Consider the following 68,340-nt stretch of genomic DNA (forward strand, 5'->3'; position numbering starts at 1 on the left):
TATAAACACGTCCCTAATAGTACTGCAATTGTAATAATAAATGCATAGTACTAATTTTCTAAACTAATTTACTACTACGTAACTACAAACTAAAGTATCATTAAACTCCTACTTAAATGGTTCTACTATAGCACTAATTAAATTAAATTACTCACCCCTACTTAAATTACTCCTACTTAAATGCGTAGTACTTAAATAAAAAAAATTATATAAACTAAATGTACTAACCTGCAGATCACAAGTGCTGAATCCGGCAGGGCTTCGCCGCTTCCCTTCTCCTCACCTCTCTCTTTTTTTCTATATTTTTGGTGGAATTTTCGGGCTCAAATGAGGAGAGAAGGGGGGTTGGAGCTTATATAGGGGGGTTGCCCCGGTCGCCCGTGGGGGGCGACAGGCCCCCCCTGTCGCCTGCAGAGGGGCGACAGGCCCCCCTGCCGCGCCCGTGGGCCGGGCCCAGCGGTCGCCCGAGGGGGGGGCGACAGGCCCCCTATCGCCCGTGGGGGGCGACAGACCCTTTTTTTCAGGGACATCGTTGCAAATTTGAAGAAAAAAATTACACTTAGGGCCTGTCGCCCTATGGGGGTGACCGGGAGATATTTTTGAAATATTTCAAAACGGACATATATTTTTGAAATTTTTATTTTTAAAAAATATAAAAAAGAAAAAAGCGCAATTTCGGGTCGGGCACCGGCTGTAATTTTAACCTGCGGGCCGACCCGACGGCCTGAAAACCCCTACCATCCATTAAATTCCTACAAGCCCAGAGAAAATCTAGTGGCCCAGCCCAACATAGATTGATGTCCCCACATCCCATGAGGCCACGATGGCCACCGAATCCTCTCGACCTCCCCCGTCTTCTTGCTAATCGCACAAGGTGCTCCGCCTCCGCGCGCTCAATTCCGGCGTTTGCGCGTGGAGCCGTGGATCACTGGACTCCCCCAATCGCCGTCTTCTCCAACAGCACCCAGGCCACCCCCGTCTTGCATATGCTCCAGCAGCCAAGCCACCGGCGACAAGAACAGCAACGAGCTAATTTCGCTGGCGACGTTGAGCGGGGGCGGATGAGGTGTCGGGTCATCGGGTCGACCCGTGGGCCGTCGGGCCGTGCAACGGGCGGGCACGGGCCACGATTTCCAACCCGATGCTTGGGTTCGGGTAGGCACGGGCCCAAAAAAAGTGTCAGATTTTTTCAGATCCGATCTGACTCGGACTTTTTTTTATTCCTCAGATCTGGAGTACAAATTGTAGTATTTGAACACACGCTCAACACACACAACACACAACCCACACACCTCACACACATCTCTAAGGCGCACGCTAGACCTAAATTTTTACACAGAGACACGCATACAATATATTCACGAAGACCAGGCTTCGTTTAGCGACGAGAACATCGCCTCCTATTGTGCTGCATACGTGTATGAGGATACAACCGCACAAATCGGGAATAAATCTCCTGGTGGGCACCAGGCGTCTAAGCACGGCTTCGAAAGCGGCGGGCAGGGAGCACACCGGCTTCTCTTGCCAGCTGAGCTACGCCTCAGTCCCAAACCCAACTCGGGCTTTGATCAGGTATAGCAGGAAGAACTGCACTTCAATCGGATTGCCGCCCTGCTATTATTTCCTCCCGAACTCGCCTGCTTCGCGAGTTCGCCGTGGTCGACGCTGCTCTTGCCGCGGCCGGGACCGTGGTCGACGCCAGAGCCCTCCAAATAGGATCCCCACCGGGGGCGCAAGGTCGCCGCCGACAGCCAGGCATGGCCCACCCGCTCGTCTCATCCAAAGATGCCCACAATCCCCGTGAGCGCCTCTCTTTTCCTGAATTACTACTTCCGCATTGTTGTGAATTGAGATTCGCAGTAATGATTTGCCCTCGAGGTTATCTTCGAATTGTTGACTCCATGTTTCTGAACAGCTACTCCGGTACTGAGAGTGGTGGTAGCGAACAAGCATGGCGAGAATCTTGTGGGGATGCTGCACCACGCAGGTTCGAACAAGGTTGTAAAGTTTTAAATAGCCAGCCAGCTATAGCTGCCGCTATCTTCCACTATAGTCTTTTTGGAGAGCTACCGCTAGGAGAAATAGCCCGCTATAGCCGGCTATAGCCCGCTATATCTGGCTATAGCTTCCGCTATCAGCATTTTAGGATCATTGCCGCTAAATGTCATAGCCCGCTATTTAAAACATTGACTTGTAGTCCTGTGCCATGGCTTCGTGGCTTGCAAGGTACATGGACTTGTCATTATCTGACGGAGAAGCTTTACCTCAGTCTCCTCAACACATGGTTGCTTAGCTTAGAATGTTGCATGTTTTAATGCAAATTGTAGAAAACTAAACCTCTTTTTTTAGGAGCTTGCATATATTGTTTCTTGATCTAATAAATGTGATGATTATTTTCAGGATGATAGCATCATGATTGATCTTGCGACTGCATTGACAAAGCAAGGGATTGGGGCCTTTCACTTTGATTTCAGTGGAAATGGGTAAGTTTGCATGTGGAATTTTGGATCTACCTGATGCTTACCGTTACTCACTATGTATATCACCGCAATATCACTTCAATTTCAGATTTTACTTGTATCTTAGACCTGCATTTTTTGAGCATATGGAGACCCTTCTCCAGAGAAATAAACATACAAACATTTGTGCGATCTTCTTTGTCTTTGCATTCAAACTGTTTGAAATGGTATTGCTTGGTACATTGTTTTGTACTGTCTATTTTTTTAAGTTTGATAACAAAACCTGGTCCATAGCTGCATTCAAATGATGCCTTTGATCATGCTTTTTAGAGAAAGTGAAGGTGAATTCCAGTACGGCAACTACAGGAAGGAGGCTGATGACTTGCATTCTGTTGTATCATATCTTCACCAGGAGAAGTATGATGTAACAGCAATTGTTGGTCACAGCAAAGGTGGGTTGTAGTCGTCCTCTACTTTGTGTTTCTATAATTGTGTAATCTTTTGTTTTCGTTTTAAAGTTGTTGCTCCATTAATCCGTTATTGAACATAGGTAGAAAAACAATGTATTAAGTTCAACAAGAACTTGTATAGGAGTCAGACCTTTAAACCTTGCTGCATACCTGTACATAAGCACGTGCAGCATTATGAGTTCAGAAAAAAAAATATGGTGCAGCTTCAGTGACTTGGCATTCAAATAGACTTTTATCAATTTAGTTTTCATATTACTAGATGCTAAGTTTTCATACTTTGTCTAGTCTCATCTCTCCAAAAGCAAGTTGTAGCCACTGCAGCTATCATTCTGTCTAGGCAATTTGGAGAAGTCACTGAACTTATCTCTTTACCTTCAGGTGGAAGTGTGGTGGTTCTATATGCCTCTATCTACGGCGATGTTCCCAATTTCCCATGGTTGTTAACCTTTCTGGTCGATTTTATTTGGAGAAAGGAGTTGAAGAGCGTCTAGGCAAAGAATTTATGGATAGAATAAACAAAGAAGGTTACATTGACGTCGTGAACAAATCAGGTAAGGGAACATTAGAGCCTTTTATATGCATAGCTACTTATTTTCTTAACAACTCTTATATGCCAATATGTAGCTTATTTCTCTTTCATGGATAGCTACTGACCGTTTGTTCATTCCAATGAAGGAATAGTTTTGTACAAAGTAACAAAAGAGAGCCTGATGGAACGATTGAACACTGATATGCATGCAGCATGTCTTTCCATCAGCAAGGAATGCAGGTTAAGAAATTAGTTTAAGCATCATTTCCCTTCATACTAATACATTTTAAGCAACCGGCAACATACAGTATCATGTTAAACTTGTCATCTCCATGCATTTTATAGAACTCAAAGTACTTCATTTCCTGCATGTTTGGCTAAGTGTACGCATGCGCTAGAACAAAATTGTCCTCATGCAATTGTTGATCAACTCTTTTTCCAGGTTCTTCACAATTCATGGTTCAGCTGATAAGATCATACCTGTGGAAGATGCATATGAGTTTGCAAGGCTTATACCGAACCACAAACTGCATGTCATTAAGAGAGCAAATCATGGCTATACTTCTCATCGTAAACAACTCTGTGATGCTATAATAAACTGCATCACATCCGAGGTACAGAGAAACTGCAATTCGCCTGTAACTCCCTTGGTAATAAGTGCTTCTGCGATCTGTCTCACCACTTGCTATTTCTTTGTGCAGGCAGGGAACGCCCCACCGCAGAGCAGAGCAGAGCAGAGCAACCCCCGCACTACATCCTTCCAGATCTCCCCTTCGTGCCTCAGTTACCTTTAACAGACTGACTCTTAGGTCAATTTTTTAGTCGTACGAGTCCTAGGTACTGTTGAGCTTGAAAGTGACATAGGCCCTGGAGAACATTAGAGGTACCAGAAAGTAGAAAGAAAGCCAAGTTCAGATGTGGAAATCAATGAAGAACTCGAATTCCTACACCCTCTCAAACTGTTCAGTAGGATGATTGTAGACATGACTTTTCATAGATGATTATAGCTCCGTGTGTATCAGAACATCCCATCTCCTCGGGGTTGCCTTTGTGTCCACTCTGGTTCTTTTCGCACTATGGCTCTATGCAAGAATGGGGCAAGATGGAATTGTTTGGCACAATGCCATGTCTATGCTGCTGGGTCTCTAGAGCACATAGATACGTATGATCAAAACCAATGCTCCGAAGAAAAGGGAACAGTAAAATGAAATCCTAACTTTTGTGTCCTGTCTTTGAAGTTTGAAGAGATTTCGGCAACCCTTGTAGCGCCTAGTATCCATGACCTGTAGCAGACCTATCTATATGATTTTTAATTATTGATGATCAAAGTTTAAATAAAAATTTTGATTTGGGAGAAAGCTAAATGCAAGACTTGTCTTTACATCAGGAGTAGTGTCATGGGAGTGTCAGGAGATTTATCTAGTTAAATGGAAAAGCCATATTAAAATTTGACAAGCTGATCAAAGATCACTTACGGCGAGTGTCATGTCAGGGGGCGAGCACAAGCGGCGGCACACACCCACAACCAGGAGGCTGACGGCGCCTGTGAAGGGATGAAGCGTGAATCATAATCTAACACTCATATACATGGATTTAGCTAAGTATTCAGTATTAACACAAGGAGGTCATGTGTTTTCTGCAAGTACAAAGCTAACAATTTTTTTTGTGTGTGTGTGGTTGGGGGGAAAGGCTATATTGTTGTTGTTGTTTGGTTGGGGGGCGGGTGGTGTCCTAGAAGGCAAATTAAATATTAAATAGCAAGAAAATGTCAGCTATTTGGTTTTCAGTTAAGGTGCACAGTTTAATTCTGCAACGAACATGAAATCACTGATACTTTACGCTTTTCAGCAAAGTTCAAGAAAATAAAATAGCATTGAGACACAACTACTTAAAGTACTATCATTTACCTGGCTGCAAGTATTATATTATTGGATGGAAAAAATAAGCCGATTCGTAAGCAGATCACACTGGCTATTTATATTTACAATTCCACATAATTTAGGCCAACGTCAATTTGCTGGTGATAAGCAAGAAGTGGTCACATCCAATGGACCAGTTCTAGTATGCAATGAACTCATTCAGATTTGAATGCTCATTCATGCTATATAAACAAGACATTCATGCACAGTACTTAGAAAGTCACCAATAATGCAAATGATAGATACCTGTAGTTGTGGTTTGCCAATGCAGACTTCACACACACACACACACACACACACACACACACACACACACACACACCACAAATTAATTTCATCAAAATCCAGCTAACCATGGTGAAGAGGTAGGAACGGCGCTCGGTTGGTGCGGCCTCCGGGTGGGGAGCGCACCTGCCCGGGCTCGAACCCGAGGCGCTGCACCGCCGTTTAAGCCTCCGTGAGGCCGGGGGGATCGGCTCCCCTTTCTCCAAAAAAAAAAAGAGGTAGGAACGGAGCAGAGCAGATGAACGGACTAACCTGAAATGCGACTGAATTAAGGAGAGATAAATAATCTCATTAGCTACCTAAATCAAGAAACAATAGCGGCATGGACAGAAATGTACCTGTCAAGTAACGAGCCTTACGAGGTCGCTGCTTCGTTCTGAAGCCTCTCCACATTCCCCTCGGATACAGATGCAGTTCATCAAATCTGAGACAAGATCCTCGCAAGATGGGCAAGGAAGGGGCTGCACGAGCATGGAGCAAGCATACCTCCCGCCGCCCGTAGTGACGAGATGTGCCCGCAGGCGGCTGCCTGCCCTTTCGGCCGCGCCTCACAGACGCGAAGCTGCGTGACGGCGCCAAGCCGTTGCCCGCCACGTAGCCCAGGCACGACGCGGAGGACGCCCACAACCAGGAGGCCGACCGCGGCCGGCGGCGCCCGTGGAAACGCACGAAGCAAGGCCCGCGGTGGCGCAACAAGAATGAGTTGCCGGTGCCGCCTGCAGTCCGGCGGCGACCTGGAAGGGAACAGCCGAGGGGCTCTAGTGGCCTCGACAAGGACGGGCGGCGGCAGGCAGCAGATGCGATCGGCGCCAGATGCACGAGGGGGGAGGGGCTAAAATGCAAAAAAAATCTAAAAATTCTTCTCATTTTTTATTAAGTAACCAATGACAATGTTACCCTTTCTAATAGACGGTTTATTCGTTTGATGAAGGAATAACAATATTGTGCTCCACTCTTGTTTGATGAAGGAATATTCGTTTTAGTTGGAAGCACAGCACATCACATTGCTTTATTCAATCAATCATATCAAGAAAGAAAGAACCAAAAAGTTGACAACGGGCCAACGGTGTTTAAAATTAAAACTGATGAGAGAGTAAAATGTTGTAAAACATCACACGGAAATAAAGCACGCACACCTCCCTCCTGGAATGGGTGATGATGGGTGGACTGGACATAGCACGAACACGTCCCTCACAAGCTATGGGCAGACTCCAAGGGGCCAATATGCCATTGCAACATGCACCTGTACTACCTAAGGGGCAAACAGCATTTGGTGTCAAGCAATCCTGCACCTGCAGAAGCTTTCTTGCTCCGTCAACGCCGGACCAGTGCGCAGCCGAGGCAGTCTCTCTCTCTCTCGCCGCCGCCGCCGCCGAGAACCATTTTAAATGCAATGCCCTTGTTTTTGTTATAAGATGTACATGAATTAATTAAGATGTAAAAATAAAATATAGTCTGATCGGGGCATATGAAATATAGAATCTTGACAACAATGCATTAATTGTTAGCTGGCGCGTCTATTGAAGTCAATGCCTGCTCATACTCAATTGTCCATCCAGCTGTGCTTAAGGTGCAAGGATTAGGCGGTGTTGTACTGTTGTCTACTTCTCCGTTTCAAAATATAGATCGTTTTTGTTCATCGAGGATGTCAAGGGTGTGGTTATTGAGATATATATTTCTATTTACTCCCATGAGTCAAATAATGCTTCCAAAGAAGAGAATTGGTTATGTGATCAAACCATCCTCAGTAGTAGGGATGCAAGTTATATTTATTTTGGGTCATTGGGTCGATCCAAAATTTTGATAAAATGAACTAAGCTAGTATATGCGTAATTAACATAGGAGGAAAAATAAATTAGAATGACATGCTATCGTAATTATTTAGTTGACCCATAAAACACTATTGGGTACCCACTTGTATCCCTACCCAATAGGGAAGGACATGGTCAGCTAATTTGGATTTTTGCGGAGACGGAGGATGGAGAAGTAGTGAGAAAGCCCCCATGCTGGCAAGTAATTAATCGCTAGGCCATAGCTTGTGCCCCCAAGACGAGTCGCACTATCACGAAACAGAGAGAGGAGTGCGGAGTGCCGAGTCTGCTCCTGTACGTTCGTTGCATCAATCAAGCCTGCAAGCTACGGGATCACCGTCAGGCTTTAATTTTTTGCCGTGTGCAGCTTGCATGCAGGAGTGCCGGCCGGGCGCTGCTGCTGGTTGCCGAAGAGAAACGGTCGCTGCTGCTTGTCCCACTCCCTGCCCACTAGCTGCTCGATCGTTGCGCGACGCGTTCAACGGCGGGCAGGCTCCACTTGCTGTTTTTTGTTTGAATTTCATCCTTGTAAAATTGGGCGGCTGATTCTCCTTGGCGGCTGATTCTCCTTGGAGACTGCCCGAGTAGCTGCTAAGATTCTGTTTGGACGAGGGTGACTAAGACCATTCTCAACCCATAGTGTCCACTAGAAATGCCCGCGTTGCCGCGTAGGCCATGTTGCTTACAACCTTGATGTTACATTAAGTAAAATAGTATTGCTCAGCGAAAGCTGGGAACTTAAACTTTGTTCTCCAAAAGGTTGGTATCTTATAACTTGTCATTTCATCACCTAATTATATGGTGGCTACAAATGTTCTGGGTTGTCGAGTTTTTCCAACCAAAGAATGTATCCCAAAAGCAAAAGCATCATCAGTTAGCCAAAGTTGTATCCAAAATTACAAGCAGAAGCATGATCCATATTGGGATGTCGTGTGCAACAAAATATCCTTCTGTTTGGTTTCCTTGCTGCTGGCTATGTAGTCCTAGCACAAATAGGAAAAATATAAGTAGATAGTAGTTAAATCCAAATTAAATGTTTATGGATAAAGGTCAATTATGTTAGACTGGCTTACCTTTGATCAGTCATTAGTTTTTAGCTTTTTCCTCTCCTGTTGCTCAGGGTTGTCCAACTGCAAAAGCTTGAACAGATTACCATGTAAAGAAAAATGAACTGAACGCTTAACTGTGCTTCTGATGCATAGACCGTAGGTTTGTGATCATTACAAGCAGAGAGCGACAAAATATCATCAAACAGATAGAATGACAGCTGATATCAATTGGATGTAAAAGAAATATGCTGCAAGGTTTTTCCACTACATTATGTTGGCCACCTAATCTCATGTGAAGATGAGAAATCAGCAGCTTATGGAACGCAGGAGCATAAGAATGGTAGCAACTGGCAAGCAAAGTTGTAGTTGGGGTCATGATTTAGAACTAAGAGTTTGCCAGGGTCAATGATCCTGTAATATAGTAGGTAGCTCCGTGCAAGGAAGAAATGAGACTGTAACTATTTACCAAGTAGCCAAATAAAGAAAATGGCTCTTCTTTTCAGTTTGGACCTATTAAATTCAACAGCAGAAAACAGAGTAAACATTTTTCTTTGTAGTTGGCAGTTCTTTTCAGTTTTTGGATTTTGAGGAGGTTATACATATATAGATTCATGCCGAAGAAGGTTTACCTGTGATTCAATATGCTTCTCTGTGTTATCCCAAGCACTGTAATTATTTGAGATATTATTAGAGGAGGGGGAAATAGGATATGTGTATGAAAAAGTAGTAGTATACTTACCCAGACTGCTGGTCTACGTCCATATCATGTATATCTATGAACTGAGGAGTGTATGAAAATGATGGCTGTAACAAGTTCATAGTTAGTACAAATATGTGTAATGAAACATGTAGAAAATGAAAAAAAATTTGTTTGGCTGACCTGCTCGATCTTTCTCTTTGATGGTAATGTTACCAGTGGTGGCAGATCATCATTAGACACATTGTGCATGAGGTTTAGTAATGTTGCTTGTTTTCCATGCCTTTATTTGATCATGACGACCTCAAAAGAAGGCTCTATGTTTTTGACACTTTGTTTGAATAGCACTTTGACTATGAAAGTGAATTTATGGTTAATCCACTGTGATATCTCAGGTGGAATGGACCTTGGATCATATTGTTTCCTTAGGGTCTCTGCGCTTTTGCCAATAAGCTCCACCCCTTTTTTCTCAAAAAACATGAACTGAAGGCTATAGGTGTCGTCTGCTCCTATGAAACAAACTTTGTACCTGAATGATGTAGAAATATAGTTAAGGAAAAATTTAGGGATCAATAATTAAATATTTGTTGCAGGTTGGTTGTGTAGGAATTTTCTTACTTCCAATCATATTGTTTGCATGAGCAGCCATCTATCTTTGTGCACTCATATCCATCATCACATGGGACCATTTTGGAGTTGCAAACTCTGCAAGCTCTATAGCACCATTGCTCTTTTTCTGCTGTAGATATCAGTGTGACTGTACACTGGAATCTTTTGTTCTAAACATGTATAGAGACAGGAATATAATGAGCCATGGTTAACGTAAAGAGAGACTTAGTAGCTGTTATTAATATGTAACAAGGATTACCTTGTCAGCCAAAGGATCGATCTGTTTGAGGTCAAAGAGAGTTTTTTCTTCAACACCTTGCTCCATGTAGTCTTCGCTTAGGAGTTCTAGTTTTTTAATTGGTGTCACCTGAGATGGCAGTCTGTTTGCAAGTTATAATAAACGAAAGATGAGTAAATAGTGTTAAGATATGTGTTTCAATTTAAATATAGAATTTAAATAATACCCTCTCTGAAATGTTCTCATTGCTGGAATATCATTTTCATTTATATACCACCGACATGCCGAAGTTCCACTGAGAAATTTATAGTCTTCTCGATATATTTTCATGACTGTACCCACAAATATTGCTATGACGTGATGATTCTGACCAATATCAGCATCAAATTCAAGAGCCCTTTGTCCATAGAGTGATAAATCTACTGTGTTTCCCCTGCAAGTAGTTAAAAAAACAAGCATGGAGATTGTATGTGAAAATATGTATGTGAGATGGAAAATGCATATTTTTTTAAGTCAGAGAAGTACTTTTCATCTTGAAGTGTTATCAGCCTACGCATCATAAGGTCTCCAGATGTGTTACATGCTACAGCTGCATTTAAGATGGCAGTGATTTTTCCAATGACATCTACATTCCAAAAAAACTAATAAGTTATGATAGCCTAGTATATTTAATGAACATGTGCGGATTAAGTGTAAGGCAAGTATAAATATGTGTAAACAATTTTTTTTACCTAGAAAACGGTCTGTCCTCCTTGCATATTGTGGTAGCATTTCGATTGGGGTCAATGAAAATACATACTTTGGGAAAGTTGTATCATTGCTATTTCCTTCGAAGATCTGTGTTCTCATGATCAGTTTTAATATGTAAGGGGTATCCACAACTCTAAATCCAGGTTTAGCCCTTTCAACACATGCATTGCATATATAGAGAATCTTTCTTCTTGTAAATATTGCTTCAACTTGTCCAGCACTTGTGGAGGTACCTCACAGTACACTGCATAACCCTGCAATTTCAATTTCAAAGATTTAAAATTATGTAAACACAGTTTTGTAGGAAAAAAATGCTTTGAAAGAGTATCTCTATAAAAATTGCTGGCAAAGGAGTATGTACTGATACCATTTGATCAATGACCACCATGTCAAAATGGATCAGAGGATTGTTCTCACTTTTACCCCTATATTCCCAAGTCCTTGACACCCTGACATGAACATTGTACAGAGTGTTCACGGGATGCAGCTCTGATAATGGAGTTATTTTGCCCTGCAACTCATTTATTGCACATTGTTATTATTTCTTTAATTTGGACAGTAGCATAAATAGAGATGTAGGTGGATAGATTACCTGCATTGCTAATTATTTGACAATGCAAGGAAACCTGCAGTGAGTAAAAAAAGGAATAAGTTAATTGAAGCGTAATTGTAAATGTAAAGAAATGTAATAGAAAAAAAAGTAAGTGGAAGCAAATATTTTTATGTTTCAGTCCATGTTCAATACTTCTTTATACACTATATTTATAGTTTTGTTTCCACATGTTCCATCTTCATTTTCTATCAATAATTTTAGCCCTTGTCTATCCTTCACTCAAGATACTGCAACATATAGCTGGCCGTGAGTGAATACTGGTTTTCTTAGGTACACTCCTACATTTGATAGTGTTTGTCCTTGGCTTTTATTTATTGTCATAGAGTAGCAAACTTTAATTGGAAATTGTCGACGGCATAGAACAAATGGCCAGCGACAGCCTTGTGTGGTTAGATTTATTCTAGGTATGTAGACTTTTTCTCCAATATGTGTTTCTGTTATAATTATCGCCTCTACAATGTTTTGCCCAAGATTTGTTACTATTAATCTTGTTCCATTGCACAATCCTATGCTTTGGTTTAGATTCCGTAGGAGCATAACTGGGACCCCTACTTTTAATTTTAGCTTATGTGTTGGAAAATTGTTTGCAGTTAGGCTGTTTAAATATTCAATAGGATATAATATATCAGCATCATTACAAGTATCTATGCATTTGGATATTGAGTCTGCACTGTAATATTCAACTTCATTTCCAGGTACTAAATTAAGCATGTACTCATTTACTTCGTCCACTATTTCATTTGTTGTTACTAATATTGCTCTATTTTTGAGGTATTCGGGATCGTTGTAGTTTGATTTGAAATCAGGGAATGTTGAGTTTACAAGAGCCTCTATCTTATTGTCTGCTTGTTTTATCAATAAATCATCCGGGATTTGAACTGTGATGCAATCTGAAAGATCGTCTGTGTCAGATGTGGTGTTGTTTTCGGTGTTTCCATTTCCTATACTTAGTATCCATTGATTGAAATTGTTTAATTCTTTGTAGTCTGTTGTGTTTGCATCAAGTTTTTTAAGTCGCATGTTTTCATGTAAGTAAATCTTTTTTGCATATTTCCATAGATATGATCGAAATATTGAGGCATTGATTATTTGTGCTCTTGTAGCATTCTCGATTACCGGTAATATTTATTTAGGGTCTCCTCCTAGTACTACAACCTTTCCTCCAAATGGTACATTTTGCAATTTTGATTCTTTTTCAGAATTTATATCTCTAAGTGATCTATCAAGAGCCTCAAAGCATTGCTTATGTGTCATTAGTGCTTCATCCCAAATGATGAGATCTGTGTTAAGAATGAGGTATGCTAATTTTGTTCCTCTTTTGATGTCACAGATTGAAAGTTTGTCACATCAATAGGAATCCGAAATCTTCAATGTGCAGTTCGTCCATTTGGAAGTAGCAAAGATGCAACTCCTGATGAAGCAACTGTAAGTACAATCTTTCTTTGCGCTCTTAAATATGCTATTATAGTGTTCCATAGGAATGTTTTCCCTGTGCCACCATGACCAGTCACGAAAAATATATTTGGTTCCTTATTAAGAACATAATTTATTATTGAATGAAATACGTTTCTTTGGTCATTATTTAGCTGATGGTAAAGTTCATTTGATTCTATTTCTAACTTGCTGCAATCATAGCTAAGTTCTTCCTGAATCAACTGGTTGTTTACATCAAGTTCGTACTGTGTTGACTTATGTGGGAGGTTATAATTGTACATGTAAATTCCATTCTTTAAAAATATTTCTTCAAGCTCTTGAAGTAGCATGTCTTGTATTTCCGTATCCGTTGGAGTATATATAATTGGGTGATATTTATTAATGAGGTAACGTTGAATGTCATCAGTCATTATCCTCCAAGTTTCATTATAGAATTTTCGCTCATCTTGTAAGTTGCAGAATAATAGCATGGTGAAAAATAGGTATCTCAGTTGTGCTGCAATTGCCCAATTCGCAGCCTCAGTAAATGTATTATACCATTCTTTGTCATCTGTGAGTAGTCCACGTGCTGCATACGCTTCCTTAAATGTTTGATAGACTCTTCCGTTATATGTTCTGATATCTTTGTAGCTTTGTGCTCCTTTGACTATCATAAGCAGCATCTGTAGATAGAAGCGTTCCCCTTCTATTGGATTTACATAGAATAGTCTATCAATCTTAAAATTTCTTCGTATTTTTATCCATTTTCTATTTTGATCATCCCATTTCCATTCTTGTGGAAATTCGCAATAAGTTAGTTTCCTTGCGTCTTCATATAGCTTATTAGCTTCGAACCACTCTGTTAATTTTGTTTTTTGGAACTTTGGATCTTTAGCAACTGTTTTCAGCTTTGTTCCTTTATGCAATGGCACCATGTTTTGTAATGGTAAATACATAGGTACTCTTTCTACTGGTGGCCAATGGTAATGTATGTCATATTCTAATAATCTCCAAAGGGCATCTTGTTCACATATGTATCGACAATCTAGATATTCTTTAATTTCATCAATATCTTTATCTTGTTCATTTGAAGATTCGTTGTCTCCTGTTCTTATGCGTTGAAACATGACTGATGCTTGGTCAGGTCCTTTGTTAACATATTTGCAAAGATATTTCAACAATTTACTTTTGTTTACATATTCTACATTTATATGTGCTTGGAACTTTTTAAGTACCTGTATATTATATGGAACTACCCATCTATTATATAAGTTATGATTTTCTCTTCGGATATACATATTGTTATTTCGTCTTCGATATAGAGTGAATTCATTATCTGTGAATGTGGTCTCCTCCGTAAATTCCTTTGGATAGAACTTTGAGCATTTCCCTTTTTTCATGCAAGAACATTTCTCATTTTTTGTCACCGCATGGCCCATGCATCATATGTTCAGATACAAGGACATAACCTAAAGGATTGTCTTCTGGATTAGGAATCTCAGCTAATATCCATGAGTCTATCACTTCAGCATTGATGACCATATTTTTTTATCTATCCATAATATGATGTGAACATGTGGCAATCCTCTTTTTTGGAATTCAATCGAATATAAGATAGCTAATGTTGGACCAAATAGTTGGCCAGACCAAACGTCTTGAATTAGTTCTTGTAGTTTCATATGGAATATTCGTACTATAATATCTGGTCTATCACTGGGTTGCTCACCATTTCTCAGGGTATTAACTATTTCTTGCCATTTTGGATTACATGTAAATGTTATGAAAAGATCAGGAGGTCCATATACACGACAGATAGTGATGCCGTCATGGTAATTTTGTATAGCATACTGTTTACAACCTGTATGGCTTGATGGTAGTAATGTCTTTTTACCAACTTGATTACTTTCGGTTAATCCTTTTTCTATGGCATCAAAGACTCCTTGTAAGTATTCAACTCTTAATTTGTCCTGATTTCTAGCAATATATGCCAATCTATCTTCATCCTCCATTGCTCTAGCGTCCACTATGGCTTGTTTGGACAGTCTACCATAGCATAAAAATGGATTTGGTTGATTCGGTCTGTAGTGCATGTGGTACTTATAATATTCATGCATTGTAATAGTATTTATTTTTTTTATTTTTGTTATTTTCATCCTCATGATATGGTATCCCAAGTTGGAATCCTCTTTCACCGTAGGGGAAAAGTAGTGGATATTGTAGAGCCATATATGCTGGATGGAAAATAGTTATATGTTGGAGGCCTTTATTTCTAGTACTAACGATAATATCTCTCTTGTATTTTTCTAAATTTAGCTCACCAACTATTAGCATTGCTAAATCTTTGGTGTGTGGCATCTCATATTGTATTGGATCTCCTTTTTCGGCACCTAATATATGTATGCTTATATCTGTACCATTATGCTCTTCTAGTAAGTCACGAGCATGGCGAAATATTTTAACCAATGGGTTACATTTGTCAAGCATGTTTTTAAGCTCATGTACGATATGTGGATCTATATCTGTTTCCTGAGGGTCTTCTTTGTGCAACGCTTTTATTCTATTTTCAATTTCGTTTTTTGTATCGAAAATATATAGTTCGGCATATTGTGGTGCTTGACCTTGTTTTGGAATTAATGATCCTATACGGTGATGTATTTGGCCATTAATACGGAATATATATGGTCCTTCTCCTTTGTTAATGTCTTTTACTATATTTGCTCCCATTGAGGTGAATGCAAAAAGGCTATTGTATTGCCTTATTCTTTGCAAGAAATGCTTTGATTCTGTGCTATTTCTATCATTAATTAATCGTGACAGAAATTCGGGAGGCTCTTTATATGGTGGCATCTTTATTTTTCCATTTTTACAACAATTTGTGTATGTAACTTGTTTGCGAAGCCGGCTCTCTGTTTGGTTGCGCTCATTGTACCAGAATATAGCTCCACAATATTTACACTGGTAATTCGGTTCGCCTAAATATGATCGTTTATCATATGACTCTTTTAAGTGTTGAATATATTCTGGGGTATATGATACCATACCTTGATTAGTATTAATTTGCGAGCATATTTTCTTGGAATTGCTTTTCTCTTCATTTGGATCATTGTTTTGTTTCCTTTTTTTGTTTGGAGTGCTGATACTTTTTCTATCCTACTCTTTTTACAATGTGGTTGAATGTCTATAGGAATAATTGGTTGGTCCTTCCTCTTTATACGAACCATATACTCTCTGTCTATATGCACAGATATGTATGTATATATATAGTTTGCGTGTATATATGTATAGATATATGTATGCACGGGAAAGATATGTAGTTTTTTAATATCAACTTTTTTACCAAGAAAAAAGTATGATAAGTTAGTAACTCAGGGCAAAACAAGGGAAACTACACACTTTGTATCATGAAAAAAAGATTATATAGCATAAATACTAATGTTAATATCAGTTATGGTAATATGTATGTCTAAAAAATTTTGTGTAGCTGGTATTTCGTACCTTTTTTTTGTCACTTGTGGGCTTTACTTATCTTGGATCAGTTCTTGTTGCTAGTTCCTGAAAATTCATGGTAAGATTTTGTTAGAATAAGTAGTATTCAAATTCAAATAATGGAAATCGACATATTTGTGTGCACATTGTTATGGAATTAAGATATACTAATTATATGTTTGTGCAGACGTTGTTATGTAATTAAGATATATTAATTGTATGTATGTAGGTTCTGTGCATGTAAATCCAAAAAATATCCTAATTACAAATAAATTGAAGAATCAAATTTGATGGGTATAATATAAAATAAAATACTGATGCTAAATTAGCCCCTCAAGTGCTATTAAGTTATAACTCCTGAAGGCATTGTCCAGGCAGCAGCTTTCCTTGGAGGCATTTCCTCGAGCGCTTTGTGGACGGCTGGGTTCCTGGGTGTCATCCATTTAGATAAGGCACGGAAGGGAGCTGTTTAGTGGGCTAGCACGTGGGGAGGAGGATCGTGGGGAGTTGTTTATTGGCCCCCGTGCTGGAGGAAGCGTGGAGCATGCCGGCGTGCAGCATGCGCGCGCTCGACCGTCGAGGATGTTGCGCGCGGCGGCCGGCAGTGGCTTGCGTGCTGCGGAGCTCGCGCCCATGGCGGTGGCCCTCAACGGCGCAGCTCGGACGCGGAGGAGCTCGCGGCCGCCTGTGCCAGTGGCCGTTCGTGACGGAGTGAGGTGTGCGTGCCGGGCGGCGCAATGCGAGCAGGCACATGTGTGTGGTCGGCGGCCGGAGTGAGGGCGCTGTAGGGGAGGGAGATAGGAAAGGGAGAAGAAGATCACGTACCTTCCGTTTGACAGGAGATTGCTTTTGAGATCTGATTGCGAGTTTGCGACGGACGCTGGCACGGGAAGGCTGTTCGCTTTTCCCGGTTTATTTTAATTTATTTTGGCTTATTTCTTCTGATATTATTAAATTAGCCGAAATCAGCCGGCTTTTATATCAGCCGAACAGCCCCGAAGTCGGGAAGAAATAGCAGCAGGTAAAGGAAGAGAGAAAGGAGCACGGTAAAAACTAAAAATGCTTCGTCTTCCTCAATTTCGCGAGACGTCTGGAAAGAATTAGAAGCGGGCGATACGTATGCGGTACGTTAAAAGGGCTCGATGACATCCTTTTTTGATCCGACGGCCGAGGAAAAATAAGATGACGTGGCCCAACAGAATGTTAGCTTTTGTTGCAAGAATCGTTTGGCACGTGTGTGTGGTCGGCGGCCGGAGTGAGAGTGCTGTAGGGGAGGGAGATAGGAAAGGGAGAAGATCACGTACCTTCTGTTTGACAGGAGATTGCTTTTGAGATCTGATTGCGACGGACACTGGGACGGAAAGTCGGGAAGAAATAGCAGCAGGTAAAGGAAGAGAGAAAGGAGCACGGTAAAAACGCTTCGCCTTCCTCAATTTCGCGAGACGTCTCGAAAGAATTAGAACCGGCCGATACGTATGCGGTACGTTAAAGGGCTCAGTAACGTGCTTTTTTGATCCGACGGCCGAGAAAAAGTAAGATGACGTGACCCAACAGAATGTTAGCTTTTGTTGCAAGAATCGTTTTTAGAGATAGGTGATGTCTAAGAAAAAAAAAGAATAAGAAGCTAACTATAGACACTACCTCTCCAATGTATAGTTTCTTGGTGAATGAAGAAAATAAATTCCATCCAATCCTCTCTTCTCTCTCGTTGTCTCACCCTATCACTCTTTTTCTTTTCTTGGTTCTTGTGTAGACATAGTGTCTTGCATGAGAAATTATGTCTATCTTTTTCCTCATTAACTCTTTTTTCATGTCATCAAATTGCTTATGTGGCAGCCTCATTAATGCTATGGACACCATCCTACTATGAGGGTTGGGATGGTCTAATTTCCCAAATAAAACTCCTAGACCAGTCCCAACCCTCCTACTAGGATGGTTTCTATAGCATTGATAAAGATGTCACATAAGTAATTTGGTGACGTGGTAAGTGAGTTAACAAAAAAATGATAGACATAGTTTCTCATGCAAGACACCATATCTATACTAGAACCAATAAAGAAAGAAGAGTGATTGGATGAGGCAAGAAGAGAGAAGAGAGAGGATTGGATGTGATCTATTTTCTTCATTTATTATAGAAACTATGTATTGGGGAGGTAGTATCTATGAGTAGTTTCTTAGGCCTTATTTAGTTCGCGAAATTTTTTGGGTTGTGATACTGTAGCACTTTCTTTGTTATTTAGCAATTAGTGTCCAATTATGGACTAGTTAAGCTTAAAAGATCCGTCTCGTGCTAATCAGTTAGACTGTGTATTTTTCAATTACATTTAATACTCCATTTAATGCTCCATGCAAGTGTCAAAAGATTTGATGTGACAGGTACTGTAGAAATTTTATTGGGAACTAAACGGGGCTTTAGTATGAGAAGAGAGGAGATAGAAGTGTTATGAAATATGAGAGAAGTGTCATCACCATAACATTCCACTGGTATAGTTCTCAAATTTTTAATTTTGTTAACTGTGTCAATGACACTTCACTGAGACTAACCTTGACTTACTAGGATTAAGGAAGATCCAATCCGACGGCTTTGAGCGAATGCCCCGAGCACACTCGACACACACACTGCTGCCATCGAATCGGATCCGTGGGTAGCTTTAGGGCTTGTTCGGTTGCACATGATTTCATTTCGAGCCGGAAATGATAGAAACAATAAAAAATATAATAAGAGACCCGGATTTATTCCGGATAAAAAATTACTTGCAACAAAATAAATTCATAATAAATATAACAAGAGACCCGGAATCAATCCATGAGTCTAGAGATGGGAAATGAATCCGGGTCTTTTGTTATATCTATTATTAGCTTATTTTGTTGCAAATAGTTTTCAATCCGAAATAAATTAAGATATTTTATTATATCTCTTATTGTTTATTCCGGGCCTGGAATGAAATTGTCTTAAACTGGAGGCCTCCCGGGAGGAATCCTCTTCCGCCCACTCCACTCAGCAGCCCAGAGATCTCTTCGCCCCTGCGGCCGGCGACGTCGGGACACCTGCCGCCTCCGATTCGATCCCAACCGGGGGTCTCCCCGGCGGTTAGCTATGGCGGAGCCGCTCAGCTCGTCCCAAGATGCGCCCAATCCCCGTGAGCACCTCTCTTCCCTGATCTTATATTACCTCCGGTTGCTCTGAATTTGTTATTGCCCGAAATATTTCGCCCTGCCTCCGGGTTGTTGAATCCACGTGGTTCCGTCTCTGAACAGCCGCTACGGAACAGAGAGTGCTGGTGACGAACAAGCACGGGGAGAACCTCGTGGGGTTGCTGCACCACACGGGGTCGAACAAGGTTGTCGTGCTCTGCCATGGCTTTACGGCTTCCAAGGTACAAGAATACGCCGTCCGTCATCTGAACAAAATTTGCCTCCTTCTCTGAGGACATGGCTGACTAAATTGATTAACCTGTTTTTTCCTTTTAACTCAAACTGTAGAGAATTACGCTTGTCTTGTAGGAGTGTGTAATAGTTACGGACATAATGAAATTCAGTGCTTGCTTTCAGGACGATGGAATCATTGTTGATCTTGCGTCTGCAATAACAAAGCGTGGGATTAGTGTGTTTCGCTTTGATTTCAGTGGAAACGGGTAAGTCACTCATGGATTATAAATCAGTTGATTTTATTCTTTTTCTAAGGAAGCCTTGGGTTGCAAATATTGAACTAGATGAGCTCAACTTCATAATTGTCTGTATTGCCACAGTACTGCTTGAGTTTGTGATCTAAGTTTCTCTTATACGTGCATTATTGTTCAGAGAAATAAACATTGTACATTAGTAAAACAATTATTAATTTCTGTCCGAATATTCTTTATTGCATCCAATTGTTTGAATTTATATTGTCTACTACATATTTTGCAGAATCTTTCTTCAGTTTTGAATGATAATGGTCCATCACCTTATTTCATATGAGGCCTTTGATCGTATGCTTTTCAGAGAAAGCGAAGGTGAATTCCAGTACGGTAACTACAGGAAGGAGGCTGATGACCTGCATTCTGTTGTTTCATATCTTTACCGGGAGAAGTATGATGTAGCAGCAGTTGTTGGTCACAGCAAAGGTGGGTTCAGTTGTTGGTTTATTTATTATAACCCTGGAATTCATTATTTATGTTGTTGAGTTGTTCAATTGAATTTGTATCATTGGATGGCCAAGTGCCCAAAAGAATTTGTTCATTTCTTGAACAAGAACATGCATATGCAATCTAATAGAGGGGTCAAACATGGAGACATATTTGTTGTATAGGAAAAAGTCTAAATTACTCCCCTCAACTATAGTCAAAGTCCGGATAACCCCCCTAAACTATTGTTTGGTTCATTTTACCTCCCAAACTATGCCCTTTGATTCAAATTACCTCCTAATACAATTTGTCTTTTTCATTTATCCATGCATAGGTGGAGTTTCAAGTTGAAATTTTACAAGATGATAGTACACATCATAACACATGTTAGAAAAAATACATCATAATTTTTTTATCATTATTTTGATATGTTAGGATATTTAATAATAAGTTAATCATTGGAGTTCAAAATTGTATGAAAAATAACGATGAAAACTTATAACAATTTTTTGAGTATGCATTGTAATGTCCACGAATACCCTGCAAAAAATTGAAATTAAAACTCAACTTGTGTACGGAGAAAAAAAAAAGATAAATTGCATTATTGGGGTAAAATGAACTAAAGTAAATGGCATAGTTTAGGCGATAAACTGAACCAAGTTATAGTTTAGGGGGTTATTCAGACTTTGGCTATACTTGAAGGGAGTAAATTGAACTTTTTCTATGTGTATAATCATGTGCCCCATTACTCTAAGGTTCAGAAATTGAAAAGTGCAGCTGCAATCAAATGGCAATCAGTTAGGATCTATCAAGGCTTTGTTTGTTAAGGAACTTCTTTAACAAGAATTTGGCATTGCTATCCTTTGAGACAAGCAAGAAAGAATAAAAAGGCTCATCCTTATCTGTCCCAAAGCAAGCTGTAGCAACCTGGCCATCCTTCTGGCAGTACCTTCAGTCTAGCGAATTTGTAATATGAATCATTATTTCATTAAGTCTATTGTTTTTCTTCAGGTGGAGATGTGGTGGTTCTATATGCCTCTATCTATAATGATGTCCCCATGGTGGTTAACCTTTCTGGTCGATTTAATTTGGAGAAAGGTGTTGAAGAGCGCCTAGGCAAAGAATTTATGGATAGGATAAACAAAGAAGGCTACATTGATGTCACAAACAAATCAGGTAAGGAAACATGTCTGACTTCTTATATTCAAGGATACATGGTAAACAAATCATTTATGCCAAGTGTAGCTTATCATTTCTCTTTCATGTGCATCTTATAAATGTTTGTTGATTGCAATGTAGGAAAGTTTTTGTACAGAGTAACCAAAGAGAGCTTGATGGAACGACTGAACACTGATATGCATGCAGCAAGCCTTTCCATCAGCAAAGAATGCAGGTTAAGAAAATAATTTAGGGTTTAATTTTCCCTTTCATGCAAATTAAAAATTGAAGCAGCCTATTATAGCAGCATGCAATAGCTATCCTTGTTAAATTGTAATTTGTATGCCTGTGTCAGATTCAAAAATAGTACATGTATTACATTTATGGCTACATTCATTGTTCTAGCATAAAAAATTTCCTCACAGAAGTTGTTACTCTGCTGTCCAGGTTCTTTACAATTCATGGCTCAGCTGATGAGATCATACCAGTGGAAGATGCATATGAGTTTGCAAAGCTTATACCCAACCACAAACTGTGTGTCATTGAGGGAGCAAATCACTGCTACACTGCTCATCGTAAAGAACTTTCTGATGCCCTCGTAGAATCAATCACATCCAGTGAGGTATAGGCAAAGTGCAATTCACCTTCTGTAGTTCTGTTTATTGTAGGTAGCGATTTGCAATCTGTTTCACCAATGTTTCATGGCTGCGATGACCGATTGATTTCCTATGCAGGCAGGGGATACCCCACCCTAGAGCAGTGCGTCCCTCGCCTGCATTGATGGCTTCCTCCAATGCCGCAACCTTTCCACACTTCGTCAGGTTGCTCCCCTCAGTCACCTTACTTGAAGGACTACACATAGACAGACCGGTTTTGCTCTTCATTTTTTGTTGATTATCTTGAGTTGTAGCCTGAGTCCTGGGACATTGCCACATTTGTGTTTGGCCGTCGCTTGCCAAGGTACAATCAATGTATTCCGTTGGTACACTGATCTGCAAGAATCCAGGTATAAAGCTCAGTGTGCCGTGCCTCAAGGACCAGACGACCAGGCGTCCATGCCGGTCCGGCTCAACGAAGGAGACAACCTCGACGGCAGGGTGTAAGCCCATCAGCATGAGGACGCTGAACCAGAACTTCCTGATTGCATTGCCGCCGCGGTTTCAGTGTCCACACCACGGAGAGCATGACACACTCATCGTCGCACAGAATCCATGCAAGCTCTGGGCGTGCCACCCACCGGTAGTAAGCTGGTAGGCGGTCCCAGGCGCAGCTGCGTATCTGGATCCGGATTCCAGAGGCAGCCCCTAGTGGATGATGGCGTCGCAGCGGTGGCCGGGCAAGCGGAGGAGAATGCAATCGTGCAAACGATCCATCACTGACGAGACGATCCTACGGTCAAGGACGGAATGGGGATTTTAGGGTACTTGCAAAGCAAAGATCAAACGACCTTGTCGTGCTTATGTTCTCAGCTACAGAAGGTTGTAGTGAGAGGAAGCGTGAAGTTCCTGACAGTCCACCCATTATCGCATTTGGCGTTCTTTAGAGGTCATGCTCAAAAAAAAAAATCTTGGTGATGCGGTGCCCCCTACCTTGATTAAAAAAACTTTAGTCAATATGGAATACCTGGACCTACAAAAAAAAAGCAATACAAAAGGTAAAAAGTTTAAGTACCTATACCCCATTGGACATGATGAAATCCACTACTGCATCAGCAACTTCTTTGCGATGTGCGGTGTAGTTATGATTTGCTCCCTCTATGACGTGCAGCTTATGGTTAGGTATAAGCTTCGCAAACTCATAGGCGTCTTCTACAGGTATGGCGTGTCAGCTGAACCATGGACCGTTAGGAACCTGAAAAGAGATAGCAAACATGTCTGAAAGGCTGCACAAGATGCGAGCTGTTCTAGGCTTCTAGCACAATGGGCAATAATGAGAACAAGAAAATTTGGACTTTTAGTGTGCGCAGATGAAACATCAATGCTCAAGTAACTCATCTTTTTTTCTGTTTGGAATATAAGTACAAGGATTATAATGTCAGAAATAGTTTCTGTACCTGCATTCCTTGCTAATAGAAACACTTGCAGCACGCATATCAGTATTAAGCCGTTCCATTAGACTCTCTTTGGTTACCTTGTAGTTAAAATTTTCTACATTGCCCCCAACACGTCAAAAGATATCCATGAAAGTATATAGAAATAGCTACCCAAGCTTATTCGTACCAAATTTGTCCTTGATGTCAAGATAGTCTTCTTTATTTATTCTATCAATAGACCCTTCCCCTATACGTTCTTCGATGCCTTTCTTTAAATCAAATCGGCCCGATAGATTAACAATTGTGCGGACATTGCCATAAATGGAAGCATATAGAACCACTACATCTCCTCCTGCAAAAGACGAAATACAGTTTAATTGAGTGAAATTTCTAAACTGATATGTTAACCATTCAATAAGATATTGGAACAGAAGTCAATAAAGAAAAGTATGGTGATACAGGAAAAAAAACCACCAACAAAAGAACATTGTGGATTGGCTTCACTTATTTGTTACTACTGGAAATCCAAACCAAAAATTAACTGTTACTAGAGAAAAGCAACGCACTGGTCAGATATGATTATGCATTCAACAGGACAAGAATAGACCAAAAGGAAATTGATAGCCATAGCATTAAAATTCTTGTTTAACTGGACAAGCTCTTCTAGTATGTTAGTGACTAAAATTCAAAGGAACTCAACAGTGAAAATGGCACATGGCAAAACTGTATAAAAGAAAAGATATACATCTCTAACCTTTGCTATGGCCAACAACTGCTGTTACATCATAATTTTTCTCATAGAGACATAATACAACAGAATACAAATCATCAGCCTCCTTCCTGTAGTTACCATACTCGAACTGGCCTTCACTTTCTCTGCGACAAATAATTAAAAAAAAAATCACCAAAAGTGGGGTTTAAATAGAGTTCATTTATAATCATATATCATGCAACAGGAACTTAAACGGTTGAGAATGCATTATAAAGAACACATGGGAAAAGGCAGCTGGTACATCCTTCGGTAATTCCCTAAGGACAACTGATAAAAATTAATGAATATACATGTACTACTTAATAAACATATAGTAACTCATCAAAGAGTAATACTACTAGGCCAAAATTTTGGAAATTATTTGATTTGTAACCATCTAACAGCATGATGTCACAATAAAATTTCTAAAAATGCTTCAACAAATTGGCTGGCATTGCTGGTGATGACACAGTTCTGTTGTTGCAGCTCACCCGTTCCCACTGAAATCGAAGCGGAAGACACTGACCCCTTTCTTAGTTAATGCTGATGCCAGGTCCAGAATGAGACTGTCACTCTGGAAATCAGCAACAAATTCCATGCAGCGGCAACAATTATGTTATGGTATTGATATCCTGTAGATGACAGGGTATATTCCGTCTGGCAGCTAAAGAGTTGCATACCTTGGTAGCTATAAAACCATGGCACAAGACCACAATCTTGTTGGAACCAGTGTTATGCAGCAATCCCACAAGCCTCTCTCCGTGCTTGTTAGTTATCTCAACTCTTTCTTCCGAAGCAGCTGCACAGATGTGGTAATGTGGATTAGAGCTCAACAACTCCCACTCATCTACAGTGCATCGCCAAGATGGCCTACAACTTCTAGGAATTCTTCCAGTAGCTTCAAAACTATTTATTTATATCCCAGAATGAACAGTTTCAAGGCACATCCACTTGAAGCCCCCAACTCTGGATCCTGCAAGATTTGCTTGCTGGATGAGGTTGGAGCAAGACATCATTGACCTTATGCCTCATGGGGATGGTAAACCTTCTTCTCGCCTAAGGTACAGACATGGAGTAATTCCAAGACTCTTTCACAACGATCGGCTGCACTTGCCAAGTGACAACTAGAAGGGGGATAGATTAATCCCGGGAGGGCACAACCTAGTGTCCTAGTTAAGTAACTGAGGCCCTGTTTAGTTCCAAACTTTTTTCAGAAGTCCCTATCACATCAAAAGAAATCTTACTATTTTATAATATTAAATAAAATCTATTTATAAATGTTTTTTTAACAGCTGAGTGCTTTTTCGCGAGGCGAAACTAATGAGCCTAATTAATTCATAATTTGCTACAGTGATACTACAGTGATGCTGTAGTAACCATTCGCTAATCATAGATTAAGATACATCATTAGATTCGTCTCGCAGTTTAGCCCCAGAGTTCTACAGTTAGTTTTATAATTAACCTTTATTTAATACTTCTAAATATTAAAAAATCACTGAGATTTTTTTTTAAGTCCCTGTTCGAAAACACCTCTGAGTGGGGCCCAAAAACAGGAAGCAGGAGCCGAGGGTCTTACGGGGACTGAAGGAGTCGTGGGTCTGCGCCCTCGCCGGGAGTGGCAGTCGGGATCCGGGAGTGGCGTGGCCGGAGCGGAGGAGGACTCCGGCGCCGACCGCGCGTCAGCAGGAGGAGGGGTTCGTCTCTCGCGAGGACGAAGGGGAGGGGTGGGAATCAGAGGCGAGGCTGTGGCGGCTCCGAGCCGAACAGTGACTGCCGGCATAGCTGGACATTCCAAGCTGATCCCGTGCCCTTAAAAATCAATTTCACACACGAGTACTTCACGACAGCCGGTTCAATCTGATTCGTTCAATTTATTTTGGAGCGTGTAGAGCTCTGCCTTTGCAGATGTATTTTCATTGTTTCTGATGAGAAAAATATTTATGAAACACATTGAGCAAAAATTACATCTATGACTAGAACATGCACAAGTTGAAAGTAGCACGAAATATATTTGGAAATTTACACCCGAAAGATTTACTATCAAGTATCACATGCACCATTTTTGTACATGCAAATGGCCACAAGGCCATAGAAATTAAATATTTGGATAGAAATCTTCCATGGTATTAAATACAAATAATATGTACTTCATAAAATCATTGTATTAAGAAAAGATATACTATGTACAGGGTACAATTGAAACAAAAAGGAATATCAACACAATAAATGCTTGCTGGCATTTATTCTTGTATCACATGTACCTCTCCTATACAACGCATGTAACAGATTGAAAATAATGGCTCAAAAGTGGCATGCATTTTTTTAAACACTAATAAAAAAAGGTTCGATTTTGTTTTCTTGAAAATGTAACATAAATTTTCCAATTTGAGATTACACTACTACAAAACCAGGCTTCATACCCGGTTTTGTAACCCCCCCCCCCCCCCCTCTCAACTAGAAAATAAATGGAACCACTACTAAGTATGCGGGAACAGGAATGATACACTGATTCTAAAACCAGGGGGTCTAGATATTCTCGCTTCTGGTTTTTCTCACAAACCTATAGTGAGACCAAGATCATCACTATCGGTTGTATCCGGCCATAAACAAGAATAGAACATTTTGGCCCGTGGTATCCACTGCCCCTGTCTACAACAAATTACTCGTTCTCTAAAGTGAATTCAACAAATGTAGTCATGTAGTTCCCCAAAATGATTACTCCCTCCCTCCGACAAAGACTGTTCGTTTATAAAATTTCAGACATATTACTAGTAGTAGAAAATATCCATGTTACCCCTAATTAACTATACTAGTTTGTGATTGAAGACCGTATTGTTTATTTCATCCCTAGATGTTCAATAAATGCAAATGTATTGGGACTATAAAAGTAACATCTACTTAAGTATTTGATTGGCTCCATACTCTTCTCTATGCGATTATTATTTCTTGGTATTTGATATTGCTTTAATTGGATGGACTTTACTACAACCATCTTTGTGGGATAAAATTTAAAATATAAATAAATATTCTTTATGGTACGGATTAGTATGTTCAATTAGACAGGATCGCAGGAGGAGGCAGTGTAGACTCTTTGCTTTACCACAAACCTCGTTCGCATAAACACATTGATCGATGTCAAATTACACCATTCGAATATATGTTCGTAAAAGCTGGTCAATTGATCATTTATACATGCTATGCTAGTCACACAACGATAACATAATATCCACGATTTAAATCTACTATGTTGCCTCCAAGACATTTATCCACATAAGCTAGGTGGATAATGCAAAAATCTAGAACGAGTCGTGGCGTGGTGGACAGCTCCTAGATTGTTTGGAGTGATCGGCCCAACTAGGTTCTGGGCCTGATTGGCGTTCGCTTTCGCCTAACACGTTTTGCTATGTCATAATTCCTATGAAAAAATATCAACATGCATAGAAATTTCACGGGCTTAATGTTAGGCGCCAAGCAGCTAATAGAGAAGTATTTCTAGTCATTTTAGATTTCTAGATTCATATATTTTTTGCTATATATCTACATATATATTATATTCAAATGCGTAGTAAAAGTTGATTTAGAAAAATCAAAGTGACTGATAATTTGAAATGGATGGAATAAGTAGCGCAGATGTGAAGCCCATACTAGGCAGCATGTTCAGTTGGGCTTGTTGCCGTTCATTTGGTTGGTGTAGCAGTGTGTTCTTTCTTGTAGTCCACCTGGGGCTTGAGGCCGAGCGAAGGTTGGTGGCCCAAAAGAGTGGGAAGGACCTACTGAAATTGAAAGGAATAAATTTCTGGCCCACGCACATGGGATCAAACTAGGGCTGGACGAAAAACTCGTAACTCGCTAGCTCGCTCGACTCGCTCGTTAATGGCTCGGCTCGAGCTCGACTCGTTTTATAATGAGCCAGCTCGTTTTATAACAAGCCAGCTCGTTTTATAACGAGCCAGCTCGAGCTGGCTCGCGAGCCGCTCGCGAGCCATAACGAGCCAGTTAATTATGAAGCCAGCAAATTTAAATGGGTGCATTGTTAAAGACAAAAAATTCTAATGACTCATATTTGAAGAAAATGAGTGCTGCAATGTTAAACAAATTTGATAAATATTTGGAAGAGAAGAACAATGTCATGGTTATTGCTACAATCCTTGACCCTAAGTTCAAAATGATATATATTCAGTTCTATTTTAGTCAGCTTTATGACTCCTCGAGGTATGAACAAGAGGTTGCTTATATAAAAAATGAGTTAGAATAGTTGTATAAGAAGCAAGAATTGGAACAATGCTGGAAAATGGGTAAGAAGAGCAGCATAAGAAGCAAGAATTGGAACGAGCCAAACGAGCTATAACGAGCCAAACGAGCCATACTCTGTGATGATGTGTGTTCATATTGTCTCTCTACATTGGCTCGCGAGCCAAACGAGCTAGCTCGAGCTCGCTAACGAGCCGAGCCGAGCTAGCCTGCTGGCTCGTTAGTATAACGAGCCGAGCCGAGCCAATATGTTAACGAGCCGAGCTATAACGAGCCGAGCCATAACGAGCCGAGCTGGCTTGATATCCAGCCCTAGATCAAACCAAACAGAAGATATCACTGTGAGCGCTCCACTAGTACTTCTTCCTCTCGTTCTTTCCAGGCGCTACAGTAAAGCCAGGCGACGCGAGACTGTGAGAGGCGATTCTCGTTTTCCTCCGCCGATTCGTCGCCTCCCTCGTCTCTGCCGCCCTTGCTGGCGTCGGAGAAGGAGGGGGTTCGATTGAATCGGCGGCGCATCTGTTTTTCCCTTGTGTATATTAGCCATACAGTAGGTTGGTTTCCGGTGGCGCTGTGAGGATGGCCGCCGGTTCTTTTGTCCCATGGAGTGGAGCTGATGGAGGTGGTGTCGGTGGATCCGGTGACGTCGGTGAATCTGATGCTTCCTTCTTGGGTGCTGCTCCATGGAAAATAAGTTTCCTCCTTGGTGGTGCGGGAAAGGTTAGCGTCTTCGTCGATCTTTGCTTTAATCTGCTCTGGAGGTGGGTGTGTCTCTCCCTGTGTTGCTGCGGCTCTCGCGTGCGACGCCGGAGGTGTGCAGAGGTCGATGCCAGATCGTTCGTTGGCGTGGGCGTCTTCTGCATCTTTGGTGGTTTCCCGTCACTGTGAGCAGCAACAACATCAGGTTCGGCTCCTTCCTTGCAGGGGCGGAGCCAGGAATTCCAAATGAGAGGGGCCAAGCAGTCATTTGGAGGGGGCCAAAAACTAATTAGAGGAATTATATAGTGTAATTTTGTATTTAATTAGAGATTCTAAGTGGAATTAATGGAGCATTAGGGGGGCCAGGCCCCTGCCCGCCCCCCATGTGCTCCGCCCCTGCTTCCTTGCCTTCGTCGTCGGCGATAGCTCTGGAAGGTATGTTTACCAGCTCGATGAGATGCCGGGTTGGTCTTCGGTTACCACCTTTTCTGGTGGTTTAGGTCCCCTTCGGGGTTCTTCGTCCTCCGGTGTGTTGGGGACTCTGGTATTTGTGGCGTCAGATTCTTTGGTATCCGACGATGTTATCCAGCCGGCTCGTTCAGCGTCAAAAAAGCAAGTCGAGTTCGATTTGCTGCACAAGATGGCAACAAAAAAATTGTGTGACTTTCGCCGAAGAGGTGGTCGGCTTCAGGCAGCATCATCCGGCCGCCGGTGGCGAGAAAGACCGGGAGTTTACAAGAACTGAGCTGTAGTTTTCTTTTCTTTCAAGGGTGTTCTTGTAAGTTTTGGGATGTAACCACCAAAAACTTTATATGAAATATAAACCCGGTTTTCAAAAAAAAAACAGAAGATATCACTGTATGCCGGTACAAAAACAGCCGGTTGCTTTCCGGGGCAGGGGGGCAGGGCAGACAGGCACTCCGTGACAGGCGGCGCGATTCGATGGCGCCATGAATCTGCGAGAGAAGATAAACCTGCAGCCGCAACAAACACGAAAAGTTTCTGAAACTCTCCTGTTCGGCTTGCTGGAACAGACTTTGCGTGATGAGCTGCCTTGCTGGAGTAGCCATCTATTTCCGGCCTTTTTTTATATATCTAGCTTTACAATTTCGTGAAAACTCGTACAAATCACAATAAAAAAATCGTCTAAATTCATCAAAAAAATCACACAGGTAGATGATATGATGATACATAGTCTTGTAAAATATCTTGTCCAAACTCGACTTCGTTTATGAGATATAAAAATAACAAATTTTTAACAAATCATATGGACAACTTCTTGGCTTGAAATTTGTTCTTTTTATATCTCACAGACGAAGTCGAGTTTGGACAAGATATTTTACAAGATTGTGTATCATCATATCATTTAGATGCGTGATTTTTTTTGAATTTAGACGATTTTTTTATCGTGGTTTGCACGGATTTTCATGAAGTTATGATATGTTTCCTTTTTTATATACGTATTGTGTCGCCTCTTTTTCATATCGACAAGGAGGAATGAAAGAGCAGAGCAAACCCGTCTGTAGAATGTAGTTGTGAGTTGGCGGTGAAGAAGTCCCAAGATACATGGCTGGCTGCCATGGCATGTGGACATTCCTGACGAACCGAGGACGAGAGAGGAGATGTAATGCCAGTGCACGTGCAAGGCTACGCACTACGGACGGGCAACTTCGCCGTCGGTGCGATCGAGAGCTGGAGATCCACGGCTCGTCGGATCATGTTTGGCCAAGGAATCAGACGGTCAGTTCGGTAGGGACCATATCGTCAGGGTAGCTAGATAGGGCAATTACATTACAGATACGCTAGCTAGTCCCGGAAGCAGCTGTGATGGGAATGGGGAATGTTGGTTGCCTGCGCAGGTGCACATGACCGATCGCTCGCCGTCCATCGGAGTCCGACCAATCAACTCAGCTGGGCCTGCCTGGAGACCGGTCGTGGATCCCCTCGGCCGCAGCTCATCCCGAAGCCCTACCTCTCAAATGCTACAGGCGCCGGACACCGGAGAATGCTAGTATGCTACAGTACACTGCAGTATGATTGTGCCGTGTGCTCCAGGCACCTGCTTCAGGAAGGAAAAGATCTTCAGTTTTGGTAACGGTAGCCCATGATTGCTCAGCTGACGTGGTGCTTCAAAACAGTCTGCTCGATCTGCGGCCACTGGCTAAAAATTAAACAAAACGAAAAACAGTGAGAGCATGGATTAGTTCTAGGCCGGGAACGATAGAGATAACAAGAGATATAACAATAGACCGAATATCAATTTAAGTTGAAAACTATTTGCAACAAAATAAACTCATAATAGATACAACAAGAGACCGAGAACCAATTCATGAGTTTAGCAGAGGTGTGGATTTAATTTCAGTCTCTTGTTGTATCTATTTTGAATTTATTTTATTACAAATAGTTTTTGACTTGAATTGGTTCTTGATCTCTTATTATTTCTACCATTCCCAGTTTGGAATGAATCTATATGCAGAGGTCCCGCCCTAAGCGGGGGGAGCCGGACAGGCCGTTCGGCAATGGATCCCGCCCGTCCAGGCGTCCATGCCGTTGCCATGCAGGGAGGGGGTGGGCATCGGCATGATATGGCCGCCGGCTGCAGCGGGAGGCGCCGCGCCCGCGCCGGCCACCCAAGAATTTTTTTCATTGCTGTGCACGTTTGTACGTCAGAGTCGTTGCAGTCGCGCAGCCTGTGTTTGGATGGGGCGAAAAAAAATTCGCGAAATTTTTTCGTAAAAATAAAGTCTAATTATAAAAGTATCTCCATAACCATAGTCATTGTAGCAATACTATTGTATCTAATTATAGATTAATTAGACTCATTAGATTCGGCTCGCAAAATTGCACCTATCCGAAAAAAAATTTACAACTTCATTTAATATTTCATACATGCAATTTTCATGATTTTTTTCCACCGCTAACCAAACGCTGGCAGACGGTACGTACGTACGATACGAGCATAAAATTCAATGGCCATTTCTGGCTTGGCAGGGACAGACGGACAGGCAGCAGTAGAAGAGACGCACGGGCCAGCCCAGCAGGTCGCCAGTTATCTGCCAGCAGAGCCAGCGTAAAACATGCTTTCACGCATCGGCTAACACAAATGCATACATAATCGGTGCTCAAATTTAATTAGTTGGAGGTATCATCGAGATGCCTAAACTTTTATAATACATATTCAGATCTTAAACTTGCTATGTGATATCCAAATCACATTAACTTAAACTAAATCGATAGTTATATAATTTGTTAAAATATAAAATTATATATAAAACATAAACAAATAAAATTAGAAAAATAAAAAAAGGAATACAATTTGGAGGAAATATTGATAAAATATACAGGCATATATAAGGTTTTGAAATAAACTTTCAGAGAAAATTTAGAAAATATAAGGTTTGGGCATAAAAATCTAGTTCCACATGTAAGCTCAATATATCAGTATACACTTCCGCTTCTATAACTTAATAAATAGTAATTTAGACTTCACGTGATATGATTGGAATGTTTGAGGATATGAACATGCATTTTAGAAGTTTGAAGATGTAGATGGTATTACGAGTTAAATTCAGGAACCGGCAATGCATTTTACTCTTTTTTCTAACCTATCGCTATTTGCAAATGATCTTAGACGACCGTGAAGTGAAACCAGCACCGGGGACCCGGAAGTAGTGATTTAAATCAGGCGACTTTTTACGATGGTTAATTGTACCAAATGACTTTTTACTCGAGCAGAATGATCAGAGATGTTGGAGTTATATAAGTTTTCGATTCCAGTCATAGCTACACGACTGTGATCCATCTTGAATTCTTGATCGAGTAAGTAATCACTACCGGAAACCGGCTCTTTGCGGTGTGCCTGGTAGTTTGTCGTGTGCTTTCTATCGGGCACACGACAAAGAACCTCTTTGCCGTGTGTACACACAGTAAAAATATAACACACGGTGGAGACATGCTTTGGGACTTTGCCGTGTGTTTTATTTTGGCACACGGCAAAGTAATAATTTTTTTTGTCTTATCACCTCAAAATTTTTTCTACTCTTCACATACAATATGTGGTACTCCATGTTAAAATTTGGTACATTTTTTTATTTATTTGTTATACTTAACTAATTAATTTAATTTTAAGCAATTTTTGAATCAAGTCAAATTTGAACCGCAAGTGATTCAAATAATAGAATAAAATGAGTGAAAAATGATACTCATGTTATTTAACCTAGTTTGAGGCGTTACCCATCAAATGAAAAGAAATTTCGAACATCCTGTGCAGGAAACACAACCATGAAGTGTGTCCGAATGAATTTAAAATTCTAAAAAAAGCAAATGAAGTCAAAAAATTATGAAATTTGCAAATATCTCATGATATCATATGTGGAGGCTATGATAAAAATTTTAGTGAATTTTGAAATTTTTTCACGTACGATGCTTACAAATGGAAACATATGCGAAGAAGAATCAGAAAGTTCAGAAGGATACGGTTAAGTTTGGAGTGAAAGTTACGATTAAATTTTGGTTTGACTTCGAATTTTTTTTCTATAGGCAATAGACAATTTAAATTGTTTCATGTAAAATTTTGGTTATTTTATGGAGTGGTTTGATAATTTTAATTTTTTTTCAATTAAATAATATAATTTGAATTCGAGCTTGAAACACATGACATAATAGTTTTTCCACATAGAATCATCAAACATGAATAGTTGAGTCACTTTGGAAGGTAAAAATTGTGACAAAGTCATGCAAATATTAAATAGTGAAACAAATTGAATGGTACAAAAATTAAAGTTAAAAAATTATTTCAAACATTCTTTGCTGTGTGCCAGATCAAAGACATACGGCAAAGCAAGAGTTTGCCATGTGCTAGATCAAGGCACACGGCAAACAACTATACTTTGTCGTGTGCTCTAGATTTGGCATACGGCAAAGTTAAATTCAAATTTCGTAAACGACCTTGGATGGAGAAACTACCAAAATGAAAGTTGTAGATCTCGAAAAGTTATTAAACTTTGTAGTTGTCAACTTTTTAATTTGAATTCGTTTAGGGCCTCAAACAAATAATATACACTCGGTTTAGTATAATATGTGGGCAAAGAAAATGGAGTATGAACACAAGTGACTGTGTGGTGTAGTGGTAGAGAAGGTTACACGTGAGAGAGATCGTGAGTTCGAATCTCGTGGGTCGCATGGTGTGCAAAAAATGTTGCAACTTCCAACTTCGGTGGAGCCGGTGTGTGGCTGGCCAGTGGGGTCCTCCCCGAATTTAAATCTTTTTTGTTTTCTATTTTTAAAATCAGTTTTCTAAAAACTTTTTTGCTGTGTGTAGCACTCGCAAACTTTTTGCCGTGTGCCCGATAAATAGCACATGGCAAATGATCTCTTTGCCGACGTCTATTTGTCGTGTGTCGTTTGTCGTGTGCAATATATGGTAAAAATTTTGCCGTATGCAAATGAGTCTTTGTCGTGTGCTTTGAGCACACGGCAAACAGCCGGCCTCCCGTAGTGAATTAAGTATGCTCCAAGTTCATGGACTAGATAGTACTGCTCAGAATGGCCGTTGCTGATAGTGGCTGCCAATAGACATGGATGACTTGGTTGCAAAGCCATCTCTTCCATAACCACCTCGTACACTTGTTTTTGTCACTGTTCATCAACAACAACGTACGTACATTACGGGTCTACAGGAGGTCAGATCTCCCTACCACACGTACATTAAAGCATTGGTAGCTCTCCATGGCTCGAAGTATAGTAGGCCCCTTAACGCGTTAGTTATGGCGCAGCTATCGCACCTTCGTACTGTACCGTGCTCAGCTCAAAATAAAACCTTTGTTGCTATTGAACAGGACACGACCGACCATGCCGCCTTGCACGTGATGCCACGCTAGTGCCTAGCTAGTATGCCAAAAGCAAGTAGTGTCCTGTCACTCAGGCAGTTGAGAGAGCCGACGGTAACAGGTGTAGACCCGAGCCAAGCTTGTTACCTCTTTTCCTTTTGGGTAAGCCTGTTACTGTACGATTGATATTCTAGTACTGGACCCTTTTTTTAGCCACATACCCTGTTATTATTATTATATATTTATAACCGTAGCCTTTGTACTTTGACATGCTCCAGTATATGAGATGATGAGGCCCACATGCACGTCAGTGAGTGTGTCCAAACGAAACGGCGAGAGCGAGACGATCTGGAGCGAAAAACCTTTGGCACCGTGCGTTGCTGTGCTGATGTGAATTGTCATGTGCGTAGGGTGCTTTGGTTTCCTTTTATGTAACAACAATAAAGATAGCACGTGATGGAGGCGGTGAAGAAAAAGGGGTTACAGCCGGCAGATCGATAAATATAAATGGAAAGTGGTGGGCGCCCGAGACGTGCCATGCACACGCATCATCATGCACCACACGATACACGTACATAGCCGGCCTAGGCAGCGGTTGAGCTCGCATACATTGTACTATCACACGACCAGGATCGGAGGAGGTCGTCCCATGCATCCATCACCATCGTGGCACTGTCCGTGATGAAAACTGAAGCAAGAACTTTGGCACTCAAAGCTGTATAGTACGTAGCTTTGCGTGCACGACATTAAGTGACCGCGCGCAGATGTAGTATTTACCACACTATTAATTCTATCCATTCGAGACGGTACCTACGCAAAGGCATATTTTGCCAAGATCAACAAATCATTCAATATGATCATACTATCTATTGTTATCTCTATCTCTACAGCTAAAAAAACTAATTGAGGGAGAAAAGTTTGGTGCGACCTATAGTTGGCCAAATGGGCCGCCCGGCACGACCCGACCCTAGTCTGGCTCGCGTGCCGGGCCGCCTGGCGTGCTGATTCAGCGGCCTTGGGTATCGAACCCCATTTCTTCCGTCTTAAACCACAACCTAGCAAGAAAGACATAGCGGTAGTAGGAGGTGCCGGTCCTCAGGTGCGTTAGGGTAGGGACAAATTTTACATCCCATACAAATTGCCCGGCAAAATTATTGATTGGAAGCATAAGTGCTTCTATGCCGAGAACCAGGATTCCTCCCTCTCAGAACGGACAACTGGTGCTCCATGCCATTTCGCGCAATGGAATGTGGAACCTCAATCTATGTTCCAAGTCAAAGAATTGTTGGATTGGATCAAAGATTTCAGAAAAGAGAATTTGACTGGAGCATCGGTTGTGATGTCATGGATGGCAAGGAGATCGAATTCAGCCCCTTGAACAGTGATGCCATTTGGTTTTTTTTTGCTATCGCAGGGTGAACGATCCGACTCGGTACTTCCGAGCGAATCTCAGAAGATGAAGTTATGCGTCGAGTACGTCGAGTGCTCGACATAGTGTATGGTGTTCCGGTGGTGCCGGCAACATATAATTCGAGAAATCCACCAAAGGAGGTATGTAAGATCTGCCTTCTGTAGTTAATTGAATGTTTTTCCTGATCTTGCCATATGTTAATGTATAGGCTTCTGTTGCAGGATAATATTAATGTATATCGAAGAAGCCCTCCTCTTCCTGAAATCACATGGCCAACGCACCTACTTCCAAGTGTGCATGATCCTCTCTTCTTGAAATCACACGGCCAACGCACCTACTTCCAAGTGTGCATGATCCTCTGCTGCAGCAAAGGCGACAGCACGCTATCAAATCTCCTGATAGCATGGTCGTGCCCAATTTTGACCTGAGCTCTTCGTCTGCATACATTGAGGAAGGTTTTGGTGTCAGAGGAGGTGGTGGTGATGTGTGCGTGTGGGGTGGGGTGGGGGGGGGGGGGGGGTGGATTCTCTACGTGCGAGCGTAAGGCGTCTTCATCTGAGGAGGCCAAGTACGTATTCGAGTGCTTGACATCACTTTTTTTTCTCAAATCTCAAGGTTTGGAGATTTACTTGCTTTTTTCTACATTTTTTTAGTCCAAAGTCATCAAGATTGAGGACAGACGAAATTGCCCTGTTTGGTTCTCTAGTACTAGTTGTACTTGAGAATTTGGACCATTAATTACTGGTATTAAATGAAAGCAATTTGCAAAAATAACTCTGCAATCCTGTGCTACTTCATGAGAGAAATCTAATGAGGTCTTTGACCGCGTGATTAGAGGATGGGTACTGTAGCTAATCATTGATTAATTACCGTCATTAGATTCGTCGCGAAAAGTTACACACATCCATAAAAATTTTTATAAATAGACTTCATTTAGTATTCCATGTATGCAATTTTTTTTTCAAAAAACGTGCATGCTAATAAGTAACATGATCCAAACAAGGCATGATACTGGAGTGGGCCTCGATGTGTCCTACACTCCAGGTGGACACATCAAGAGATCCGGAGACCATAATGTCGGAATTTGCAGACTCCGGCGAGTGGTGGAAGTAGCACTCCAGTAGAGCAGCCGATCCCCGTGATGCTCTCTAAAAATGTTTCCCCTCATGTAAATTGATATAAAAATTATATTTATGCACGCGTGCAAGCACACAAATTTAAAATGAAGTAGCTATTAGGGTTATACGGTGAACACACATTTTGTATTTGGAAAATAAAATAACCTTTTTGGTTAATGAAAAGTATATAACCAATTAATTTAAATAGATAAAAAAATTCAAAAAACATGACAAGTGAAAGGTGTGAATATATTTTGGATGAACTTGATTTCGAAGAAAGAACGATCGAATTTTGCGCTTTTTGGCCCTGTTGTAAATTATTTGTAACGAATAAACGGGCAACTAACCAATGAAGAATTGTGTTTGTTTGGGATGCATCGTGAAGGCGGGCTCATTTTCTTCTTCCTCCTTTTCTCTCTTTCCCTTCTTTTTCTTCCTCTTTTCTCATTCTTCCCCCTCTTCACTATGCCAAAATTTCTTAGGAGGACGGGGGAGGGCTCCAATGAACAACATGGTGGTAGGGCGTGTGAGTCTCCTTGCCCCCAGCTGGCTGCGCCCCTGAAATGAAGTACTGGTTGTTCCTCTATTCTCTCTTTTCCTTCTTCTTCTTCCTCTTTTTCACCATGCCAAAATTTGTTAGAGGGCACGTCCCTAAAAAATGAAGTAAGGATTGTTTGGGATGCATCGTGAAGAACTCAAAGTATGAGAAAATGAAATGATCCTTTTTATTTGTAAAAAACCTGGAAATTTTAAATAGAGGAAATGTTTTGTTTAATTTATAAACATGAATTTAGTTTATGAACACGAATTCTTTTCTTCTAAAAAATGAAATATCCGATTTCATAAAAACATCCGAGTATGGAACCTTTGCTTGTTTTGTTTTGTTTGGCGGGTGAGCCGGTGGCAGCAGAGCAGCCGACCACCCCAGCCGACCACCCCCACCAAGATTTGACCTGTCATATAAATTCGCGCCTCCCTGGCTCTCCCACGCCACTCCCTCCGCGCCAAAAAGTCTCTCACATTGACGACACCAGTCCCAGGCTGTGGGCCCATCAATGCAGTCACATTCTTTGTCCTCCTTTCCTCTTCTTCTCTCTCTAATTAACAACGCTATTAGTTGGACTCCCAGCCTCGCTCCGTTGCTAAAGTAGCGTGTGATCACGCTCCCAGACCCCTCCTAGATCCTCGTGGCCCCTTCTTGTGCAAACACATTTTTTATTCAGATCGAGGGGCTACAGGTTAATCGCTAATCAGCCCTTCCCTCTCAGATCCCAGAGAGAGAGAGAGAGAGAGAGAAAGAGGGGGGGAGAGAATCAGCAGCAAAACACGCGGGAGCAGTGTGCAAAAGAGGTGTTTGGTGGCTTGGTGCAGAGCAGCCGAGAGAGAGAGAGAGCTCAGTGAAGCGGCGCCTCACTCCGGGCGTCCGGTGGTCCGACCTGCTTCTTCCAGTGGAGGGAAACCACCGGAAGGCGCGGCCTTTTTCTTGCTTTGCTTCCGCCTTCTTTTCACTTCCCTCCCTTTCCTTTCCTCCCCCCCCCCCTCCCCCCCATCCATGGCCCCCGCGGCGCCGGCAGGCCTCGCCGCCGCCGTGCTCGCGGTAGCCCTGCTCGCCGCGTCGGCGGCGGCGGCCGTCACCTACGACCGCAAGGCCGTGGTGGTGAACGGCCAGCGCCGGATCCTGCTCTCCGGCTCCATCCACTACCCCAGGAGCGTCCCCGAGGTGCGCCGCACTTCCTTTCTGTTCCCCTTCCCTTGCCGTCCCATCCGGCACCCCGGCGCCTGCCGTTCCTTCTCCCGCCGGAAATGCGGGCTCGCTGGGGTCCGCCGCCGCAGTTCGTGGAGCGTCTCTGACTCCCCTCGCTTGCGTGCTTGCTTCTTCTGCCTTGCAGATGTGGCCGGATCTGATACAGAAGGCCAAGGACGGCGGCCTCGACGTGGTGCAGACGTACGTCTTCTGGAACGGCCACGAGCCCTCCCCTGGACAGGTAGTTAGTTACCATTGCCGGAACACAAATTGCTGGTAAAAAAAAGCAGTTGATTTCCCCCTCTTTCGCCGCTGTTCTTGATTTGGTGGTTGCCTGCCCATGCGCAGTACTACTTCGAGGGGCGGTATGATCTGGTGCACTTCATCAAGCTGGTGAAGCAGGCCGGACTCTACGTGCACCTCCGCATTGGCCCCTACGTCTGCGCCGAGTGGAATTTCGGGTAACGGGAACTTGCTTGGTTTTGCTATAGTTTTGTGTGAAATGTTTCTGGCGGCATTGATGTTCTTGCTTGTATACATGTGTTTCGAGTGAAAGAAGAAGAAGAAGCAAGTGCTGGTAGTTTTGGTTTTCGAAGTAGTTTCTATGCTCATGGTAGTTGACAGTTAGTGTTAGAGAGTAACAACTTATTCCTGTGCTTTGAATTTGGTCAGCGAGGAATAATTAACATAGATCCATTGATGTCAGGGTGATGTGAAGTATGCTAAACTATGTTCCTTTCCCTCCTTTTGGTTGCAGTGGTTTCCCTGTTTGGCTCAAGTATGTCCCAGGCATCAGCTTTAGGACTGATAATGAGCCGTTCAAGGCAAGAATCGATAGACCGCTCTGCTTCTCAAATATTTCTCTTTTCTAACATTACTGCAATCTTGGTAATTTTTTTTAACCCAGGGTCAATCTTGAACAGGCTGAGATGCAGAAATTTACCACGAAGATTGTTGACATGATGAAGTCAGAAGGGCTCTTTGAGTGGCAGGGAGGGCCAATCATCCTCTCCCAGGTATGTGTGCAACTCATACATTCTAGGTCTGTATTGATGCCATGCTTTTGAATGCAACCTACCTTTGGATTCCGTTGTCCTTCCAGATTGAGAACGAGTTTGGGCCCTTGGAGTGGGATCAGGGTGAACCAGCCAGGGCCTACGCGTCGTGGGCAGCTAACATGGCACTTGCGCTGAACACAGGTGTTCCATGGATCATGTGCAAAGAAGATGATGCGCCGGATCCAATTGTATGTCTTGTGCTTCCTTTCTTTAACAATGCACCTTGGCCAGCATTTCTTTAATGTGCTGGGGTCTGACCTTGTGACCATTGTCCATGAAAGGAAACTAATCATGGTTTGGATGATTTGCTACCCCCCACCCCTCTCTTTGTACACTTATACACTAAAAAGGAAATTGCTCTGATCCAATATTGCAGATTAATACGTGCAATGGATTTTATTGTGACTGGTTCTCCCCGAATAAACCTCACAAGCCTACCATGTGGACTGAGGCTTGGACAGCTTGGTAATTTTATTTGCTTTCTTTTCCTAATCCAAGAAGCTAGACACTTGTTGTTTCTTTTTAATCTTTCTCCTTATGTATCTCCTTTGTCTTCTCTTGGGTGCAGGTATACAGGTTTTGGTATTCCAGTTCCACATAGACCAGTAGAGGATCTAGCATATGGTGTTGCCAAATTTATTCAGAAGGGTGGCTCTTTTGTTAATTATTACATGGTAACTTCCATGATTTGTGCTTTGCAACTGAGACTTATTACCAAATTATTGATTGAATAAGTTTCTGACACCACCTTTCAGTATCATGGAGGAACAAATTTTGAGCGCACAGCTGGTGGTCCATTCATTGCAACTAGCTATGACTACGATGCTCCAATTGATGAATATGGTGAGTTGAACACAGTCTGCTTTGAGCAAAGGCATGTATTTTGTAGTTTGCACCAATCTCCTGTCATGTAAGGATCACTACTACACATTTTTACCTGATACAGTTATATATGTAATTCAATAGCTGCTATAAGGTTGATTTAGCTTTGCTCTCCAGTCATCTTGAATGAAACAAAGGTGTAGGTAATGTCTGGCATGTTTTTCTATTGACAATGTATTGGAGAGAATATTTTCTGTATTCCTCCAACCCTAGAAGGGTGGGTATATATAATACCTACACATGGGCCTCTAGATGGGCCTCTATACACATGGGCTCAATATACTCCAACACCCCCCCCGCAGTCTGAACTACCGGCGCAGCGGTGTTCAAGACTGGACAACAAGAAAGCTAACACCCCCCGCAGTCTGAACAACCGACGCAGCGGTGTTCAAGACTGGACAAGATGAGAGTACAAGAAGAGCACACAAGGGCTAATCCCCCCCGCAGCCACAACTAGCCACCGGCTACGTTGAGGCTGGATCGAAACTCTGAGAAGGTCGACGAGGGCAGCCCCTTGGTGAAGATGTCAGCAAACTGGGAGGTAGTCGGGACATGGAGTACCCGAACATCGCCGATGGCGACTCTGTCGCGCACGAAGTGTAGGTCGATCTCCACGTGCTTCGTTCGCTGATGCTGGACGGGGTTGGTGGAGAGATACACGGCGCTGACGTTGTCGCAGTAGACGAGCGTGCTCTTGGCGAGCGGGCTGTGGAGCTCCGCCAAGAGCTGTCGTAGCCAGGACGCCTCCGCCACGCCGTTAGCGACAGCCCGGTACTCCGCCTCGGCACTGGAGCGGGAGACAACCGGTTGCCGCTTGGACGACCAGGAGACCAGGTTCCCGCCCAGGAAGACGGCGTAGCCGGAGGTGGAGCGACGAGTGTCCGGGCAGCCAGCCCAGTCAGCGTCGGTGTAGACTACCAGCTCAGCAGAGGACGAGCGGTGAAGTACCAGGCCGAGGTCCACAGTGCCACGGACGTACCGGAGGAGACGCTTCAGCGCAGCAAGGTGTGACTCCCGGGGATCATGCATATGGAGACAGACCTGTTGAACAGCGTAGGTGAGATCCGGCCTGGTGAAGGTGAGGTACTGCAAAGCGCCGGCCAGGCTCCGGTAGGCAGTAGGATCATCCACCGGAGCACCCAGATCAGCAGGCAGTTTCGCCTGAGTGTCGACTGGAGTGGAGCAGGGCTTGCAATCAGTCATCCCAGCCCGCTCCAGAATATCGAGGGCGTACTGCCGCTGGTGAAGTAGAAGACCAGACGGGCGAGGCTCAACAGTGACGCCCAAGAAGTGGTGGAGCTGACCGAGATCCTTCATAGCAAACTCCCGCTGCAGAGAGGAGATGACATTTTGAAGCAACTGCTGACTGGAAGCTGTGAGCACAATGTCGTCGACATATAGCAGCAGATAGGCAGTCTCATCCCCACGGCGGTAGATGAAGAGAGACGTGTCAGACTTGGCCTCGGTGAATCCCAGTGTCATCAAGAACGTGGTGAATCGAGAGTACCAAGCCCGAGGAGCCTGCTTCAGTCCATAGAGAGACTTGTTGAGCCGGCAGACCATATCCGGACGACTCGAGTCCACAAATCCCGCTGGCTGAGAGCAGTAGACAGTCTCTAACAAGGTGCCGTGAAGAAATGCATTCTTCACGTCCAGCTGGTGCACAGGCCAAGTGCGCGATAGCGCAAGTGAGAGGACCGTGCGCACCGTAGCGGGCTTCACGACGGGGCTGAAGGTCTCATCATAGTCCACACCAGGCCGCTGAGTGAACCCCCGGAGAACCCAGCGAGCCTTGTAGCGCTCCAGTGTGCTGTCAGCCCGACGCTTATGCGTCCAGATCCACTTGCCAGTCACCACATTGCAACCAGACGGACGCGGCACGAGGTCCCACGTCTGGTTGGCAAGAAGAGCCGCGTACTCCTCTTCCATCGCGCGACGCCAGTGAGGATCCGCCAAGGCGTCGCGGACAGAGGAGGGTACCGGAGAGACCCGCGGCTCTCCCTCGGTGGCGGAGAGAGTCGCGGCCTGGGACGCCATCCGCCGAGTCACCATGGGATGGATATGCCGAGGATCCCGATGGAGGACTGGCGGGTGGTACACCTCCGGCTCGGCTCGAGAGGAAGCCGGAGCTGGCGGCTGCGGCGACGGCTCCGGTGTCGGCGTCGCAGAAGCCTCCGGAGCAGTAGGTGGCGCCGGTGTCGACGCCGAACGGCGCCGGTACCCCTGCACCGGCTCCGCGTACCGCTGTGGCGCCGGGTTCGGCGCCGAGCGATGCCGGTACACCTGCACCGGCTGAGCGTACCGCTCAGGTGCAGTGGAAGGCACCGGGGCCGCGCGTGGCGCAGCGGGAGACACCGGGTCCGTGCGCGGCACGACCGGAAGTGGTGCCGGTGCGCCGGGAAAACCTGCAGGAAAAGGACAGACAGGTAACGGTGGTTGAACCACCGGGTCAGTCGGAAACAGAGACGCGAGCTCGGGATCAGAAGAAGGTGTGGAGGAGGTGGAGTAGGGGAAATCCGACTCGTCGAAGACGACGTGTCGGGAGATCAGAACGCGGCGAGAGGTGAGGTCAAAGCATCGGTACCCCTTGTGGTCAGGGGAGTACCCGAGGAACACACAACGAGTCGAGCGGGGCGCCAGCTTGTGAGAAGCGGTGGCGGAGGTGTTAGGGTAACACGCACACCCGAAGACCCGAAGGTGGTCGTAGCGAGGAGGGGTATCGAAAAGAGCGTAGTGTGGAGTGGGAGCAGGAGAAGCAGTGGACGGAAGGCGGTTGAGCAGGTAGGTGACGGTGTGGAGGCTCTCAGCCCAGAAGCGCGGGGGGAGAGAAGCCTGGATCAGAAGGGTGCGCACGACGTCGTTCGTCGTGCGAATCATCCGCTCAGCCTTGCCGTTCTGAGGAGAGGTATACGGACAAGACATACGCAGCTGAACACCCCGAGACAGGAAGAAAGACCGGGAGGTGGAGGCGGTGCCAGGTGGTGGAAGAAGGCGTCACGGCAAAAGCAGAAGACGTAGAAGTCGAAGGCGAGGTAGCGGAAGCAGGAAGCCGAAGAGTGTAAAGGGGCCCCGGGCTGTCACATCGGAGAAGTGGACGCCGGGAAGCCGAATCCTTCACAGTAAGACCAGAGGAGTCAAATTCGATAGAACAAGAGTTGTCAGCAGTAAACTGGCGAATAGAAAGAAGGTTGCGAACCATTTGAGGAGCAACAAGAACATGAGGAAGACGAGGAGCAGAACCCACGGCGGTGACAGGAAGGTAAGATCCATCACCAACCATGACAGAAGAAGGACAAGAGGGGTGTGGGGGTCGGACAGAAGATAGGATACCAGCATCGGGAGTGGTGTGGAACGAGGCGCCCGAGTCGGCGATCCACTCGGTGCTGGTCGGCGGCGCCAGTCCCATGGTGCTGAAGGACTGCGCCAGAGCGGCCTGGTCCCACCCCCCAGGCCAGGTCGGCTGCTGGCTGGGCTGAGCGGGCGGGGTCCAGGAAGGCGCGAAGAGTGGAGCAGCGCCAGTGAACATGGCCGCCGGCTGGAGCTGAGGACGAGGCCCCCCTCCCGGACCCTGGAACGGCCACATCGAGATGCGCCCTGACCATGGGTTGCTGAAGGATGGCCAGGGCGTACCTCCGGCGGCAGGGGCGGGAGCCGGAGCCGGTGTCGGCGCGCCCCGACGGCCCCCACCGGTACCGGTGTTCCCAGAAGCAGGGCCACCAGTGCCACCACCACCCCGTCGCCGGCGACGTCCACGGCCCCCCCTCCTCCGGTCTGCCCGGCGGGAGCAGCAGCAAGGAGGGAGGTGGCTGGAGCAGCGGAGGAGGCCGGTGGAGTAGCAACGAGCGCGGCGGGGGTGGGCGAGGACAATCCGGGCGCGAGACCCCTGGTGATCTCCTCGAGGGCGAGGTCGTCCCGGACCTGCAGGAAGGTGGGGAAGGGCCTCTGGCGAGCGATCCAGCCCTTCAGGTGGTCGTAGGTGCTGCTCAGCCCCCGCAGGACATTGAGCACCAAGACCCGATCGGACACTGGATCCCCGAGGTCGTGAAGAGCATCAGCCATGCTCTTCATCCGCCGGCAGTACTCACCGACGGAGAGGTCCCCCTGCACGAAGGTGCGGAAGGTGGCGTCGAGCTGGAGGGCGTGGTACTCGGCGTTGCCGAGGAACTGCCCCTCGAGCGCCACCCAGGCCTGCCGCGCGGTGCCGCCGTGTGTCCTGACGAGGTCCTGAAGATCCAGGGAGATGGTCCCGAAGATCCAGGACAGGGCGACGCTGTCGAGGCGCAGCCACGTCACGTCACGCGCCTCGATCGGCGAGTCGACGAGGGCGTAGCGGCGGAGGGTGAGGAGGACCTGGTCCCGCCAGCGGCCGTAGGAGGAGGACGCGGGGTCAAGGAGGACGGAGACCAGAGCCCTGATGTTCTGGACGCCGGCCGCCTGGAGGTGGAGCTGGGCGACCATGGGGTCAGTCGGGTCGTACCGAGCTCCAGATCCAGCGTGCGGGGCCTGGTGGGAGGAGGAGGTGCCGTGCTCGAGGTCGACAGGCTGGTTGGAGGAGACGCGGAGGAAGCGCTCCGCCTCGGCGACCCGGAGGGCGAGGGCATCGGCCGTGGCGCGCTCGCGCTCCCAGGCGAGGGCAGCCACGCGGACCCGCTCCTGCGCCGCTGAAGCTTCCGACTTGGCGGCGAGGAGTGCCGCAGCAAGAGCGGCGTCGGCCTGCTGTCCACGGAAGGCAGCGGCGGAGAGCGGCGCATCCATGGGAGGCATCCCGAGCTCGGGCCACGTGGGACCGGCGGTGGCCGCGGCTGCTGCGGGCTGCTTGACGGCAGCAATCGCAGCTCGGTAGGCGGTGACGGCGGCAGCAGCGGCGACGGCGTCGTCCGGAGCGGCGTCAGAAGGCCCACCCGCGCCCGCACCCGCGCCAGGAACGTCCTGGGCGGCGGCGGCGGCGGTCTGGGCGGCAGCGGTAGCTGCAGGCCCTGCCTGGGCGCCGTCCACGGCCCCCTGTGCGGCGGCGGCGGTCCACCCCGCGTCTGCGGCGGCGCCAAGACCCGCCGGGGCGGCCAGGGCGGCGGCCCCAGGGCGGATCTGAGCGGGAGGTCCCGCGCCGGCGGCCGCAGTGCCGCCCGCGGCTGCGCTTGCGCCGGGAGTACCCGCGCCGGTGGCAGCAGCCATCGCGACGGCGGCGTAGGGCGGCCGCGGGCCAGCCCGAGCCCCGTGCGCAGCAGGGGAGGACAGGGGCCAGGCGGCGGCGGCGGCGCCCGGCGCAGGGCCCCCTACGCCCGGAGCAGAGGAGGAGGGAGGGAGAGGAGGGAAGGAGGAGAGAGGAAGGGAGGGGGCCGGCGGCGCCGGCGGCGGCGGCTCCTGCGGGCTGGACGGAAAAAAAAACAGAGGAGGCTAAACCTAACCCTAGGCTGATACCATATTGGAGAGAATATTTTCTGTATTCCTCCAACCCTAGAAGGGTGGGTATATATAATACCTACACATGGGCCTCTAGATGGGCCTCTATACACATGGGCTCAATATACTCCAACACAATGGCTACAAGCTACAGCATGGTAACTAATATTGAAATCCACTGACCCTGCTAGTCTAGGAGCTGAAATGGTTTTAATTTAATCTAAACTCCTAGTATTAAAAGATATGATTGGGTCAGACATTGTTTTGACAATCAAAGCACATGCAACATGCATTACTGACTCGAGTTTTGCTCCGGTGATCCCTTCCATGAAATTCGCACGAATATTAATGCAGTCAATTAATTTTATTTTTCCCACCTGGGCACTGTTTGGGCCCAGCCCTACCCGGCCCGTGCCCTGATCAGGCCGGATCCATAACCGATCCATTCCATCTAGAAAGCAGCCGATCCATTCTCATCTCATGCTCATCTTCAACCAGGCCTCTCTTGCCTCACTGGCGTGATGCCCCACCGGAGGCCTGCGACCACCACGGACGGAGCGATGAGGGCGGATGAGGGCTGAGGCCTGCCACACATCTGGAGCGATGAGGGCTGGCACCTCCCTTGCGTGTCCCCTTCCCTCGTCGATCTGATTCCATCAGGTCTCGTGTGTCATGTCGATCCGATTTCGTTGGACGCGCCGGCGGCATCACAATTGACAATGTTGTACAATTTTTCATCCATGCGGTTCTCAATCTTCAGTGGCGCAGAGTCTGCCCTGGCCTCAACAGCTTCAGAAGGGTCTCTTTTTCATTTGCCTTTCCATCAGGGTCACACTTTGCTTCTCCCGGCAAATAGCATGAAGCATTGTAGTACATGAACATAGGCCACATAATCTTACAACCATCTTATAGGCCATTTGTTTTCACCCAATTCAATATACAGAAATTCACAACAATATGTAGCCACTAGGAGGCAAAGGCAACAAACTCCTCGTTCAATATTGTTTCCAGACTTAAGCAAGGTTACACAACCTACTCGGTTATTATTGTGAGCAACAGTTTATAGCAGGGAACACTAACACCTACTGAAACCAAAAACCACAACAGCTTTTGTTGCTTGTCACATTACAGGAAACTCAGCCATGGCCATGCTCACAAGTTGCCAGCAAATTAGCATGTGGGTAGTGATCAGATCCCCAGCAAGCCCCTAACCATTTTGCAGATCTGCAACAACACTTGCACAGCCTAGGCTCCCTCTTCAACACTGTGTATTGTCAGGTTTCTCATCAAGTTGCCCCAGCCACCAGAGTTGCCGAGAGATGCGCCCAACTCCGCAGCATGGAAACCATCTAGCTCTACACCATCTCCATTGCTGGCACGGCTTTCTCTGAAAACTCAAACAATTTCTTAGCTTCTACATGTCGCAAAGTGCAGCAGGAGTTGACATATAAAGGGCTGCATGTAGCTTATCGCAGATCCAAAACTTGACTACTGATTCAAATTCAACCAACACATGCATCCCTATAATGTCAGCTATAGTCGAATGCACGCTCCACAGTACTAAATTGTGCTAATAACCAAATGAGAAATTCTCTTTCCAGTGTGGTCTGCAAAAATTTGTAAAAAGGAAAATCCCAATACCTAATCTGAAACCAAAAGATTGATCTGCATGACTTTAGTTTGGTCCACCCTCCTCATCCTTTTTGCAGCTGTTAACTGCACAAACAGAACAATATATTACCAACAACGGTTTCACAGCATAATAGTTTGGGAAATACTAAGAATGATAGAAAATAGGATAATCTGCAGAAATGAATATGCTAAGAAGTGAAAACTTGAAATAGGCATGAGTCTGCACAAACAACTGATTTATAAAAGAAAGGTCAGTATAATTACCAGAACTTACAATTGAAATCAGATTAGTTATGTCTAGCTTAAAATTTCTATGCAGATTCATGCCAAGGATGAAGTTTTATGATGAACTAGGAACAATCAAATAATGTGTGTTATAAACTGAACTATATACGATCACTAATATTTTGCAAGATCCAAATTTTGCACGACACACAACAGTTCTTCTAATTTCAAACAATTATCATGGCAAACAACCTACTACCCATATTTTTTTTGGCATGTTTTGGAGCAAGCAAATGTCACAATGCCTCGAAATAATCCCTTGTTGCGTAGTGCAGCACCTAAAGCCTCATGGTGAGAGTTAGAAATTAGAATTGAAGAGTCCTTTGCAAATTTAATTAGTATATACCCATTCAATTCAACAGAACAGAAGCCATTTTGGTACTAAAATCTGGCATAAGATCAACTAGATTTATCCCTATTATGCATTCACAAAGCATATTGTCCTGAAACAAATATATAGAGTAGCAATGCTTGATTACTGAAGTAACTACAAGGTTAAAGATTTACAGTTTGGAATAGTGGTGGGGGGAAAATAAACCATGGCAGCCTCACCGACTGAGAGATGACCATACACACAGGTGGGAATGGAGGCAGATCGGCTTCTGGATGCAGTGCGGCCCTTGTGTCTGTGCTCCAGGTCCAGCAGAGAGAGGGAGCCGCCGTCGCGCCCGACGAAATCGGATCGGGGTGATGCGCGAGGGAGTTGAAACTGTGTGTGTGTGGGGGGGGGGGGGGGGGGGGAGATGGAGCTGTCGCCGTACCCGACGAAATAGGATCGGCGAGGGAGATGTTGGCGGCCGTCGCTCCAGATGCATGACGCCGCTGCGGCTATGGGCAGCAAAGCTCGTGCCACACCGGCCATCGGTGGTGGTCGCAGGCGATGGCGGCAGGCCTCCGGCTGGGCAACACATCGGTGAGGCAAGGGAGGCTGGGGAAGAGGCGGCGCGGCACTGGCAGCTGCGGCCGGCTAGATGCATGTGTGGCGCGGGTAGAACAGATTGACTGCTTCCTTTTTTTTAGTGGATCGTCTGCTTTCTGGTGGACACGGGTTGAACCTGATTAGGGCACGGGTAGGCCCGGGCTCAAACAGTACCCAGGTGGGAAAAAATAAAATTAATTACTAGTTGTTTTAAGTTTCGTGCTGCTTTATGGAAGGGACCACCAGAGCAAGACTCGACTGATTATGTTTCAACCATTTATGATTGAATGATCCCTCTGTTGACCAAATTGATTTGAGTCACCCCCTGTCACTTCCTCAGGCTTGTTGAGAGAACCAAAATGGGGTCACTTAAAGGAGTTGCATAAAGCTATCAAGCTCTGCGAACCAGTCTTGGTTGCAGGAGATCCGATTGTTGCTTCACTTGGAAATGCTCAGCAGGTTGTTAACTATTACAACATTATGTTCACTCTTTATGCACTTTATCCCTATAACAATATTTTATCCAGGACTTATTTTTTTATAATTCCTATTTAGGCATCTGTTTTTAGATCAAGCACAGGTGCTTGTGTGGCCTTCCTTGAGAACAAGGATGAAGTATCTTATGCTAGGGTAGCATTCAATGGAATGCATTATGATCTACCTCCCTGGTCCATAAGTATTCTCCCAGACTGCAAAACAACAGTTTACAACACCGCCAGGGTGAGTCTGAGTCTTTTTGTTCATTTTACAAGTCCACTTGTTATTGCTCTACATGAGTTGCTTGCTTGAATTGGTTGTTTATCCTATTCAATTAGTTCATGCAGCATTTCCTTTGTGATGCATACCTTTTTATTATTTTGGAGAAAAAACCTTTTGTACTGATATGTTCATTTATACAGGTCGGAAGTCAGATCTCACAAATGAAAATGGAATGGGCTGGAGGATTCACATGGCAATCATACAATGAAGATATAAACTCCTTGGGCGAGGAATCATTTACGACAGTGGGTTTATTGGAACAGATAAATGTGACAAGGGATAAAACCGACTACTTATGGTATACGACATCGTGAGTACTCTTATCTTAACTCAGAAAAATCTATCATTAGTTTTTGTGATTCGAAGATGCTAAAGGTTTCACTTTTAGTGTTGAAGTCGCTCAGGATGAACAGTTCCTGAGCAATGGGAAGAATCCAACTCTAACTGTTATGTCAGCTGGTCATGCTTTGCATATTTTCATTAATGGACAACTAACAGGTAAAACAAAGGATTCTCTCCCTTCTTTCCCTCCCTCCCTCTCTTTCTAATTGATTTTCAATATGCTCTCCAATTCGTTGGCAGGAACTGTCTATGGAAATGTGGAAGATCCAAGATTGACATATAGGGGAAATGTGAAACTTTGGCCAGGCAGTAACACCATTTCATGCTTAAGTATAGCAGTCGGTCTCCCGGTAAGTGGACATTTTTCTTGACAGCAGATAGTGCTCTAGTACTGGTTGTGAGATGTATGTGTGTTGCGAGATTCATTCTATTAACCTTCATTGCAGAATATGGGAGAACATTATGAGACTTGGAATGCTGGAATTCTAGGTCCTGTGACACTGGATGGCCTGAATGAGGGAAAAAGAGATCTCACATGGCAGAAATGGACCTACCAGGTTACTTCTGTCATTGTTATGATCCTTAACCCTATGTATGCTGTGCTGAAGACATGAATGTAAACAGCTCTGTACTTGTGCAGGTTGGTCTGAAAGGTGAGACTTTGAGTCTTCATTCACTTACTGGAAGCTCATCAGTAGAGTGGGGAGAACCCATGCAGAAACAGCCTCTGACATGGTACAAGGTATTGAGGAAATTCATAATTTCGATTGCTTTCCATGTGGAAAAACATTATTTTTCAAAAAGATCACTCATTTATTTATTCTGTGCAGGCTTTCTTCAATGCACCAGATGGGGACGAGCCATTAGCTTTGGATATGAGTAGCATGGGTAAAGGGCAAATCTGGATAAATGGACAAGGTATCGGACGGTATTGGCCTGGCTACAAAGCCTCTGGAACCTGTGGAATCTGTGATTACCGTGGAGAGTATGATGACAAAAAGTGCCAAACCAACTGCGGTGACTCTTCTCAGAGATGGTACGCACAGGTTACTGCATCAATATCCATGAAAAGTTTACAATTGAAGCTCTTACATTCACTTCATGCTTGTTCAGGTACCACGTCCCTCGTTCATGGCTTAATCCGACGGGAAACCTTTTGGTTATATTTGAGGAGTGGGGCGGTGATCCTACCAGAATCTCGATGGTGAAAAGAACCACAGGGAGTATCTGCGCTGATGTCTCTGAATGGCAGCCATCAATGAAGAACTGGCATACAAAAGACTATGAGAAAGCCAAGATCCACCTCCAGTGTGATCATGGACGGAAGATAACTGAGATAAAATTTGCCAGCTTTGGCACACCACAGGGCTCCTGCGGGGGTTATTCTGAAGGAGCTTGCCATGCACACAAGTCATATGACATATTTTGGAAGGTAAATGATCTGCAAACACTGGTGGACCGGTCATAACTTTAATCTCGTATTTCTGTTTATACTACAATTAAAATTGGTGTTTCTTGCAGAACTGCATTGGTCAAGAGCGTTGTGGGGTAAGCGTGGTTCCAGATGTATTTGGTGGGGATCCCTGCCCCGGGATGATGAAAAGGGCTGTTGTTGAGGCTATATGTGGTTGTTTCACATAATCCATATAAGCCATTGGTTTCTACAATAATGTCACCCAATCAACCTTCTGGCAGGAGGTGAAAGTCGCAGCAACCGCGACACGCAGACTGTCAGTAGTTACAGGAATTATTTTAGGTGTATGTTAGATTTAAGTATCTATATCTGTATGTAATTTAGCCTACACAAGATTTTGCATGGGATGGTTAGGACTCTTACTCTAGGTATGAGAAATTCAGGGTTTTGGCCCATCTTAGACACAACAGATTGGTTTGGCTGGCGGAGGGTGGAGGGCGCAGGTGGGACTCTGCTCATACCTGAGTCCATGTGCGAGATGGCTCTTGGGTTGGAGGACGCTAAGAAGCAAGACTTTGGTTTTCAATTATCTGATTACTCATTTTAGCTTATTGGAGGGATGCAATGTAATGTTCAGGGCCCATCATTCATGCATGTACTGTGCTAGCTAGTGATCGAGCAGCAAAGGATATCTGGTTCAGATAATAAATATGAACTGTGTCCTATTCTGTCTTACTACACCTATCTGATTCTGTACTTTGTTGCAGCAGCGGAACTGGAAAGAAATTTAAAGGGCGGCCGAACAAACTTCGATAATACCTGTGGATATAAAAATTTGTCAATTTACACTAATTTTTTATCGATCATGCTAATATGCACTAGTTAGTCAAGGTATATATTATATAATCATACAATGGCAGTTCACAGAAGAAAATAGAAGCATGAGTTAATATGTCTTATTCATTTTAGTTTTACCTCGGTTTCCTACAAAGATTAGACCTAATTTTTTTAAAAATCTATTCTAGTCCTCCCTCTGTCCCATGAAAAATGCAATTCTGAGTTTGAAAAAAAAAATTCCACAAAAAGTGCAATTCTAGATATTGGATCTCAATTGCCTGCCTAATTAAATGATTAGATTTGAATTGTATGTCAAAACTAACCATATGTGGCAAACAATTGTGGGCATAAGAGTCTTTTCATGCCAACACTAATCTATCTAAAAAAATTTAGAATTGCACTCTTCATGGAACGGAGGGAGTATGTGATACAAAATCAACATTGTTTACAGAGCATACTGTATCAGCAATAATATATTTATATAGGTTTTGTGTCAAAAAAATATATTTATATAGGTTTAAATTGAAGAAGTATACACAGAAGCTAAAGTTCTGATGGCTAATATGATCATATTAGTGGAGCAAGTGGGCTTGCTGTTGCTGACCATCTTGGTTGTGGCTGCCTGCCTGCTTGCCGTCGGCTGCTTGACGTGCATTCATGCGATGCCAGTCGTCAGTTGTGAGTCTGCTTGGCACCTTCCACTGAGACACTAATGAGCTGTGACCAGCGAGCAGCCACACACGAAGAACGAAAAAAACTTTCAGAACTAGAGATTAGGGTGGATTGTGAATTTCTAAGCAACAAAATGATACTGTGGGCTTTTGTTGTGTGCTGAAGTGAGTTAAGATTGAGAGGTACTTAAAAACTTAGAGCTAAAATTAGGCTGAAATTAAAGGATATGTAGAAAAACTTGAGCTAAGATTAAACCTAAGATACTTGCTGAATGCTTACATCAGAATGGACCCATGGCCATGCACGATGCAGTAATACATGGTTTGCTTCTGCAAGTTGCGGTCAGGGATATAAAAACTCGGTGGTAACCCGCGGGCCAATACCGGTGAAAAGATTCCAGTTTCAAAAGTTGTAAATTTGAACCTTGATTTTGAATTCAAATATTTGACAAAATAATTGTTTTTTAATCAAGTTTGATAGAAAGCTAGGAGTTGTCTTTTCTTTTTCTGGGAGTGAGTGACATGAATTTTGCTTTGACCTCGATGAATTGACAACACAACCCCTTTTTTGAGACCTTTTAATACTAGATGGCAAGCCTTGTCAGCGCTTCACATACATACAAGTATTTGAACTTTGCCATGCTGTATTGAACAATTGTCATAGGTGAAACTTCTGAATTTTTGAAATTTGTGCAGAGGAACTAATCATCTCGCAACGTCATTCCATTGGTACGCGGTTTCGACGTGTTAGCGAACACGATACCTAGTCTCAGGGGCGGAGCTAGCGGTGTGTCTACGGGGGCTCCAGCCCTCCACCCCCCCCCCCCCCCCCCCCCACTGAGCCTCCCCTCCATTTTTGAGGAGAAAAAAGGAAGAAGGGGAGGAAGAAGAAAATCGGCCCCTATTAATTCATTTCTAGATCTGCTACTGCCTGGTCTGAAATTAGCAAAAAATTTGTTGGGCAAATTTGGCCGGGAATCCGGATCCAGTTTCTCTGAAGTTGCTGAATCTACTTCAGAGGGATGTCGATTGCTGCTGGCCATTCGTTTAGCACCCAACGGCAGTTTTGAGAAATAAGGGACTTTGACCATACGTTCAGTCCATGTTAGTTATCCGGCCCATAAACAGCCCAGGCTGCTATACGAGTCTATTTTTACTACAAACAAAAGAATAAATAACGTTGATGCTAGGTGTCATCTCGCCATCACCGCCCACAGTGCCAGAGGCACAACTTGCTCATTGTCGTCCACAGTTGCCGAGTGCTACACCCTGCTCTCCACCGTTCACCAGCGCCCAGTGCTATGCTCCCATTGTCTGGTCCTGCCAACTGCCTTCACGAAGTGGTTTAGCATTTTATTCGCCGCCGCCGCGAAGCTCGGCCACGGTCCGAAGAGGTTTTGCTGGGAGCCGTTCCAAGTTGCAGGAGCGGCAGGTAGCCAGACCCTCACAGAAGCTCCACAATCGTGGACCGTCGTGGGCCGGCCGCACTCTCCTGCCCCTGCCCGCCGCCCCTCTCCACCGCCGCCGAAGTTAGACTTTTTTAATTTTTATATTATTTTATTACTGATTTGTCAAAAATATATGCCGACTTTTTTTTTTGCAAAAATGTCATCCTACCGCCAGTTCAACCGGCGGAATGAAGGTACCGCCGGATGAACCAGCGGTAGGTGCACTGCAGAAAGATGACATTTTTGCAAAAAAAAAATTCGGCATATATTTTTGACAAATCAGTAATAAAATAATATAAAAATTAAAAAAATTCCCGAAGTTAACCCAACACGCGCCCTCGACGCCAACCACCTTCTTGCCTCCATCCCTGCCCACTGCCCACCGGAGAGCCAACCCAGGCCAACCGGCGGCGCTCCCGTGCCATCTCACCTCTGTCGCCGCCCCGACCTCCCTCTATAGCTGCTGGATATGGAGCCTCCCCCACCTCCAAGAACCCGAAACCCTAAAGGCCGCCACCTCGACCACCACCCCGGTTTGCGGCGATCTTGTCGCCCTCCTCCCCCACCTCCCACCCCTGGCGGCCTCTCCACCCCCTCCCCCCTCCCCCCTCCCCCCTCCCCTTCCCCTACCTCGGCGGCGCAGCGAGCGGCGGCAGTGAGCTTGTGCGACTGGCCGATTGCCACCCGCTTGCGTGACCCCGAGTATTGGCAGGTTTGCCTGCCCTGGCGTTGTACCACCAACGGGAGCGCAACCAGTGCTGCCAGTTCCCACCATCGCAAGAGGAAGGCCACTACTGCACATGACCTTTCCGTGAGAACAAAGGAAGCCAAGCTTCAGAGTGACAGAAAATAATATTATGACACGTATTGAGTAGAGTTGTAACTTGATGTGAAAGTAAGATTGTGACTCAATATTAATGCCTCTATCAATTTGAGATTGATTATTCTGCCCGGTTCGTATAGAAAAAAATTGAGATTGATTATTGTGTCCGTTTGAGGATATGATGATTGTAACTGTCAATCTGTTGATGTCAATTCACTATGGCAAAATCAATTAAAACTTCACTATAGCAAAAGAATGGCGATTTAATATTATCAATCCAGAACTCACTAACCTTTGCTTCATGAGTGTTCTGCTTTGCAAAATGACTGTGCTCTTATAACTGAACATTTGGTTGTTTGTTTGGAAGCCCATAAAGTATTAGGAAGGTCACAAAAGCTGCTTGCCTGCAAAATGGTAAAAGACAGCGAAACACGTATACCCACTTCTACAGAAATCGTTGTAGCAAAAGTGAAGTCCCAGAACTTGAGTTATTGCAAAAGCTCTGTTTGCATCCTCTGTTGCTCGCCAAAAAATATGAGACTAACACTTTCATTCAGTTGTAAGTGGGCTTTAGCAAGCAGGCCGGACATCACATTTTTAGCACAAACCGGAGCAACCTTCTTGTGTGGTGCCGTCGATGCGCGACATGCCTCTGAGGCAGCTACAATCAGTGGCGGAACCGCGGGGGGGGGGGGGGGGGGGGGGGGGGGGGGGGGGGGGCTAAAAAATAAAACCAATGCATAATAAATAATTTGTTGATAAAATTAAATCAAATCTCTATAGATAATGAATGCAAAATCAAAAGAAAGACTGGTGAATTTTGGAAGTTTAGGGCTGAAACTATTATTTTGTTCTCGAATTTTTAGTCGAAGGTCAAGTTCATCCCTAAAGTTCCAAAATAATAGTTTCAGCCCTCAATCTTTTTCATGCAGCTCAATTTAGTCCTTCATTCTATGGGTCTGGCCATGTTGGCATGCTATGTCTGCATACAAAGGGTTGCTATTTTTTAGTAACAACATATATTAGTTCACACATGCTTAAAGATGACACAACAAACTTGTGTCTACGTGATTTTTTTTCACAAAAACGAACTTTTGTACGAGTATAATAAATATGTCCGGATCAACCCCCTTCCTTAAAAATTGTACATCTTTTAGTTCGTCAAGGTGAAACTTTTATAATGATCAAATTTATAGAAATGTTGATTTTTTTAACCATAACTAACTAGATGTGATAAGGCATGTCAGCATGGCATGCTACGTAGAATAAAGGACTAAGCTGAACTAGACGGAGAAGTTTGAGGACTGAAATGGATTGTTTTGGAAGTTTGGGGAAGCTTTGGCTGAAAATTTAAGATCGAAATTAACTATTTCATATATTTATAGGATCCCCTTAAATTTTCTTTCTAGTTCCGCCGCTGGCTACAGCTCTCCTTCAGAGGAACCGGATCCAATTCACACGGCCCTGCCTGCTGGAGGTCTGGTAGTGGCACGTGTCCGTGCGTTCTGCCCTGTCATGGTCAAAAAGGTCACTCCGCGTGGCCCCGAATGTGCTGGCGGCCGGGCCTGTTGACCGGCACAGATCGATCGACCAGGAAGGCGCCGAGGAGACGAGACGCATGATTGGAGCGGGAGGGGGGGTCTATTCACCGCGCGCGCGAGTGGAATCGATCCACTCGCAGATGCCGATCCCCGTGTGCCTCCGGCCGCCTCCGTCTCCGGCAGGCTCCGCTTCCATCTGTGACTCCGCTGCGCCATCGGCCGCCTCCGCCTTGCGGCCTCCATCTCCGTCTCCGTCTCCGGCCCCCTTCGCCTCTGGCCGCCTCCGCCTCCGGCCGCCTCCTCCGTCTCCGGCAGCCTCTGCTTCTATCTGTGACTCCGCTGCGCCACCGGCTGCCTCCGTCTTGCAGCCTCCGTCTCCGTCTCCGGCCACCTCCGCCTCCGGCCGCCTCCGCCTCCGCCGCCGCCTCCGCCTCCAGTCGTTGGATCTCCCTGGAGAAGAAAAACAGTCGCGGGCCCACCTGCAGCGACTGTGCTTCCTCTTCTGCGATGTGTCGGCCGCGCCTCGCGCGCGCGATGAATAGACCTCCCCTGATTGGAGTACGAGCGAGCTAGCAGTTAGCACCGTACCACCGCTGGGCCCTGGCTGGTGGTGTTCTCCGGCCGGCATGTGCTCGCGCTCGCAGTTTCCAGGCGAACCAGGGGGCCGGGCTCGGCCAAGACCCAAAACCCAAATCGATGGCCTTTTTTCAAAACAAAAATCCATCGCTTTCGGTAACATGTCGTCGTTTGGTGGTCGTCGTCTCTACCCTAGGGGGTCTAGACTAGAGTGAGTTTCCACGAAGACAAAGAAGAAGCGCCGACCAGGGTGGATGTGCGCGCCTGCTGCCTGCAATCCGGTTTGGTGCGATCGAATCCAGTGTGCGACGAGCCGGTTCGGTGGAAAAACCGCGCAGGCGGCGTCGGAGCGAAGCAGCGGCGGCGGCTGATGGTCGGGAGACCCGGCCGGCAGGATCGATCGAGCCCCCCGCCCCCGGATGCGGCGGCGCGCCCTGCCCGGAAGCAAGCAGCGTCGTCGAGTGCAGCGTACTACGAGACCGCGCCGCGAAGCGAGCGCGGCTCGCATCGGATCCACGCATTGGAGTGTGTCAGGGTCAGTCCAGTGCATCTAGGCCGGCCCCCTTCGCCTGCTAGATCACATCGGATTCGATTCTTCAGAGCTCAGATTCGATCGGCTGACTGGCGTACGCGACGCTGCAGACGGCCGGCCGGCGCGGGGGGAAGCAGACGACCAAACCTGCTGCGTGCGGCGTGCCATTCCAATTCCAAACCAAGCAACCGAAACCGCGGGAACCAATGCAAACCACCGGCCTGGACGGGACGTCCCACCTAGACCTAGGAGTGGTAGAGGACTCAAGGTGTTGAACTAGAAAGCCGGCTCTAAAAAAAACGGAGCTCTAATTTTATATAATTTTAAATTAAATAATTTAAAAATTTTATTGGGTTGTGAAGAGACCACTAGAATCATGGCCTATTACCACCCTAGTCCCACCTAATTGCTCTGGCATTTGGCCACAAGGACTTGGGAGGGATCCATCGATCTACCCCGTAGCTAGCTACTCCCTCCGTTCCGAATTATAAGTCATTCCAAAAATTTTGGAGAGTCAAACCATCTCAAAGTTTGACTAAAATTATAGAGAGAAATATAAAGATTTATGTCATCAAATAGGTGCACTATGAAAATATAGCTAAGAAAGAATCTAATGATACTTAATTGGTATCATAAATATTATTATCTTGTCGTATAAATTTGGTCAAACTTAAAAAAAATTGACTCTTTAGGATTCTTGGAATGACTTATGATTTGGAACGGAGGGAGAAGCTAGCTGCCTCGTCACCACCCTGCAACTTCTCATGGGGAAGCATACATGCATTCTAGTATGTTCGTGCGATGTCGGAAGCAGGGGCCTATAAATAGCAGCCCAGAACATCTTCCCCTCATGCACCAAGCACACAAGTTCAGACACTACTCCAAGGAGCGAGCTACCAAGTGCAGCAGCAGTGTGTTCAGTGTTCCTACACTTTGGCACTCGGTGCTCTCTAGTCTCTACGAGCCGATGACGGGACAGACGGAGATTCCGGTGATCGACCTCGCCGGCCTCACCGCCGGCGGCGAGGAGAGGTCGCGCACCATGGCGCGCCTCCACGAGGCCTGCAGGGACTGGGGCTTCTTCTGGGTAACAACAGATCCTGCACTAATTCCTGTAGCTTGGCGAAATTATATATTCTGATGAATGCGTTGCGTTGCTCATCCATCCGATCCGCCGCGCGCATCGCATCGCAGGTGGAGAACCACGGCGTGGACGCGGCGCTCGTGGACGAGGTCAAGCGCTTCGTCTACGCGCACTACGAGGAGCACCTCGAGGCCAGGTTCCACGCCTCCGACCTGGCCAAGAACCTGCCGGCGGCCGGCGACGAGGAGCCCTCCGACAAGGTGGACTGGGAGGCCACCTACTTCATCCAGCACCGCCCCCGGAACACCACCGCCGACTTCCCGGAGATCTCGCCGCCGGCCAGGGCGGCGCTGGACGCGTACGTCGCCCAGGTGGTGTCCCTCGCGGAGCGCCTGGCCGAGTGCGTGGGCCTCAACCTGGGCCTCCCCGCCGGCCACGTCGCCGCCGCATTCGCGCCGCCGTTCGTGGGCACCAAGTTCGCCATGTACCCGCCCTGCCCGCGCCCGGGCCGCGTGTGGGGCCTGCGCGCGCACACCGACGCCGGCGGCATCATCCTGCTCCTCCAGGACGACGCCGTGGGCGGGCTCGAGTTCCTCCGGGGCGGAGCCGAGTGGGTCCCCGTGGGGCCCACCAGGGGCGCCCGCCTCTTCGTCAACATCGGGGACCAGGTCGAGGTCGTCAGCTGCGGGGCCTACCGGAGCGTCGTGCACCGCGTCGCGGCGGGGAGCGAGGGGCGGCGGCTGTCCGTGGCCACGTTCTACAACCCCGGGCCCGACGCCGTGGTGGCGCCGGCGGTGAGGGGGGACGACGACGCGGCGGCGGCGGCCTCCTACCCGGGGCCCTACAGGTTCGGGGACTACCTCGAGTACTACCAGGGCACCAAGTTCGGCGACAAGGACGCCAGGTTCCAGGCCGTCAAGAAGCTGCTCGGTTGAGCCACCAGGCAGAGCTTGGAGATCCCGCGTTTCGATTCTTGGCGCTGTTGCTTGTTGATGATTGATGATCCATGGCTTGCGTTGGGGTTGCATTGCGTGTTTGCTTTAGCAAATCTTTTTACGTGATGGTTAGTAATTATTAATTGTACGCATTCGGCGGTTGACTAATGGTGCCGCATGCTTTCGGTCGACGTGCTGTGGCTGGTGGCTGGTGCTAATCTGTTGTGAGAGAAAAGTATTGCTGGCTGGTTGGCGGCTGCTGGCTGATGATGGTTTGGTGTCGGAGAAAAATACTGTTGGCAGAACAAAGTGAATAATTGTTTTCTTTCGGTAAAGGTGAATTGAGTATGGTTCGATGGATTAAAATTGAGTGCTAAATTTTGGCACCCATTAGCACTTCTATTTTTACTAAAAATTTTTTAAGTCTAGGCTAAAGTTTAGCCCGCTCTATTAGCACTTCTGTTTGAAATGAATAGTCCTAAACTATTACAGCACTTTGAAGTATTAGCATTTGGATTTCAAACATCCCTCGAAGATTATGCAAGAGAAAAATTGCAACTACGTGGCCCGGCCAAGCGAACAGAAAATTAAAAGGACAACACTCCTGTAAGAAGTGCCAAAATGTTCCTCAGCCTAAATATGGACATTGGGGAGACATACATATATTAGGGTGTGTTTAGATATTTAGGGGTAAAATTTTTGAAAGGAAATCTTGCTATTTTAAAGTATTAAATGAAGTCTATTTACAATTTTTTTTACATGGATGGGTTGTAAATCGCGAGACGAATCTAAGAAGCCAAATTAATCAATAATTAATTTATAATTAGTGAATGGTTACAGTAGCATCACTATTGCAAATGATGGATTAAGTAGGCTCATTAGATTCGTCTCGCGATTTACAATCCATCCGTGTAAAAAATTTTATAAATAGACTTCATTTAGCACTTCATATATGTCTAAATATGTGATGTAATATTTTTTGTCAAAAAATTTTGGCATCTAAACACGGCCTTACCATGTCCAATTAGGCGCGAACCCAATCGGTTTTGTTTACGTGGGCCACCACTACGGCGCGGCCCTGCGTAGAGCCCAGCGCACGCCAGGCCGTCGGCCCGCTTGCTTCTTCGTACAGAGAAATACACAATTCTTTCAACTGGACAACTCTGATCTCAAAAAAAAAAAAACACTCGCCAACTCTTGTGCACATTGAAATTGCACTCACAAACAAACAACGCACACACACACTTACCCACACCACCAGAAGACGGAACCACATATCGGCAATGCTTCTGGCTCATAATCACTTCATATTCAAAATTTAACCTAGAGTATCATTGAGGATTTGAGGATTATTTTCAGACACTAAATTGTTTCTAGTGAATAGTTTTTTGTACAGTGAATCAGAAGCAGTAGAAGCTCTACCAAACAGCATGAACCTGAAGCAGGGCATACGCAACCGCCAACGATGAATATGGATCGCTTGTCTGCTGGAGTTACAAAGGGTTCGCCCCCAGATCAAAAATAGTTGCAAAAACTACAGCCGGTGGTGAATGGTTCAGTGCGGAAGACGAAATCACTTCTAGCATCCCAAATACGCCAGAGGATGATGGTGAGAACTGAGAGTCCAGAAGTTGTTCACATGAGCTGCACAACAATCTGGCAACCCAAAATGTTATTACCACCATTCATTCATCCATACATGACCGCGGATCTTCTCTTACATCTTTTATCGACTCATCCACCATGGCACTTCCTCGATCCAAGTTCACCCTTCATTGCCTTCAACATTGATCACAAATATTCACAAAAAACCCTACCTTTTGCATACAGCAAGCATACCATCACACTCTGTCGTCATCATGCCGCCGCCGGGCTCCTCAGCTCCTCCGACCGCCTCCTCGGCTCTCGCTTCTCCGGCGCGCGGAACCCGTCCGGCTCGACCCCGGCGCCGGAGGCCTGGTGGTCCGGCCGGAGCGCGTGGTACGGGCTCGCCTCGCGCCCGTACGACCTGCCGGCGTCACTCTTCGACCGCGCCAGCATCGCCGGCCCGGCCTCCGCCTGGTGGCGCGTCGCCTCCCCGCGCTCGCTGTGGCCGCCGCCGCGCGCGCGCGAGTCCGCGGTCGTGGCGGTCGTCACGCTGCTCAGCGGCGTCCGCGCGCACGACGACAGCGGCGTGCTCTCGTACGAGTGGTCGCCGTCGAGCACGTCGTGGGTCGACAGCCACCGCATGGCCTTCTCGAGGTACTCGTCGCTCGGCGCCGCCGCCGCCGGGGCCTTCCTGCCGCCGTCGCGCCCGCCGTGCCCGTGGCTTGATGAGTGGCCTCGCTTGCCGCCGCCTGGGAGGAGCTTCTTGATGTTGCCCAGGAACTTGAGCTTGCGTTGCCCGGCCTTCTTCCCCCCCGCCGCGCCGCCGCCGTCGCCGCCGCCGGACGTCGTCGGCTTCTCTGACATGGCATAAGGGCTCCTCTCGGGCTCGTAGTAGGGCGACCGCGCGTCGCCGTCGACGGACTCGTGCAGCGGGGAGAAGAGGGCGGGGTCGAAGCCCTGAAGGCCGGGGTGGCCGTACAGGAGCATCAGCTGCTTGGCCCTCTCGCTGGAGCGGAAGCTCATGCTCCGGCTCAGCTCCAGGGCCGACATGTCCGGGTGCTGGGTGCTCGGGCGGCCGTCGTGGTCGCGGAGCTCGTGGCGGAGGCAGGCGTTGACCCACTTGAGGTAGACGAGCTCCTCGAGGTGCGCGCAGTGGTCGTCGTGAAGCTGCTCGATCTGCCTCGTCAGCCTCTCGTTGCTCTCCCTCAGGTACCTCGCCTCCTCAGCCATGTCCTCCTGCATCCGGAAAATAATAAAGGACAAGATTAGCCCAGAAGATTATAAGCGCAGAAATGTTCAGATTACCACCTGAACAAGCTTAAGATGCTTCCAGAGATAGCATTTTTTTTTTTGACTACGGAGATAGACCCGCTTGCCATGGCATGCTGTGCGGTGCAGTCACCGGAGGCCGGTGTGCCCGAGGGCACTCCAGAGATAGCAGTTTGAGAAGCTTAGTTGAACAAATCTAGAGCAGAGACGTATGGCACCGACTAGAGTGGCATGTTGCTTGACTACACGTGCTGTTTTTTTTTTTGAAAAAACTCACGTGCTGCTTTTTTCGGTGCCGAAACGCTTCTCCTTCATTTGGTGTGTGTTTAAAAGCCTCAGATCTTGTGATGGCTCCAGATAGGTACAGAACAGAACTCCTCATCAAAATTTGCATAAAAAAGGTGAATGCCGGTAGTGTTTACTGCGAGGGAGTCATTTTCGTGCTTTGATAAATTTGCAAGCAGATCTGAAGAAAGGGAATGTTCTGCATGCAAGAACTACGGAAGAACTATTATCCTCTTCTTTTGATTTTGGCCTGTATTCTTGACTCTTCCTCACAAATCTGAATTTTAGATCCTTGATCTTATCATCGTAATGCCATCCAGTGTTCTCCTTTTAGTTTTCCTTCTTACTCTAGTGTATTGGCTCCTGTCTTGGGATCCTCCTTGAGTCGTTGTGCTAACCGATTGGAGCAAGTTGCCTCCTCCCCGACCCTCCCCATGGGCTGCCCACGTCACCTTGCTGCCGAGTTGCCTGTACACCTAGACCAAGCCCTGCCTACCAGCTACCTCTGCAGCTGGACTAATCTCTGAAGATCTCGGAAAATTTTCAAAGATAACCTCTGAAAATCTCTAATTACTAACCCAACCCACCGGAGAAACATAATGTTGCTGGACATAGAGACGAGGGAGAGGAATCCCAATGGTATTGGTTTATTGCCGGGGGAAAAATCAGGTACAGTAGTAAAACAACCCAACACAGGATAGCAGTTTCTTTGGCTTTTGAGCATTTGAAAGATCTTGAACGACTAACAGACTAACGACTCTTTGATCGAGCAAGGTGCACGGTGGAACTTTATGACCTATCACGTTCAGCATATGCTTGCCGGGAAAAGTACCATCGACACCAATAATCAAGGAGAAAGAAGATTAATTTGTTTAAGCTTAGACAGATTCAAAGGCGAAAAGTGACCAAATTCATGCCCAGCGCCAATAATTCAGTAGCAGAAGGTTCTAAGCATGACTTTAGCATTGGAATAACAAAACCCACCCAGGATGAGGTGGTGGTCTACTTTGATAAGGCATCCCCAAGTCAAATTAAAGCTATGACAGCGACATGGAAACTTGGCACAAATTTCAGCCTCTGCTTTTCAGGGAGAGTTTTTATTCCTGACATAAGGGAACGACAAACGGCATTTCACCAGCACCGCTGCAAATCACATAATTCAGGCATTGTTGGCACTATTCCTGAATGCAAGAATAAAAAATTGCAACCGTCCATATGAACCTCGTGGACTAAGGCACCGTTTGGATCCCATTGAATTTTAGAATCAGATTTTTTTTTATCAACTAGAGAGGTTTCAAAAGTTTATTAAATGCTGAGAGTAAAATCTGGAGCAAAAACTAGGACGTTTGGATCCCTAACTAGATTTTGAAAGCTGGATTCTAAAATCTAGAGGCATCCAAACGGCACCTAAATCATCTTGATTGCTTATATTTTTGCTTATTTTTCAACCATTTGGCAAAAGTGTAGAACAACGCGCAAGGTACCATCTTCAACGGTCTATCATGGTAAGATAAACTAAAGTAGCATCTAATGACCCAGGAAAAAAATTATTAACCTTACAATGCAATATGTAAAAAGATCAAATTTTACTGAAGACGTGAGTTAAGATGCTAATTACCTCAAGAGCTGGATCAACAGAGGATGCAGCAGCCTGCCGTGCATCCTGCAGCCTGAGGGCGAGCTCCAAGTTCTCCTCCAGCGCGGCGTTCGCCTTCCGGAGCTCCGCGACCTCCGCGGCCAGCGCACCGGCCGTCTCCTCGCGGCCCCTCTCCAGCTCTGCCACCTTGGCCCGGAGCGCCGCCGCCTCCTCCAGCTCGGCCTGCACCCGCGCCTTGGTCGCGCGCAGCTTCTCCTTGGCGCGCGCCAGCTCGGCTCGGATGGCGCCCAGCTCCTCCACCTGCGCCCGGAGGCTCCCGTTCTCCTCCTGCAGAGTGGCGACCCTCAGCTGGAGGAGCCGCTCCTCCGCGGCGGCGGCGGCGACGCGGCCCTCGAGCTCCCGCACGGCAGCCTCCTGCGCCCGGAGGCCCTCGAGCTCCTGCAGCCGGAGCTCCAGCCTCTGCTCGCGCTCCAGCAGCGACAGCCACAGCTCCCGCAGCCGCTCGTGCTCCTGCCGCTGCCGCTGCCGCTCTTCCTCCCCCGACCCGTCCGGCTCCGCTCCGTCGTCGGCATTCGCTCCGGCGGTTTCGGCCGGCGCGGCCTCGATCATCACCACTCGCGCGACGATATCCGGCTCGTCGTCTCCGGTGCCGACGGACGCGCCGTGAATCACGTTCTCCGAAGACTCATCCTTTTCACACGGGAATTTCAAAGGATCAGCCTGACACGATCAAAGGCTGTGTGGACTGTGGAGTTGGCCCGATCAAGATCAAGAAACGGAAAGTGGTTGGGTCGAGAACTCACGTTGGACGACAGAATCCTGAGCCCGTCTTCGGGCGCCGGCAGAGCACGAGGCCTCGAGCTCGCAGCTGCAGGAAAATCCACTGTAAAGAGAATCAGCACCACCATATCGGATCGGGACGCGAACGAAGCAAACGGATCACTCGAATCGCCCACCTGAATCCGGCGCAGGCAGCGGCCGTCGCCGACGCCGACGCTGCGGCGGCGGAGCGCGGCGCGGGCGCTGGTCAGACGCGTACACCGCCGCGAGGCAAAGCGAAACCGCCGCGGCAAGCGCGGCGGCGGACACGGCGGCGTTCCCGGACCCGCCGCCGCCGCCGCCGATGGCAGCTTCCTCCCCCGCGATCGCTGGGGACCCTCTCCCCCAGCCGCCGTCCCTGCTCCACCCGATGAGGCGGGAGAGCAGCGCGGAGAGCGAGACCCCGAGCAGGGTTGTCCTGTCGAGCCCCGGCTGCTTCTCCGGATCGAACCGGAGGAGGAACCTCAGCCCGGCTGCTCCTCCGCCGTCGGCCCCCTCCATCCCGTCACTGCTCCGGCCCTACTCCCCGATTCCCCATGTCCACGAGGCGGCGCCGAGACGACAGGGCCCGTGCGGAGGTTGAGGAGGCGGCGGCCCCATGGGTATATATGTCAACTCGCTCACCAATCTCGGTCAAAGAAGGAGAAACAAAAAAAATGGAGACGAATTGGTGCGAGGAAAATTATTTTGGGCAAAGTTGGATTAAGAATTCGATTCCTTGTTGCGTGGATGGAAGATGGGCGCGGGGAAGAAAGCATCAGAGAGCCCCACACGAAAAGGAGAGGCGGCCGGTGTCTCTCGATCTCTTCTTAGTTCCTCCTCTGGATGATGGCCGGGCTGCTGGGTCTCCTCTGCAATTGAGTATCTGGGTTGAACGCTTGAACTTGGTGTATGTGTGCGCAGTTTTGCTGGGGCGCACGCACACACACCGGTTTTTATGCACAGTGCTCGCTCGCTTGCTGGCAGGACGCGGAGATTGGTGTGCCCTGATGATGACGTGGAATTATTAGGAGTTTTCCCAGGAAACAGTTTTGTTTTGTGGAAAGTTTTTGGTGTTTCTGGAGATAGGACAAGTGAGGTGGAAGATCTGAGCGTGCCATCATCAGTTCATCATGCGACTGGGTGTCTAGCAAATTCAAGGGGGGATACATACGGATACAACAATAATACTGTGGGCCACAAAACCGTGTACTGCTGCTGATGTGCCCCAATCTTGTTTTGACATGGCAAATTGTTGATGGCGATCAGTTGATCGCTGTCTTTGTCATAACATGGGTGTTTAGTACTAGTAGCGTATTGTTTCCACCGGCGGTCTGGAATCAAAGATGCCAGATGTCGTACGGCCATCTCAGATCAGATGTCAGTGACAAGTGTGTATTACTAGACCGGAAGACATAATAAGATAGTGTTATCCCCCCAGCAGCTGCGATCGCAACACTTGTTGGAACCCCATTTTGGATTTGGTCATCTTTTTCCACGGTTTTGACAACAAGATCAACCATGGTTCTGTGGGCTGTGGCTGTATGCTGCCGGTCCAGCTCGTTCGTCGTAGCCATGTCTTGCTTTTCTCTCAATCAACCCACATGCTCGTGCGTACTACTCAAAGCAATGCCATGCATTGCTCTACACTACCATGTCCTGTTACGCAATGCTAATTAGTTTGTCCATACTACACCTACTAATAAGACAAGTAGCTATTTGCTTAATAAGCAGTTGAGTCACTGCACCCACACCCACCCCAGGTATTGTGGCAGCGGTATTCAGGCCGCAAACAAGGCATCTCCAACAGACTAATTATCTCTCATACTTTATATATTTTCTCTCTCCATTATCAATAATATTTTTTTATATTTTTTGTAGCAACTGCTGTAGCAGATTACTCAAAGGATATGGTGGAAGAAAAACCCCCTACATTTGAGGGAGGGAGAGATGTGTTTTGGCGATTGCCAAATTTTTTTAGTATTAGTGATGGGATTGGTAGTCTGTTTGAGCACCTATTATTATCTAAAAAACAGATTTTTAATATTAGAAAAAGGAATAAGTAGTCTGCTGGAAATGCTCTCAGATCTGGCCTGGCCGGGACATCTGGTACCGGTAGCAGCGGCCACCGAACGGGCTCTTGTCATGGCCTTTTCTGATGAGTGCTCAACTGCTGATGGGCAAGTTATGCCGTTGTGTCAGCAAAGGCGAGCTAGCGACAAAGCGGCTACGGCTCCAAGCGC

The 68,340-nt window shown here is 45.8% G+C and overlaps 6 protein-coding genes, 1 long non-coding RNA gene and 2 pseudogenes across 42 annotated transcripts; 4 read left to right on the forward strand and 5 right to left on the reverse strand.

Moving 5' to 3' along the window:
• Positions 1-1,465: 1,465 nt before the first annotated feature.
• Positions 1,466-4,507, forward strand: LOC120707182 (annotated as a pseudogene).
• LOC120707183 lies at positions 3,482-6,545 on the reverse strand. Of its 26 annotated transcripts, none has more exons than XM_039992013.1 (5): positions 6,001-6,545; positions 5,915-5,925; positions 5,731-5,812; positions 4,934-5,001; positions 3,482-3,938 (listed from the first exon to the last, which is right to left on the reverse strand). In XM_039992013.1, the coding sequence occupies exons 1-5, from the start codon at positions 6,527-6,529 to the stop codon at positions 3,933-3,935; spliced, it is 696 nt and encodes a 231-aa protein (XP_039847947.1). In that variant the 5' UTR covers positions 6,530-6,545; the 3' UTR covers positions 3,482-3,932. The 26 variants fall into 26 exon arrangements, 6 of the variants coding, with proteins under 6 accessions (XP_039847947.1, XP_039847948.1, XP_039847946.1 ...); XM_039992012.1 differs by having other exon boundaries at positions 3,708-4,325; positions 6,001-6,538; XM_039992011.1 differs by lacking the exon at positions 3,482-3,938 and adding an exon at positions 3,955-4,752 and having other exon boundaries at positions 6,001-6,539.
• A 1,639-nt stretch (positions 6,546-8,184) lies between these two features.
• LOC120707185 (replication protein A 70 kDa DNA-binding subunit A-like) lies at positions 8,185-17,186 on the reverse strand. 10 transcript variants are annotated; one of them, XM_039992017.1, is made up of 14 exons: positions 17,154-17,186; positions 16,338-16,394; positions 11,409-11,442; positions 11,184-11,327; positions 10,798-11,070; positions 10,592-10,691; positions 10,293-10,499; positions 10,088-10,208; positions 9,838-9,998; positions 9,403-9,748; positions 9,262-9,326; positions 9,152-9,188; positions 8,547-8,603; positions 8,185-8,456 (listed from the first exon to the last, which is right to left on the reverse strand). In XM_039992017.1, the coding sequence occupies exons 5-10, from the start codon at positions 10,913-10,915 to the stop codon at positions 9,505-9,507; spliced, it is 951 nt and encodes a 316-aa protein (XP_039847951.1). In that variant the 5' UTR covers positions 10,916-11,070; positions 11,184-11,327; positions 11,409-11,442; positions 16,338-16,394; positions 17,154-17,186; the 3' UTR covers positions 8,185-8,456; positions 8,547-8,603; positions 9,152-9,188; positions 9,262-9,326; positions 9,403-9,504. The 10 variants fall into 10 exon arrangements, with proteins under 10 accessions (XP_039847951.1, XP_039847955.1, XP_039847952.1 ...); XM_039992021.1 differs by having other exon boundaries at positions 8,547-8,612; XM_039992018.1 differs by having other exon boundaries at positions 9,258-9,326.
• Positions 17,187-19,277: 2,091 nt separating this feature from the next.
• Positions 19,278-22,607, forward strand: LOC120707187. Its single transcript, XM_039992026.1, has 8 exons — positions 19,278-19,468; positions 19,587-19,705; positions 19,881-19,963; positions 20,310-20,431; positions 21,443-21,607; positions 21,731-21,824; positions 22,037-22,211; positions 22,324-22,607. The coding sequence occupies exons 1-8, from the start codon at positions 19,426-19,428 to the stop codon at positions 22,342-22,344; spliced, it is 822 nt and encodes a 273-aa protein (XP_039847960.1). The 5' UTR covers positions 19,278-19,425; the 3' UTR covers positions 22,345-22,607.
• On the reverse strand, positions 21,888-26,051 carry LOC120709887 (annotated as a pseudogene).
• Positions 26,052-38,834: 12,783 nt separating this feature from the next.
• On the forward strand, positions 38,835-52,849 carry LOC120707188 (beta-galactosidase 2-like). The gene is made up of 19 exons (XM_039992027.1): positions 38,835-39,399; positions 39,569-39,664; positions 39,772-39,884; positions 40,181-40,247; positions 40,347-40,439; positions 40,526-40,669; positions 40,858-40,946; positions 41,050-41,155; positions 41,237-41,324; positions 49,940-50,058; positions 50,155-50,319; positions 50,499-50,668; positions 50,747-50,856; positions 50,941-51,050; positions 51,147-51,257; positions 51,341-51,442; positions 51,531-51,736; positions 51,814-52,132; positions 52,222-52,849. The coding sequence occupies exons 1-19, from the start codon at positions 39,232-39,234 to the stop codon at positions 52,339-52,341; spliced, it is 2,496 nt and encodes an 831-aa protein (XP_039847961.1). The 5' UTR covers positions 38,835-39,231; the 3' UTR covers positions 52,342-52,849.
• On the reverse strand, positions 47,635-49,686 carry LOC120707189. Its single transcript, XR_005688871.1, has 3 exons — positions 49,442-49,686; positions 48,405-48,479; positions 47,635-48,150 (listed from the first exon to the last, which is right to left on the reverse strand). It is a non-coding gene; the product is annotated as an uncharacterized LOC120707189 (long non-coding RNA).
• Positions 52,850-59,380: 6,531 nt separating the features above from the next.
• Positions 59,381-60,908, forward strand: LOC120707190 (1-aminocyclopropane-1-carboxylate oxidase 1-like). The gene is made up of 2 exons (XM_039992028.1): positions 59,381-59,629; positions 59,737-60,908. The coding sequence occupies exons 1-2, from the start codon at positions 59,393-59,395 to the stop codon at positions 60,559-60,561; spliced, it is 1,062 nt and encodes a 353-aa protein (XP_039847962.1). The 5' UTR covers positions 59,381-59,392; the 3' UTR covers positions 60,562-60,908.
• Positions 60,909-62,120: 1,212 nt separating this feature from the next.
• On the reverse strand, positions 62,121-67,067 carry LOC120707191. Of its 2 annotated transcripts, none has more exons than XM_039992029.1 (4): positions 66,256-67,067; positions 66,103-66,182; positions 65,321-65,989; positions 62,121-63,384 (listed from the first exon to the last, which is right to left on the reverse strand). In XM_039992029.1, the coding sequence occupies exons 1-4, from the start codon at positions 66,617-66,619 to the stop codon at positions 62,419-62,421; spliced, it is 2,079 nt and encodes a 692-aa protein (XP_039847963.1). In that variant the 5' UTR covers positions 66,620-67,067; the 3' UTR covers positions 62,121-62,418. The 2 variants fall into 2 exon arrangements, with proteins under 2 accessions (XP_039847963.1, XP_039847964.1); XM_039992030.1 differs by having other exon boundaries at positions 66,103-66,167; positions 66,256-67,044.
• Positions 67,068-68,340: the final 1,273 nt, after the last annotated feature.

Source organism: Panicum virgatum, chromosome 5K, assembly GCF_016808335.1.
Source record: "Panicum virgatum strain AP13 chromosome 5K, P.virgatum_v5, whole genome shotgun sequence".
Taxonomy (NCBI): Eukaryota; Viridiplantae; Streptophyta; class Magnoliopsida; order Poales; family Poaceae; genus Panicum; species Panicum virgatum.

What these genes read in the sequence shown, in the direction of transcription:
- LOC120707185 (XM_039992020.1), bottom strand. Translation starts at nt 10,915, where the DNA reads ATGAGAACACAGATCTTCGAAGGAAATAGCAATGATACAACTTTCCCA. An exon ending in ATAACACTTCAAGATGAAAA is followed by an intron (nt 10,500 to 10,591) that starts GTACTTCTCTGA and finishes AACTACTTGCAG; the next exon opens with GGGAAACACAGTAGATTTAT. An exon ending in ATGAGAACATTTCAGAGAGG is followed by an intron (nt 10,209 to 10,292) that starts GTATTATTTAAA and finishes ACTTGCAAACAG; the next exon opens with ACTGCCATCTCAGGTGACAC.
- LOC120707187 (XM_039992026.1), top strand. Translation starts at nt 19,426, where the DNA reads ATGGCGGAGCCGCTCAGCTCGTCCCAAGATGCGCCCAATCCCC. An exon ending in ATGGCTTTACGGCTTCCAAG is followed by an intron (nt 19,706 to 19,880) that starts GTACAAGAATAC and finishes GCTTGCTTTCAG; the next exon opens with GACGATGGAATCATTGTTGA. An exon ending in AATCAATCACATCCAGTGAG is followed by an intron (nt 22,212 to 22,323) that starts GTATAGGCAAAG and finishes TTTCCTATGCAG; the next exon opens with GCAGGGGATACCCCACCCTA.
- LOC120707191 (XM_039992029.1), bottom strand. Translation starts at nt 66,619, where the DNA reads ATGGAGGGGGCCGACGGCGGAGGAGCAGCCGGGCTGAGGTTCCTCCTC. An exon ending in GCTGCCTGCGCCGGATTCAG is followed by an intron (nt 66,183 to 66,255) that starts GTGGGCGATTCG and finishes TTCTCTTTACAG; the next exon opens with TGGATTTTCCTGCAGCTGCG. An exon ending in CTGTTGATCCAGCTCTTGAG is followed by an intron (nt 63,385 to 65,320) that starts GTAATTAGCATC and finishes TTCCGGATGCAG; the next exon opens with GAGGACATGGCTGAGGAGGC.
- LOC120707188 (XM_039992027.1), top strand. Translation starts at nt 39,232, where the DNA reads ATGGCCCCCGCGGCGCCGGCAGGCCTCGCCGCCGCCGTGCTCGCGGTA. An exon ending in TGCGCCGAGTGGAATTTCGG is followed by an intron (nt 39,885 to 40,180) that starts GTAACGGGAACT and finishes TTTTGGTTGCAG; the next exon opens with TGGTTTCCCTGTTTGGCTCA. An exon ending in GGCAGAAATGGACCTACCAG is followed by an intron (nt 51,258 to 51,340) that starts GTTACTTCTGTC and finishes GTACTTGTGCAG; the next exon opens with GTTGGTCTGAAAGGTGAGAC.
- LOC120707190 (XM_039992028.1), top strand. Translation starts at nt 59,393, where the DNA reads ATGCACCAAGCACACAAGTTCAGACACTACTCCAAGGAGCGAGCTACC. An exon ending in GGGACTGGGGCTTCTTCTGG is followed by an intron (nt 59,630 to 59,736) that starts GTAACAACAGAT and finishes ATCGCATCGCAG; the next exon opens with GTGGAGAACCACGGCGTGGA.
- LOC120707183 (XM_039992009.1), bottom strand. Translation starts at nt 6,529, where the DNA reads ATGAGAAGAATTTTTAGATTTTTTTTGCATTTTAGCCCCTCCCCCCTC. An exon ending in GTTCCTACCTCTTCACCATG is followed by an intron (nt 5,002 to 5,730) that starts GTTAGCTGGATT and finishes ATCCCTTCACAG; the next exon opens with GCGCCGTCAGCCTCCTGGTT. An exon ending in CCCCTGACATGACACTCGCC is followed by an intron (nt 4,757 to 4,933) that starts GTAAGTGATCTT and finishes AAAATCATATAG; the next exon opens with ATAGGTCTGCTACAGGTCAT.